General features: G+C 37.7%; 2 protein-coding genes and 2 long non-coding RNA genes across 5 annotated transcripts; 2 read left to right on the top strand and 2 right to left on the bottom strand.

The window, feature by feature from the left end:
- Nucleotides 1–15452: 15452 nt before the first annotated feature.
- Nucleotides 15453–17434, bottom strand: LOC149968240 (uncharacterized). Of its 2 annotated transcripts, XM_090172763.1 has the most exons (3): nucleotides 16683–17434; nucleotides 15771–15955; nucleotides 15603–15700 (listed from the first exon to the last, which is right to left on the bottom strand). In XM_090172763.1, the coding sequence occupies exons 1-3, from the start codon at nucleotides 17288–17290 to the stop codon at nucleotides 15681–15683; spliced, it is 813 nt and encodes a 270-aa protein (XP_090028889.1). In that variant the 5' UTR covers nucleotides 17291–17434; the 3' UTR covers nucleotides 15603–15680. The 2 variants fall into 2 exon arrangements, with proteins under 2 accessions (XP_090028880.1, XP_090028889.1); XM_090172754.1 differs by having other exon boundaries at nucleotides 15453–15955.
- A 4883-nt stretch (nucleotides 17435–22317) lies between these two features.
- Nucleotides 22318–25066, top strand: LOC149968239 (uncharacterized). Its single transcript, XR_016480487.1, has 3 exons — nucleotides 22318–22475; nucleotides 23177–23404; nucleotides 23477–25066. It is a non-coding gene; the product is annotated as an uncharacterized LOC149968239 (long non-coding RNA).
- A 1300-nt stretch (nucleotides 25067–26366) lies between these two features.
- Nucleotides 26367–30959, top strand: LOC149968238 (uncharacterized). The gene is made up of 2 exons (XM_090172739.1): nucleotides 26367–26945; nucleotides 29248–30959. The coding sequence occupies exons 1-2, from the start codon at nucleotides 26383–26385 to the stop codon at nucleotides 29714–29716; spliced, it is 1032 nt and encodes a 343-aa protein (XP_090028865.1). The 5' UTR covers nucleotides 26367–26382; the 3' UTR covers nucleotides 29717–30959.
- Nucleotides 30925–33483, bottom strand: LOC149968237 (uncharacterized). Its single transcript, XR_016480486.1, has 3 exons — nucleotides 33376–33483; nucleotides 33011–33300; nucleotides 30925–31053 (listed from the first exon to the last, which is right to left on the bottom strand). It is a non-coding gene; the product is annotated as an uncharacterized LOC149968237 (long non-coding RNA).
- Nucleotides 33484–60948: the final 27465 nt, after the last annotated feature.

The following is a 60948-nucleotide window of genomic DNA, read 5'->3' as shown; positions in this document are numbered from 1 at the left end:
TTCAAAATATAAAAAAACCGCGTTCTATGATAATTACAAAGAAATAATGACAGCATAGGTCAGCGCCAAGATCTGGGCTCGAGCTCACCTCATTGAATTCGTATTTGAGTTTACGGATGGTATCGGGCTCACCTTGGTCTCGCCAATTATTGGCCGGGTCTCGGGCTCGAGCTCGCAATCTAAATTTCCCCGCCGATGTGAGGTCTCAGGCTCAGTAGATTTAAAACCTACGAACCGTCTCGGGGTCGGACTCACTATATTTACAAATCGAATTAATCGACGGGTGGTCTAGGGCTCGGGCTCGGTTTCACAATAATTACAATTCGACCTGTGATCTCGGGCTCAGGCACACTATAGTTATTTACAAATAGAATGGTGGCCTTGAGCCCGGTCTCACCATGTTTTAATACTACTAAAGCCTCAAGCTCAAGCTCGATGTTTCGTCGCACAATTAGTGTTTTCGAGCTCCATACTTGCATCACTGGCACACCTGGAAGACAGTCGGAGACAGTCAGGCAGCCCTGAGCCCGGGAATCCAGACGGCGCTAGGCCGCGCTAGCTTCTAACATTTGTTTGCCGAAATAAATTTCGAACAATATCGCGAATTGGAAGGAGATAGAACTCATTCTCAGATACGAAAACAGTATTAAAATCTGTCTCGGGCTCGGGCTCAATCGTAATCGTGAGTTGAGCTCAGGCTCACCTCAGATATGACAACTACCAAAAACAGTCTCGAGCTCGGGCTCAAGTATTATGTCGAGCTCAAGGTTGAGCTCTTAGTACGTTAATTTTTAATACGGGCTTGGGCTCGAGCTCCAAGTAATGTGAATCATGAAATGGGTTCAAGCTCGAGCTCGAAGTAATTTGTATGTTAACAGGGGCTCAAGCTCGGGCTCACTAGTTACAATATGCGTTCCACAATACCTCAACTCGGGCTCGGTTTTTAACGTGAAAACTTATCGGTCTCGTCTCAGGCTCACAATACTTATTAAAAATACCCTAGCTCAGGCTCACCCTGGGAAACTATTCTGCTAATGTGGATTATTATGCCCGCCTTCGATCGTTTACGTTTAAAAAGAGGGTTGGACCAGGGCGATGAAGACTGAGGGCCTTGTTTTTTTTTATTTAGTTCCAGCAGTTTATTCCCAGTCAGATGGAAGTGTTTTTAGTCACTGGGAAAGCAATTCGGCCGAGACAGACTGTTTGTACCTTCATTGTTCACCGCTGAATTATCTCACAGAGCCTTTGTTGTATTTTTTACTCCCAGATATATTTTTAAGTGTATATATATTTGTTTTATAATATGTATGTAAACCCTGGGTTTACCCTTATTATTGTGTTCAGTTCGATTATTGTGCTCCATTGTAATCTTCAATGTTTTAATTAAAGTATCTCTTAGTTCTAATACGTATGGTTCTTTTCATCTCATTCGTCACTGACATCGTTTGCGTAAATAGAGAGCCGCAGAGATAACGTCTTTATGTTAGACTGTAAAGAGCAAAAGCCCCTTTGGTACACCAGAAGAAACATGATAACATACAGATTCAACTCTGGGACAATCCACGTTAAATTCTTCTACTTAAAGATAGGAGGCTTCCCACAAAAGAGAAGCAACGTGAACTTGGTAGCTATGTAGTTTATTAAGAAGAAGTTGGTGGCGTTGGTGGGGAGACAGTGTCCGACGCCTGAAATCAAGAAAGATAATGTTCACTTGAGGAGCACTCTGCACTCTCAAGCCCAGCACTCTTAAAACAGCAGCTAGAGAGGGGGTCGATATGGAGTGGGGGAATAAAAAACAAATTGCATCGACCCAACGCGAGCTTTGCACTCGAATGTTAGCTTGTGGAAGCGAAGCTACTTATTTAATCCATGATTTAGAGGAACCAGAACTGGAGGAACGAATGAAGAAGATTTAAAACATCGGGGTTATGATATAATTCTTAAAATGCCACAAAGCCGCAACACTAGGTGGTCGAGTGAGAAAAAAGGTCTTAATTTTTATAGAAAAAAGTTTGATTACATACAGTTATAGCATTGCAAAATATATGGTTGAAAAGAGATAACGCGAGGACTTGGAGGAAGCCACTGACGTCGTGAGTGCCGCGGGTAGGTTTCCCAATTAAATATCTTCAGCAACTTCACTGTCGTTAAAGTCGTTTTAACGGAAATCGTTGCTGTTTGTAAAGCTAGCTTAGATGTTAGAAGGTCTGAACAGTTTCACTTAATTTGGCATGAAGCTGAAAAGCACCTTTAAATTTGGGGGCCATGGATTAACACTGTTTGCGGCCTATCCAATGAGCTCAAGTTGGAGGGTATCAGATGCATTTTGCAGGGTAATTGAAAATATTCATGTTTCTTAATTTTAAATTATTTTTATTTCTTTGACCGCAATTTCGATTGAAGGGGACCCGGGCTGCAGCCCAGAAAGACCATATCTAGATCCGCCCCTGGAATCTTCCCATATTCCGGTACCAGCAGGGCCCTTAAGTTAGGCATCGATCTTCTTTGAGCCCCTCAACGAGTCAACATCCCCCTCCCACTTGTGATGCGTGGGCCCCTTCCTGGCCCCTGCTCTTAGTAGACCCGTAGGGTACCGGTAAGTAGCAGCGAGCCTTTAAGTTTACGCAAACGGAAGATAATATCCAACAGGATAATACTTCTACTACTGAAAGCGGAGCAACAGAAGCAAATATACTAATTGAGCGGATGAGAACCACTTACTTCGACTTCTAAATAATCTATAAATCTATCAGAAATGGAATCTAGACTATTATAAAGTTTTACTGAATAAAGTAAAATCAAACCACTTTTGCATAGTAAAAATTAAAAGAACATTTTATTTAAAATGCTGGTCACGACTAGTTTCGCTTACCGTTCGGTAGCATCATGATGATGCTACCGAACGGTAAGCGAAACTAGTCGTGACCAGCATTTTAAATAAAATGTTCTTTTAATTTTTACTATGCAAAAGTGGTTTGATTTTACTTTATTCAGTATTTTAATGCATAGGGTTAGTTACACTATATTTATTATAAAGTTTGCCCTTAAACTGCTCTCAAGCGCTCTAGATCACACTGATCATCGTTTTATGTTCCATTTGCGTGCTTGGATATGCTACGATCGAGTTTCGCGTGTCCCATTTCCCGCTGTCGGGTGCTTCGAGAACGCGTAAAACCTATCGGCCGATCTCGACAGATCAACTGATCGAGATCGAGATTGGAGCAAATTTTTGCGTGTTCCTTTTAGATTTTTTGGAAAAATGGCAGACCAAGACGTGAAAATTCAAATTACTAGCAGACGAAAAACAACAAAGCGCGGGAATATGTTAATGATAAGTTCCATTTGCGGTTTTACTCAAGTCGATTTATGACGAGATCTATGACGTCAGAGACCGATTCTGAGCGAATCTCGAGCAATCAAATGGAAAACTTTAATATAAAACACTGGATTCAAAGCATTATTGGGAAAAAATTTCTTCACGGAAACGATGTCCTAGCTCATTGTCAATCTTAAAACCGGTTATATTCCGATCTCCATTAGTTAAAAGGACAGACAAGTATAGCCAGAAATACATGTATTTCTGGTATAGCCAAAAATTAAATAAAAAAACCTTGAGTAGCGTCACTGACTGACTGCTTTAATTATTTACACATTCCAGTGGAAATACTAGTCTATAGTCTATTACTATATCCGAAAGGAGTTTCAATAGTTCTTTTTATAACATAACCTTGGCCATCTTGTTGAAATGTTGCCTCCCCGCTTCAGCTGTGGATCCGTTTTCTCTCCCACTAAAGAGTTTATGTACTCATTCTTAGGCATTGGCTGTAGCCTTGGAAATAACGGTGGTCAAGTGGTAAAAGACCAGTTTATTAATTGCTCAGACCAGTTTATTAATTAAAAATTTGGGGGGTCACTGGTCACCGTGTCCAGTTTATTAATTCGAAATAATATCAAAAAATAGAAGGTGACCAGTTTAATAATTCGAAATAATATAAAATAATAGGAGATGACCAGTTTATTAATTCAAGGTTTCTATTAATTTTGATTTCCTATTTAACCAGATTCTTATGTACCGCGACTCCGCGTACCACCGCCGCAGCCGAACGTCGAGGCTTTATGCAGAGTCCGTCGCTCGCATCCCACGAACGAGTTGAAACTGTCGAACCCCCTCTGCCCTCAAACCCTCAATCCTCTAGTTCCCTTTCCCCCGAGTATGGTAGGCTACGCGGTAACGGACCGGGGACTCTGGAGCTACGGGGCCTAGAGCAGAGAGAGAGAATACGGTAAATTACGAGTGTCTTCTAGGGCGGCTATGGCAGTAGTCTTAGGTGAGATAGTACTATATTGTACTTGTTCGGTTGTACACATCGTAATTTTGTATAGTACATGTACCTATATTCGTTTTCAAATGTTTATATAGCGCACTCGCTCGTGAAAGTGAGTTTTTGGTTGCTGTTAAAAAAGGTGTTATTTTGCGCGTGTAAAAATAAATTAACGGCCAGTTCTGTTTTGAAATAAGAGGAAAAAGGTTTACCGGTTTTTATGTCGGAAAAGTTCGCGTCTTTTATTTCGCTGTTCACGACATTTTTTGGTCCGTCGAGCCGGATACATTCGTCAACTTGATTATGTTCCTCAACTAATCATCGAATCGGCTATCTTTCCGTGAGAGACAGTGAAAATTAGCGTGGATTCTCCGTTGGAAACCGTTTAAACCATCGATCATATCCCGATCGTAAACGAATCAACATAAGTCATCATGGATGTTCTGGTGAGAAGAAGAGCAGCTATCAAGGGACAGATCACCAGGATTGAAAATGCGGTGGGTCAAACAGCAACGAATCTATCTGACGTCGCCTTGAAGCTGTATGTAGACAAGGTGGACAAACTATCGAAAGACTTGGATGAGGTTCACGATGCCGTAGTTGCAAATATCGATCCCGACGACGACGACTTCGCGGATCACGAAGATGAATACAACCCTCTAGTCGCTCGACTCGAAGATCTGACAATCCTACTCGTCACTGAATCAAATGAAAGAGCAGCAAACATTCCAGTGAGACAAGTCAGACCAGCTAGTGATGTACGTTTACCTAAGCTGGAACTTCCATCATTCAGCGGTGGTTACGTCGATTGGCTTCCATTTCATGATCTCTTCACGGCCACCGTACACAACAACGAATCGCTCACCGGAGCTCAGAAGTTTCAGTATTTGAAGTCATCATTACGAAACGAAGCAGCGCTCCTAGTTCAATCTATTCCGGTAACTGACGCTAATTATCTGGAAGCTTGGGATATCTTAAACAATCGGTTCAACATTACCCGGGAAATCATCGATGCACACGTAAAACGTCTCTTCAGTCAAACTAACGTCATCCAAGAATCTTCATCCGCTTTACGAACGCTCATCGATACCACCGCCGAATGCATAAGGGCGCTCAAGGTTCTCAAAGAACCAGTACAACATTGGGACTCCATACTACTTCATCTTGTAAAGGAAAAACTGGATTCAGAATCTCGCCGACAATGGGAACTTTCCCTGAGGGGGACCGAAAGACGAACTTTCGAGGATCTCGTTACATTTCTTGAACAACGGGCCAGAGCCTTAGCAGCAGCTCCGCCTACAACTACTGCAATCAAGTCGAAGCCTCCATTACATCAGAGACCGAGTACAAAGGCTCATCATGGTGCTCTGAGCGAGACGTGTCACTTTTGCAACGAAACACACTCTGTATACAAATGTACCAATTTTCTGAATGCATCTTCGGACGAGCGTTGGAACATGGTCAAGAGGAGTGCCATGTGTTTCAATTGCTTACGAACCGGTCATCAAAGCAATGACTGCAAATCTGGTCATTGTAGGAAATGCAACGCACGACATAACACACTTCTACATCAAGAGAAGGAATTAACGAAGACGAAGGCAACCTCCGGTGTAGTTTCATGCCCATCTCGTGAAATAATTGGATCAACCCAAGTTATCTTGGCAAACGCAATGTTCCAAGTCAAGGGACTTGACGAGCAACTTTATCCAGCCCGAGCGCTTCTGGACTCGGGTTCTCAAGCCAGTTTCATCACGGAACAATTCACGAGGAAACTAAGATTGAAGCGAACACGTTTCAACGTCTCAGTTGACGGAATTGGAGCAACCGGAATGAACACCTCTCAAGGCAGTGTCATGGTGAATATTCAGTCAAATATCATTAACACGTTGGAGGTCATCGTCGAGGCAATCGTCCTGAAAAAGGTCACGGATTATTTACCTAACAGTCCGTTCGATCCTGGAAATTGTCTACACTTGAAAGGCTTAACACTTGCTGATCCAACTTTTCATAGCCCTGGACAAGTGGATATTTTACTAGGTGCTGACGTGCATCTAGAGCTCTTACAAGATGGCATTTGCAAGGGGAAAGAAGGTCTTCCAGGTGCCTTTAATACTCTTTTCGGATGGGCAGTTTCCGGTCCATTGCTGATGGCCGGAAGAAGTTCGAAAATAAAGGTCCACCATTGTACATTGGAAGCAGATTTGAAACATCTTTGGGAGCTAGAAGACATCCAGCCTCGAAGAATACTATCTCCAACAGAAATTCAATGTGAAAAGAACTTTGAAGAATCACATACACGTGACTCTACAGGAAGATTCACTGTACGATTACCAAAGATAAACGATGCACCAAAACTTGGAGATTCTAAACAAATGGCAATCCGTCGATTCTCTCACTTAGAACGACGTCTACGTGTTAACCCGAATCTCTATGAGGAGTACCGCAAGTTCATGGGGGAATACATTGCCCTTGGACATATGGAACTCATTCCCTCGAATGAAATAAAAATCGAAACCAATCCATCTTACTACGTGCCTCATCATGCGGTATTCAAAGAAGACAGTACCACCACGAGAGTTCGTGTGGTGTTCGACGCCTCTGCCAAATCTACAACTGGAGTTTCCCTAAACGATCATCTGCTAGTGGGGCCAAAACTTCAAGATGATTTGGTCAACCTCCTTATTCGCTTTCGTCAACATTGCATTGTAATGAAAGCAGACCTTGCCAAAATGTTTCGTCAAATTAGAGTACATCCAGACGACTCCGATCTTCAAAGAATTGTTTGGCGAAACAACTCACACGAACCCTTGCTCGAATACCGTTTGCTAACGGTTACATTTGGAACCGCATCAGCGCCATACCTAGCAACTAAAGTCTTGAAGCAACTCGGCCATGACGTGAAAGAGACACTTCCGTTGGCATCTTCGGCTTTACAAAATGACTTCTACATGGACGATCTAATGACAGGAGACGAAACGATTGAGAACGTTTTAAGACTTCAGTCAGAAATCATTCAAGCTACATCTCAAGCAGGATTTGAAATAAGGAAATGGGCGTCGAATGAAGCTGCATTATTGGATACACTACCAGCCAACATGAAGGATTTACAAAAGCCACTATGCATCGAGAACGACGAATCAGTCAAGACTCTCGGCCTATATTGGACTCCTTCGGCTGATAATTTCTCGTTTATGGTTACTTCTCCAGCGTCAAGAAGTTCAATCACTAAACGTACGATTCTTTCGGATACAGCAAGGATATTCGATCCTCTGGGACTGTTGGCACCAGTAACCGTTCGAGCGAAACTGATGTTACAGGAAATGTGGCAGCTAAAATTGAATTGGGATGAGCAACTTCCCCAACCACTTGAAGCTAAATGGAGGTCGTTTCGAACCGATTTAACAGAAATTGAAAACATTACGGTTCAACGGCACATTTCGCAAGCTAATGCTACAGATATTAGCCTGCATGGATTTTGTGAGGCATCGGAGAAAGCGTACGCAGCTGCCGTATACCTGAAGACTGTGAATAACAACGGACAAATCAAAATACAACTGATCGCTGCGAAAACAAGAGTCGCTCCGCTCAAACAAATCACACTTCCGAGACTGGAATTATCTGGTGCATTACTTTTGGCTTCTCTGATTCAACTGATCAGGGAGTCATTGAGATTGGATATAGCTGATGTTCATTGCTGGTCGGACTCAACAATCGTCCTAGCTTGGTTGAAAGCTCCACCGCAACGTTGGAAAACGTTCGTAGCCAATCGAGTGTCAGAAATCCACGAGAAACTACCGAGAGCGCAATGGCATCACATTTCAGGAGACAGCAACCCTGCAGATTGCGCTTCTCGAGGAATATCCGCTAGCGAACTGGGAAATCATGGTCTCTGGTGGCATGGACCGCAGTGCCTTATTTTCGCCGCAACAACGCAAGAACTACATGAACTCTCAGAGCCAAATGAATGTTTATCCGAGGAAAGACGAATTATTTCTTTAGTAACACATAATCAAATGGATTTCACGCTCCTTTCCAAATTTTCAGCGCTTAAAAAACTCATTCATATCACCGCCTACATTCTACGTTTTGTCTTCAATTCGCGAAATGCGACAGAATTGAGGATTACTGGACCTTTATCGAAGGAAGAGAACGAACAGGCGCTATCCCATTGGATTCGGGTCGTCCAAAGCAACAGTTTTAACGAAGAGATAGCTTGCCTTAAACAAAACAAGGAATTACCACGGAAAAGTAAAATCCTTTCGATGCGTCCGTACATCGATCAAGATGGGATTCTTAGAGTTGGTCGCAGACTTTGCCACTCCAACTTACCATACGAACAAAGGCATCCGGCACTGTTACCGAGACAGAGCAAATTAACAGAACTTCTAATACAACACGAGCACGAGAAACATTTTCACGGAGGTGCTCAACTACTAACTTCTGTCTTACAGAAACGTTATTGGATCTTCGGTCTTCGTGATGCCATACGTTTCCATATCAGAAGATGTGTTTCATGTGTACGACAGCAGGCAGTCACTGTAAAGCAACTTATGGGCGATTTACCACCAGCGAGAGTAAATCCTGCTCAGCCATTTTTGAAGTGTGGAGTCGACTACGCAGGACCATTTACCCTTAAACTAATGAAGGGACGAAGTCACTTCAGGTTTAAGGGATACATTGCCGTCTTCGCTTGCTTTACCACAAGATCAATTCATCTTGAACTTGTCAGTGACATGACCACCGAAGCATTTCTGGCAGCATTGAAACGCTTTGTTGCTCGACGAGGAAAATGCGCCGACATTTACAGCGACTGTGGAACCAACTTTACAGGAGCCGATCGAGAGATGAAAACATTCATCAAATTCATAGTCTCTACAAACAACAACGATCAAGTATCACGATGCCTCGCAGACGAAGGAATTAATTGGCACTTCAACCCGCCTGCAGCGCCACATTTTGGAGGCCTCTGGGAAGCCGGGATGAAGTCCGTCAAGTATCATCTGAAACGAGTTCTTGGCACCATGGTTTTAAACTTTGAAGAAATGCAAACGCTTCTTTGCCAAATCGAAGCTTGCTTAAATTCACGTCCTTTAACGGCGTTAAGCTCGGATCCAAACGACTTCAATGCGTTGACACCTGGACATTTCCTAATCGGAGATGCACTCACCGCAATACCCGAACCCGATCTCACTTCTGAAAACGACAACCGCCTGTCACGTTGGCAATTGGGCCAACAAGTACTGCAGCACTTTTGGAACCGTTGGCGAAATGAATTCCTCTCTCGCCTTCTACAACGTCCAAAGTGGACTACACCAAAACCGAATCTACGAGTCGGCGACTTGGTCTTGCTCAAAGATGAAGATTTACCTCCAACCAAGTGGAGAATGGCAAGAATCACTGAACTTCATCCAGGACAAGACAATCAAGTTCGCGTCGTAACTGTCAGAACCTCTGACAAATCACTGAAAAGACCCGTAGTTAAATTATGCCAGTTACCACTAGACTGATTTTAATTGTATTCAAACTGTTTACTAAGGGTTATTTATGTATGCAAATGTAACTTTTCGGACTTTTACTATCTCATTTGAAATTCGTTATTTCAAGGCGGGCGGAATGTTCGGTTGTACACATCGTAATTTTGTATAGTACATGTACCTATATTCGTTTTCAAATGTTTATATAGCGCACGCGCGCGTGAAAGTGAGTTTTTGGTTGCTGTTAAAAAAGGTGTTATTTGCGCGTGTAAAAATAAATTAACGGCCAGTTCTGTTTTGAAATAAGAGGAAAAAGGTTTACCGGTTTTTATGTCGGAAAAGTTCGCGTCTTTTATTTCGCTGTTCACGACAGTACTATTCTTGTGATACTAATAAAATAAAGTTAACTATTTTGAATACGTGTAAAATTAATGTTTCCAACATAATCTAACTTCTAAACATGTAGTATAGATTTTTTAGGCTTATAAAATAACATTAGAACATTTTATATGAGACCAGTTTAATAATTCATAAGCTAGGGGGTCACTGCTCACAAGGACAAATTTAATAATTAATAATCTATGGGGTCACTGGTCATAAGGACCAGTTAAAAAAATAGCTTATTTCCAAGGCTGATTGGCTGAACTTACTATTCCAGGGCAACATTTCAACAAGTTGGGCAAGCGTAAAGACATTTTATAAAATCAACTATTCTCTCAACAGAATTAAAACACGTCTGCCATGTATCTATTTAACAATAATGACGGTTACGCCACCTAGACTCGTTTCAGTCGCGAATTCATTTCAACCCTGAATATCCATCTGCATTAGGTTACTCTAGCCTCAGTCGCTAGGATGGGAGGGGCTTAGTTACTATGACGTTGTTCACGCGTCGCCGCTCTAAAATTGTTTTGAAACCATCAAAACAATTTTTGAGCGGCTAGTCAAGTTTCAAAACGTTGCCCTTCAAATTGTTTTGAAACTTCAAACTTGGCTTGCTCTCAGTGCCAAGGCTTAGAGCGAAATTTATTTTTATAAAATATTACAACACATCTTTTTGATTGAACGAATATAGGTAAGTATATTAAAAGCCAATTCCTGTATTTAAGATTATCAAGAAATTTTGTTAAAGTAGTTATTTTTCTAACATTGTAAGATTCAAGAGTCATCATCTTCGCCGGTTAAATCGCGCAGTCCTGGAAACATTTTCTGTATAGAGTCGACGACAAGCGTTTAAGTGATTATGTAAAACGCAGATGGTACAGAGGGTAATGATATAGTTCGATATTCATGGTGGAAATATATACATTGATGGTAGTATTGCACATTTTGAGCGCGATATACTTTATTTGATTTACTGTGGGTTTTACAATTACGGTAAACACAATATTTACCCATGGTATTTACTTTTTAACACTTACTAAATCATGGACTAACGGGTAGAATTGTACTATTGGGGATCCACCGCAATTTTGTTTTTTATTTTATTTATTTTTGAACATTCAATGTATAATACAATTTTATTAAAAATAAACCCCCGCTTTCGAGAAACATTGAGTATTTACGTTATATTTCCAATTTCAGTTATATTCCAATTTCATAAATTCCGCTTTACTTTTCTGCTAACTTTTACTTTGAGATAGGTCTAGTAGAACACGCGAAACACACTAGTGGTGTACAGACAATACGAAAACTTGGTAAAAATAGTCTGTATAAAATTCAGTAGGAATGATTAGGTTAGGTTAGGTTAGGTTGGGTTCAATATATTATCATTATTATTATATCATTCTATATTACAACAAAGATATCAAATCGTAGTGTTGGATCCGCCGCCATTTTGTTTTTTTTTAAACATTCCTTGGAGAATACAATTTTCTTAAATATTAACCCCCGCTTTTTGAGAATCATTGAGAATTTAAGTTATATTTCCAAATTCATACATAACGTTTTATTTCCTAATATATGTAGAATATACAGCGCAATTTTGGTCCTAATTATAAATTTTGATATATCGTAGGGTACATGACGGTAGTATTACTACCTTTGAACTTTACTACGATTTGATATCTTTGTTGTAATATAGAATGATATAATAATAATGAAAATATATTGAACCCAACCTAACCTAACCTAACTTAACCTAATCATTCCTACTGAATTTTATACAGACTATTTTTACCAAGTTTTCGTATTGTCTGTATACCACTAGTGTGTTTCGCGTGTTCTACTAGACCTATCTCAAAGTAAAAGTTAGCAGAAAAGTAAAGCGGAATTTATGAAATTGGAATATAACTGAAATTGGAAATATAACGTAAATACTCAATGTTTCTCGAAAAGCGGGGGTTTATTTTTAATAAAATTGTATTATCCATTGAATGTTCAAAAATAAATAAAATAAAAAACCAAATTGCGGTGGATCCCCAATAGTACAATTCTAATGACTAACGTTACAGATACTAACTTTTATGTATTTCAACAAGCCTTGGATTTTTAAATTTCTGTGTAACTATTTTCATACCCATGGCAGGAGATGGAGCGAGGTTGCGATTTTCGGGGTTGGCAAGAACTATTCAGACAGGCTTTAACCACTTGAAAAAGTTCATGGTTAAAATCTATTTTATATTTTAAAAGTATAAATAAAAGCTGCGTAAACAAGCGGAATAATCTTTTATTTTGAATGAAATATGAATAACAAGTCGTTTAATAACGAAAGTACGAAACTAATACTTTCGATTTGAATCGTCCGTTAAAAACTTCAACACTAGGAGGAAAACATATTAGGGCTTAAAGAATATTTTTTTAATGGTGATTTAACGGGTTAAAACAATACTGCCTTTTTAATTTTAAGAAAAGTCGGTTTTTAACCAACCCTGGCGATTTTTTACGCCGCAACTTTTCATTTCGATCCCTAGCACTCCGCCAAAAAAGCAGAGCAGTTTTGATAATTATTTCCCCTCCAGGGTTTTTACTTCATGACGACATGAAATTCATGCGCAGGGTTGGGCAGTGAGCCTACCTTAATTTATTTTAATAGTAACTAACTAGTGAGGGTAAAAATAGGGGTGTAAAAACCAGAAGGATAGCCTACATTTTGCTTTAGCCGTCAGCATTAAAATAGGAGTTTATTATCACATGAGTTACACGATGTGATTGTTTTTTTTTTTTTAAATAAAATGGGATTGACGAATGCTTAATTTAAGATACTCCATATTCGCCATTATTAAGAATATTTAGGTGAGCCCCCAGATTTTGATTAATTTTAGTAGTCTGAGCATTAATTTAGTAGTCAAATAACGTGACTAGCGACTTATGTCCAACCCTGGTCATGTCCTGGATTAATGCTTTTATTGGCCCATGGAACAGCTTCCTTCATTGAAATTGACACATAATCCAACTACTATGAGGATTAGTTGAAACCGTTTTCAGATGGTCAGCTTATGTCTTACCATAGAATATTTATACTCCTTTATAGAGACTCCGTAGCAGCCTTGGAAATAAGGGTTTTTTTTTTAAACTGGTCCTTATGACCAGTGACCCCCTAGCATATGAATTATTAAACTGGTCCTTATGACCAGTGACCCCTATAGCTTATGAATTATTAAACTGGTCTTATATAAATGTGCTAATATCATTTATATGCGTTAAAAAACATATACTACATGTTTAGAAGTTAGATTATGTTGGTAACATTAACTTTACACGTATTCAAAATATTTAACTTTATTTTACGAGTACCACCAGAATAGTACAATATAGTACTATCTCACCTAAGACTACTACCAGAGCCTAGAAGACCCTCGTAATTTACCGTATTAACTCTCTTTCTCTAGGCCCCGTAACTCCAGAGTCCTCGTTCCGTTACCGCGTAGCCAGGTAGCCTACCGTACTCGGGGGAAAGCGAGACTAGAGGATTGAAGGTTTGAGGTAGTAAGAGGAGTTGCTGTACATAGAAATCCAGTGAATAGGGAAATAAAAATTGATATAAACCTTTAATTAATAGGTCATCTCCTATTATTTGGAATTATTAAACTGGTCACCTTCTGTTTTTGTGTTATTATTTCGAATTGATAAACTGGACACGGTGACCAGTGACCCCCCAAATTTTGAATAAATTAACTGTTCTGAACAATTAATTAACTGGTCCTTGACCACCTGACCACCGTTATTTCCAAGGCTGCTCCGTAGCTTTGGCCATGGCCGCCATTGTGGTAAAATTTTTCTCCCACGATAAAAACTATTGAAAAAAAACCTGTGACGTAGTACTGCCAAGTCCATAGAGATAGAAAAGAAATAGAGGGATGATTACCGCGTGAAGGCACCCCTGTTTTTGACCCGCAAAAAAATTCAACCCCCCCCCCCCCACGCATGTATGAAAGCGGAGATGTGCAGAATTTGCAACGCCATCTATCCTTCTTTTGTTTCCATCAAATGACAGTTGATTTTCCTAAAGGCATTTTGTATTTCATTTCACCGCGCGTCGATGGCGCCACGTAATCTGCCCATCTCATGGCTTCCTACATGGGCGAAAAGGGGGTCGGAACTCGCGGTCGATTCGCCAGATACAATAGTGCCTCTATTCCTTTTCTATCTCTATGGCCAAGTCCCTATTAAAAGGTGGGTAAAAATGTCGAACCACTCCGCGAAATTTTAATTTATATGAAAACGAATTGCTTGTCTTACGTAGTTTTGTGTTTTCGGTTTAAAATCGTCTGCGTTTCAGACGACGTGTAACGAAATAGCAGTTTCTTATTGGCCTTTCATATAAATTGAAATTTCACAGGGTGGGTCGACATTTTTACCCACCTTTTAATATAGGCGTATGGAAATAAATGATAAAAAGCATGGGACTTTATGGTTTGACACCAGCACCACAATCCAATTAACTCACAGGTTTTAAAAAATACCTTATAAGTGGATTGCATTTTTTAAGTAATAAAATCTATTATATTTCAACAATTAGCAAGAATGTACTTATTTACACTAAACGATAATGAGTATGTTGAGACAATTTTTAACGTAAACTTTTCCCCATTGAAAAAAATACATCAGCCTGGTTCCCTACAATTGATGTGTTCCAACTATTGAATTGGGAATAATACTGCTAGAATTACAATTACGATTTCGGTTGCCATGGTTACGCGGGACCTGTTCTGATAACTGTACGAAATTCATTTTTATAATTAGGCGGTAGCGCCCGCTATATTTTGTAAAAATAAATAATTATTAGCTAACTCACCGTAACTTGAGTTAAAAAGGATCGTGTTGACAGAATAAAATAATTTTTAAACAACTTCAAAGGTTTGTTTGTTACGAGTAATCATACATTTCAATTTCGCATCAGATTCGCGAAAAAAATCAATTGCAATATAGTAGCCATCACTAGCGACAGATGCCGCCACGGTAAAACGATATAGTTGATAAAGTCTCCTTATTGAACGAAATTGGTCCCGCGCCAGCCAGATTTAGTTGTACCTCTATTTATTCCCAACTCAATGGTTCCAACACCATTGAAGCCAAAGATATTTTCTCCCGCTTTTGTGCCAGAGGGGGAAATTCCACCATGATGCACACAAAACATCTCAACATAATAATTCTCCTTAGTTATAAACTAATACATTCTTGCATTTAGTTTTTCAAACAGATTAAATTCGAACTCTAAGCTGCCTAAGTGTTTTTATCAAATAGAAAGACATTATTGAATTTCACATTCAACTACTGGTACTGTTAGAAGGAGCGTAAAAACAGGACCGTGCGGAAGGATGACCTGTCATGGAAAAGTCATTGAGTGGATTTTCCATTGGTTTACGGAGAGTTTGAAATGGAGTATTTGTTGTTGGTGAAACATAGTTGCCCAAGTTGTTTGGAGACTGCACTAAATGATTTGTCACTGGCCCAGAATTGTCTCTACATGGCCCAGCGTAAAAGCTGTTTAGTAAATTTGAGGGCGTTTTGATTTTGATGGATTTCCTTTTACTTCTTGGTTTCTGGAATCCCAAGTCACACATTATGCGCCCAAAAGTTCTTATTTTAAAGTTTGGTAGTGATGGATCGTCATTGACAATTTCCATAATTTGGTTGACGGTTGGTAGTGGTCTATCTTTCCATTGTAAACATTCGTTCACCTTTAATTTCAATCTTGAAACAGTTGTAGGATCAAACCTTCAATAAACAATGTATAAATTTTTACAATAATTTAAGAATTCACAAAATTTGCTATTTATTTGGTTTTTCCTTATATTTCAATTTTAATATGGTTGGAATCTGTCTAAAATGAGATCATCTTCTTGCAAGACCAGAAGTAAATAAACCTCTTTTCATAACGCTTTTTCTGATTAAAATTAGCCAAAGTGGCGGATACCGAAAAAACTCAAGGAGGTGGAGGGGGTGCTAAGAGATATCTTGAGCTATGGGTGTACTAATAAATCATCCAAGTCACATGCAAAGCTTAAGCATGGAATAAGGTAATTAATCCATGGCTTAAGCGTCAAGAAGGGAGGGTAGAGCGTGCCCCCATATAACTGCTTTTCTCTCCTCTTAATAGTTTTTACTGTCAAAATGGGTGCCAAATCCCCAAATCATTTCCAAATATTTTCCTGAATTTTATAACTAAAAATTTACAATTTTTAACTACATTATAGTGAACATTTTCCATTTTCATCTCAAGTTAAATTCCCTGACTTATTTACTATTTCTACAGGAACCCTATTTAATACCAGTTTTAAAATGGCCAATGCTTAACTATTGTAACCTAAGCTATTATTTTCGTAATTGATAGCTGATACCCACAATTTAGAAATTAACTTTGTTTATTTACTTCTGGGTAAAAATAAAATGTGGTTTATGTTATCTTGCATATACAAAGTAAATATATATAACTATGTGATACCTAGCAAGACGTTTTTGCGTGGGTCGAGTAAATTTTTTTCTTTCCGCACGAGGTGATGGTGGGTCTCTGATTTTTACATGCGATTTAGAGGTGGAAGCATTTTTTAAACGATTATTCCCTGATGCAATTCCAGTCTGTGATAGGGTTGCTGAAACGTTCTGAGCGACAAATTCAGTTCCATTAGAATTAAACATAATTATCTCGCTTTCAGCATTTTCATTAGATTGAGACTGTGCTTCATTTCTTCTAGTTTGAAGTTCACCTTCACTTGTTTCAGTTAGTGGTTGACCTTCAAGCTCTTCATTCATTGAATTAGCCAAACTTTTAATTCGCTCATACTGTTCTTTCTCTGACCTCAGTCGATAAATAGTTCTCCGACTAACACCTGTGAATTTTGAAGTTAGTTCAACAACACTGTTCATTGATTCCTTTGGTCGAATGACACGAATGTGAAAAAGGACATTAAGTATTATTTGTTTTGCTTGAGAATTTACTCTAACTCCTTTTCCAATTGGCTTGAAAAAAGGGTGTTCTTTTACTGGGCGAGAAGTGTCGCTGGCCATTGAATCTTGTTTAAGGTTTTTTTGTCCACTATGATCTGCTTCCATGCTTGTTAAGTTTAATTTTAACACTTTGAAATCACTTAACTTTTGAAATAACCAAATTGTTACATTTTCTAGGAAAGTGGAAGGATTCAATAGCAATAAGTTCCAATAACCAGTTAACCACAGGAAGAAAAAGCATAATATAAAGCAGTCGACATTGACGAAACCGAGCGTACCCAGTCTTTTTTTTTTGAGATACACAAATATCGGTGTCGACCCGAGGCCTTAGACACCAGCACACACACAATAACTGATTAATCAGGGTGAGATATGTGTAACCTTGGAGAAGGGAAGTATTCTGGCGTGGAAAATCCCATAGCGGTAAAGCCGGTAATAAGAACGTCCTTTTCGCCTATTGCTGTTAGAATTACCCAGACTACCCCGGTTAAACCGGTTTTTGGTCGGACGTCAGCTTTATCTGCCATCATTCTGGCTTGATGACGTCCGACCAAAGAGAGCATGATGGGAATTTTACAAAGCCGCAGGTGGCGCCCGACTTTTCCACTCCAGAATACTTCGCTCTTCCAAGGTGTAACGGCCACGCCAACGGGGGGATACGTGGGGACAGGGGTGGGGACACCCGTGGCGGAAGTATCCCGACCACCCGTTGGGGGATTGGTAGTCGTCCTCACACGGCCTTCCACAAACACTGCCTCCCGGACGCCTGGGATTACAGGTGTGAGCCACTACTCCCGGCTGTGTACCCAGTCTTGGAAATAAGCCATTTAAAAAATATGGTCAATTCGACCATAAGACCATTGGGAGCAAGGTTCGTTTTGACAAAGATTACTCACATTTAGTTTATTTCGTTTAGAAACATTTTTAGAGCTACAGGCATGATCCATTATTGTTTTAAAACAATATAACGCAAAAATATCTGGTATCTTGAAAACCGAAAGTCAAAAACCACAGCGCAATTTTCACTAAAACTTTACATTTTAACTAGATGTCGGTAGCCCTTCCAGCTCCATGGCGGCAGTTTTTTCCATAGAAATCTTATAACATAGAATGATTCCGTATAAATACAAAATGGGCCAATTACATTTTCGGAGGTTTCGTCATTATCAGCCAATCACGATTCAAAGAGTGACTACGGCAACGACTCGTTGCCATCTAGTTTGAGTTACTGAAAATAATAATTTGATTTTATATTACGTCACCTTAAGAACCCGCATTTGATTGGCCCACGTCAATCGAGTCACGGCCCCCTGCACGCGCTCACGTGAGCGCGTGCAGGGGGCCGTGATCGAGTTTAATGTAGTTTTTAAACGGTAGACTGTTTCTTTACTCGTAAAGATTTTTCTCTTATATGCAAACATTTTGGATAACTATTGCGTTGTTATGGCTTCTCGATGTTTCATTTCCACATGTAGAAAACGATTTGCGGTGGTGGGTAATGTATCGTTGTACAGGTAAAAGTTTGTGTTTCCTTAAACCTTGGGGTAATTTGAAATGTTAACCAACGGCGGGCTTTCAAATTGATGATTTGGTAAAAATTACTTCAGGAAGTTCTGTGAGCCTAGTGGAACAACAACTCCGGACTATAATTACTGCAATATCCGTTTTTAAAAAAACACTTTATTTAACATTGTAAATATCGGTCTTCGTTGAGTACTATCTCTTAATGTTGTTTAACAGTGGAATGTTGAATTTAAGCAGAGTGCGAGACATTTATCTTGGCTAAGCTTCTAAGACAAAAAGCATATTATTAAATAGAAGGTAAAGTTTTGAAAAATAAGACAATTATCAGTATGATTGTTGCTGTTTAATGAATGACTGTAGTCAATTTGACATAAGTGTCATTCGTTAGTGTAATGTATTTTTTCTGGGATATAATAAATAAGGTTTTTGTTTATCCAAGTTTCTACAAACATAATAATAAATATAATATTACTTACTTTAAATGTGAAATTACCTTTAAATACAAAGGTTAATACTAAGGACCTTCAGTCACTGCTTCTCCCAAAACTGCCATTGACATTGCCTGCTATTTTAAAAGTTATGCCTATGTCAGGCCTAGGCTTAAATATTTTCAAAGCGAACCTAAACGAAATATTATTTATCTTCCTCACAATGGCATTTAAATATTCCTTATAATAAGTAATATGATTATTAAATAAAAATCCAAAAATGTTGAAGTGGTTCATGTTCAAAAACTCCAGCAAAAACTTATGGGAATTCTGCGAGCTTGGATCGGATGGATCCTGTAAAAATCGTCTGAGCTTCTACTATTTTTAACCGCCATGTTATGGCGCTAGCGGATTGCCGTAGTCAATGAATGGCCGCTGAGTGGCTGAAGCTTAAGCAAAGACTATATAATCATTAGTCGTTGCTACAAAATGACTTGGCGTCAGGTTCTCCCGTAGACGGGAGCATTCTAGGTAGGAGTATAAGATTTCTATGGTTTTTTCCGACTTCCGCCGGGAACTCAGTAAGAGCAAAGATAATATAACCAAAAAATATAAAGCCCCAGGAATGGAAGGATTGATATTAGAGGCCGCGTGTTTTTGCTGCGTTAGAAACTTCCGGCAAAGCAAATCAGAGTAACCGGAAACGGCTACCGTAACCCGGTCTCTCTTTAAAAACGAGAGGCGCAAAATTTCCACTAGACGGAGCTACACCTTCCATTCCTGGGGCTTAATATTCTTTGATATAACTACGTACCCTAGATTCGAAATCACGGCGTTTCTAGATAGCGCGTTTTTTCGTGAGTCTTTTACAGAGTTCGCGCCGGAAGTCGGAAAAATCGGGCTCCATCGGCAAGTTGAGAAATAAGGAATTTCAATAGACATCCCAAGATTATATTACTCACCTTTAGTTTTCTTTCATTTAGAAACATTTTTAGAGCTACAGGCATGATCCATTATTGTTTTAAAACAATATAATGCAAAAAATATCTGATATCTTGAAAACAGCAAGTCAAAAACCACGGCGAAATTTTCACTAAAACCATATGTAACATAATTGCTCATAAGTATGCCTCTGTATAACATTTCCATTGAAAAAACTTCAATGATACCTTGTTTCACGCGGAACATACATTGAGCAGACCCAAAAATGCAAAAATGCTTATAATCCTCGCGCTATTGAAAAGGTTACCATGGAAATGAAATCATGTGATCGCGAGGCACGAGCTAAGCTTGACACGGGCAAAGCCAGAAACGCGCGAGGAATTCTCACTACCTTCCGTTTCCCATCAGTAAAGTTGATGACGCGTATTTCGTCACGGAGTTGTAAGTGACGTAATTTACGTCATATCCCGTGAACAAGGTTTCATTAACGAAAATGCTTTTATGGCATACTTATGAGTGATTATGTTACATACGCTAAAACTCATAGAAATCTCATAGATAACTAGAATGCTGCCGTGTAACTGGCAAGAGGACCAAACGCCGTGGCAGACGATAGCCAGATCTCAGCCTGTGACATTTTACGTAAGGCAGGCCATTCAAGCTTGACTATAACTCTTTTCGGACGTTTGTATTTTGTACTTTCGTTTTTACCATTCGTAGTTTCGGCCAAGTGGCGCCTGGTGCGGATGTCAGGTTGTGCTACTTACTAGTCAAAATGTTTTTCGAATTTCTCTAGTTTTTGAGAGAGTTAATTTTTTTCACGGTTGGGTGTCACCCCCAAAACGGCCCCAAACGGAAGGCAACCGGTGAGGGCTACCCCCGCTAGCTACGCTACTGTTTCGGCCTGTTGTATTACTTGATTAATTATATTTTAGTAAGTGAGTTTCTTTCCTGCGTTCATGGTGTGAGGGCTTTTAGCCATATACACTAATCTTTTACCCCACGTAATCCCCCCCTTAAAATTACTTTCAACCAAGAGTACCATATTATTCTGCCCAATAGGCGCTTAAATAAATCATGCTTCCCAGAAATTAAAAAGAAATAATATTTCCAAGAGCCAGGACCCGTAAGTTATTGTTTGTATAGTGCTTGTGAAAATAATGGAAACTTTTCACTTGTAAACAGAATGTCGTGTTTTTGCCAAGCTTTAATTTGTCAAAAAGCTAGCTGTTTAAAAGGGAACGCCATGGAGAACACTTGTTGCTGCCATAAAGGTGAAAAATTTCCATTATTTTAACAAGCACTATATAAACAGTGACTTGCAGTTCCTGGCTCTCGGAAATATTACTTCTGGGCAATTTTCTGGGAGGATGATAAAATAAAAGCGAGTGTTAGAAGTTGGCCCTACTTGTGGTATTAGAAAATACCTTTACATTATGGAAACTGGCGGTTTGTTAACTAGAATACGAAAAGTAGTTATTTAATCCAATGGTGCGTGTGAGCAGTGCCTTCCATGAAAATTTATTAGATATAGTGTGGTGTAGCCTCATACAACCTAATTGGTCCACATCCAATTTCCTCGCCAGTGTAAGAAATAAGGCACAATCACAGGCCCTGGTGAACACTTAATTAATTCAAAGTTTTTCCCTACAAGATTTTAGTTCATTAAAAAAATGCTATATTAATCCCTTAAATTGTTTGGTCTTTGCTTCTAGCACATTTTGTCAAGAATAGATAATTTGACCAGACCATAAATTATGAAAGCCTGATTTTGAAGGTTAAAAATGGTAAGTGGCCAGTTTTTTAATTAAACTACCTAGGCTCTACTGGCCACAGGTCCAGTTTAAAGGCACTATATCACGACCTATTTAAAAAAAAAACTTTCTTGAAGTTCCATTTTTTGAAATAGATGGCGCCAGGGTAGAAACGGACCTCCTGAAGTTTTGTTCGTATTTGACGGGTAATGTTTGCTATGTGGCGAAGATAGAAGAGTCCATTTTGGTTTTCCGGGTAGAACATCGAAAAAAGGATGTTCAATATGGAACCCGCAAATGGGCTTTTCTATTTCGAACCCCGGCGGGTGGCTAGTCTCTACTTGTGCCGATAGCTGTAGGCTGTATATTTCAATCCTATTTGTCAGGTCGAGAATTAATGGGCGAGATACGGAGGGGGGGGGGGGGGTCGTGGCGAAAATTGAAAGGGTAGGGTCATACCAAAGAATTTAGACAGAGTTTTTGAAAGTTTGCTTGATTGAGTAGAACAGTGTAAGAAGCTTATAAATACTGTCCGCCGAAAAATGGAGAAAAGCGAAAAAAAGAGTTTTAGCGTTGGTCAACGGACAGAAACTAATTATCTTTCACAAATATGCAGTTTATAAAATATTTCTTTGATAAATGGTAAGTCCAAAACTTTTATTTACGAGGCAAATCAGTTCGTTGATTTCTTAAATTTCAATTCAATCCCTACTATAACTATATTAAAGTTTAAATTTGTTCACAATATTAAACTTTAATATGTTTTCAATATTAATGTTATAGTTCGTTCACAATATTAAAGTTTTAATTTGTTCACAATATTAAAGTTTTAATTTGTTCACAATATTAAAGTTTTAATTTGTTCGCAATATTAAAGTTTTAATTTGTTCACAATATTAAAGTTTTAATTTGTTCACAATATTAAAGATTTAATTTGCTCATGATATTCAAGTTTTAATTTGTTCACAATATTTAAGTTTTAATATGTGATCAGAGTTATAAATATTACGGGTGGCCCGTAGGGAAAGAGGAAGAGGCGGTTTTCTCGCCCTTACTAATTTATTAATATAATCTTGGATTAATAATAGAAGCTAACGCTTAGCTTCTATTATTAATCCAAGATATAATAGAGTAATATCGGTGTTACGTAACTTGGCGTAACTATAAAAAAACTGCAGTCAGAAAGGTGACCATAACCGAGAGCTACAGGGCCGTCGAGTAACTTTTGCCCCGGGCCCTAAATTTCGTATTGATTTTCCGTACAGATGGTAGCAGTATTGGCCCGTCGTTCTGTCAAAATATGTATTTTTCAAAAATAATACAATTTCAATGATTTTGCTTAGGTGGGATAGTTACCAATCAAGAATCAAGAATATTGCTAGCGGCCATTGATTATAACGAACATTCAAATAGACCGCAAGCCCGTTCGAAATCTGGCGAACTTCAATACAGAATGTTTTGGAGCAAAAAATCGAAATCATACAATATTGGAAAAATTGTATGAAGCAAAAACCTATTGTTATATTGATTCATTGACGGAGATGGTGTTTGACGCCAAAAAGAATTATATGGTTACTAAACACCTAATATTATAACACTTTTTTATATAAAAGTTAAATGCTATGTACTTTTTTTCATTTCAGGGTAATATTTCTGATTAAAAACTAATGGATGAGACCGATCGTTATATTTGTAAACATATAAGTTTACAAGAACAAATCCCGTTTTAGCCAAACATAAATCTAGATTTTAATTTGAGGCATGAAGTTGTAAAGTACAATGATTAAAGTATTTTACAGGCGTGACGATTGTGTTAACAATATTATTGACTGTTTCGGCCGGGCCCCAGCTAGAACTAAAATCCCGTGAAGACTGAGTCATAAACCAAACCCTTCCCCCGTCCCAGCGCAGCCGCTAAATTGACTTAGGCAGAAAAATATTGGTTGTATAGGTGTGATATGTAGGTTGCAGGATTCACGGCACCGTTCCAGGGGAAAAAATGCATGATTTAATTAATTAACTTAATTGGAAATCGATGAAAATTGCGCGACTCGCTGCGTTTGCGCCATAGGAATAGCTGTGAGGAAATTGGAGGTCCTAGGTTGAACGGCTCGGACGTCTATAGAGAAACAGACGCAAGACAGACAGAAGACACTTAGGAATATAGTATAGATAGCAAAGATTAGGTATTTGCATTTGAAATTTACGCTAACACTAAACAACTTAAGCCAGCGTCGTAGCCAGGATTGGATTTCGGAGGGGGACGTGCCCCCCTCCCCTATGTATGGCAACATTGTTTTTTATGTCTCGAGTAGCGGCTCTGCTACACGTATTCCTACATTTGCACGGGATTAATTCTTCATCTAATATATTGACCATATCCAAAGGCATAATTTCCATTTTATCCATGGTTATAGACTTGCCTAAAAATATCAAAACGTGGCAGTGGCGTAGTCAGGGGGGAGCACATAGAAACGTATGGTCGTACGTACAAATATATATTTTTTTTCAATGACGTGCCCCCCCCCCCGAAACCAAATCCTGGCTACGCCACTGAAACGTGGGACAGATCTGATAATATTTCTAGAAAACCCGTCACGCGACTGCTAAGGGTTTTACTCAAAAATACCACGTTACCGATATGACCCTTTCGAAAAACATCGAATAAACCAAAGACTATATATACGCTTCGTTTACTAGGCAGGCGTGTTCCTAGGAAAAACCTGTTAACACCTCTGTAGCACTGTAAAAGCTGGGTTAATATTTGAACCCGCGGCGCCACTAGTAACACAGCTCAAGCTAGGGGAAAATTCTGACCAGCGTCGAGATGGAGCCACAATCGGTATGCAAGTTGAGCCATAGAACACGCCTGTCTAGTAAGCGAAGCGTATATATAGTCTTTGGTATGAACTCAAGTGGAAACATTTGGAATTTCCCAATCCCAGGCAATTCCCTTTTTACAGGCCCTCCGTAGTGAAAGGTTCGCACCCCTCACTACTTCCTGTCTTTTTTATTTCGTTGCCCCTAAGAGGGGGAAACGGAATTATAATTTCCCTCTGAAACGGGTGTTGGTGATAGGATTACCTCGATGTGTTCATAAAGGCGCGAGCTTGGTGGAGTATGCGCTTGAGGCTGTGTAATATTGTTTTTGGTTGTTATCCGTGGAAGTACGGTTATAGCTTACTTCACTTGAAACGGGTAGTTTTGTTTTTATAGTTTTAGTAGATTGATTAAATAAGTCATTTACGTTGTAATATTGTTTTTGGATTTGTCTTAATTTTTTATTCGTATTTCTATAACATTTTGATTTTTAATTTGTATTTTTATGAAATTCAATTTATATTTCTGATGAGCTTTCTTAGGATATTGAGGTTTCCTAGGGAATATTTTTGAATTGGTTTTTCAATGAAATATTTTATTATTGATAATTGTTGTTTTGAGGTATATTTTCTAATTTTTTTAAATTAAATTTTTATTTCTCGATTGGAGTACCATTTTATTCACTTACCAGGACCAGTTTCGGGGTCATGTAGCGAGTGTCTATAAAAGTTATTTGTATTGAACGCCTTTCTTCCAGTGGCTTCCCCTTTCGCTTTGTAAACAAGGGTTAAGTGTTATTTTTCAATAAAATTAATTATTATTTTACCAATGTAAGCCTTATTTACTCCATTGAAAACGCAATTCTATTTTTTAAATTTTTATAAAATAAAATCAACACGGAGGATTTGCCGCTTGTAAGAACCTTGGATTTCACCTATGTTTTATATACAGTAAACGAAATGTATTTATCAATCTCGCATTTGCGGAAGCATTCTTACCAGTTCATGTATTTCTGTTCTTACTCTATAGGTGATAAGCTAGTTTTAAAAATTCCTCGAAATGAATTTAGACGAGGGAAGAGACTTTAGTTGCTCTTTGTTCGGTCCAGGAACTAACAAAAGGATTATCTCTCTAGGGGTCCTTCTTCGCTCGGGTCCGCGCGACCGTCGAAAACTTTCATAGCCGAATTTTCGTTTCTACCCTCCAGCAGTTCATCCCCCTTTGGATGGAACACTTCTCGATATCTCGGTTCCTGTATCTTCAAGACATGCTGTCCCCTTTTCAAAACCGGCCGATCTCCCCCCCCCCCCCTGCCTAACCTTGAAAGTAATTTTGAAAACTCCCGCAAAAATACGAGGTCGCCACTATGCAGAACGTAAATATGGAATCACTTTTTAGAAAACAAGTGAGGTCAATACCGATTTTTTTTCGGTGATATAGTGCCTTTAAAAACAAATTCCTTATTTCTCAGCCTGTTCCTCGCCGTGATTCGTGACATTCGTCTGCTTCTTTTTCCGTTATCTTTTGGCATTTATTTTGATGAGGAAGAATACTTCAAGTTCAGCCTTAAATTTTCTCCTATGACTGCAATGCCGGTTTTTTTTGTTGCGAGATTTATTTCGTTCAATTAACCTAGCACAATTAATATCTAGGATTTTGCCGTATAATTGGAAAATATTGCTTAATTTTTCTTTTTTTGAAAAGACTGTTCTACTCTTAGTCATCAAAAATGAATGATACTGATTCATCATTAAAAGATGATCACTGTGGTCCAAAAGTTTTAAAATCCTTCGCTCTCCTCAATCATACTACTCGTTCAGTAAAAGAACACCCTTTTTTTAAGCCAATTGGCAGAGGTATTAAAGTAAATTCGCAAGCCAAACAAATTATTCTTAACGTCCTTTTTCATATTCGCGTTATTCGACCAAAGGAGTCGGTGAACAGCGTTGTTGCATTAACTTCAAAATTCACTGGAGTCAGTGAAAGAACAATTTATAGACTTAAATCAGAAAAAGAACAATTTGAGCATAATAAGAATTTAGATGAAGAAAAGCCTGAAACTGAAAATATTGAAAGTGAACCAATTAATGATGGCTCATTACATTCCAATCAAAATGCTGAATGTGGGACAGATTATGGTCGTCATAATGTGTCCACAACCATGTCACAGCCAGGAGGTGATTGCTTAAAAAGTACTTCAAACACAAAGACTCGTGCGAAAATGAGAGATCCACCATCCCCTCGTGCTGAAAGGAAAAAATTCACCAAACCAGCCCAGAAACGGCTTGCGAGGTATATTTTAGTAACATTTTTAATGAACGATAATACTACAGCCCCCGTTATTCTTTGGTAGATAGTAGAAAAGCTAGGTACAAGATAAGATTACTTCCTTAGATTTTGATTTGTTTTTTAACTTTTGGGCTTTGAGCGTATGTAATTTAGGTCATCTGGAGAAAAAAGATGACATTTGGATTTTATTGATAATATTTACACAGGGCAGTAAAACTGTTGATCAAAATTTAATTGTTACTGGCAATCATGGAATTATCACTGACATGCAAGTGTGATAAAAAAAAAGGTTGCAAATCCCAAGCCCATAAGTTTAAAGCGAAGATTTTCTCTAAAGATTGACTTTATCATACTTGCATTGCCTAACTGGGTTTATAAAAGCGCGGGAGATTTAAATTTATGCAATTCTCTAACTTTTCAACATTTTGATATTAAGGCTTGGTAGGTGCATTGGCGGGGGGCTTCCAATCCAGGCCTGGGAAGAATTTTTGAAATGGGGGAAGGAAAAAGGTGAACATTTTGTGAAATCAATAGCGTTCCTACACGACCTGGGGGCGATTCTGTAAAAAATCGAATGGGAATTCGATCTCGATAACCTATACCATGTCGAAATCGACTTCGACAATTTGCATTGATTTATGCTTATTCGAAATCTTTACCGAATACCATTCGTCGAGATCTTGAAATTCGAAATCTAGATTTCGAATATTTACAGAATAGGCCCCCTGGAGAAGTCAGGAAATTTTAAAATGGTCCAAAAAAGTTAGGGAGTTTTAAAATGACCCCAAAAAAGTAAGAGAATTTTTAAATGGTCCAAAAAAGTGAGGGAATTTTAAAATGACCCCAAAAAACATCTGGCAGATAAATTTTTGAAAGATGTACATATTAATTACTTTTTCAAGATTTTACCTAAAAAAATTCATTTATTCTACAAAAATGGTCAGGAAAAATTTGGCAATTCGGTGAGGGAAAACCTGGAAATGTCAGGGAATTTAATTCCGGAAATTTTGTACTAACCCTGAATAGTTACTGAGTTAATTTCTTACGTTTTTTGGTCTATGATGATTTATTTCAATGAAGAATTCGCATTTTAATTTAAAGTGTTCAAAATTATACCAAAATTTTTAGTTAAACGGGCATTTTGTCGATTTACACCAAGACGTTACGCCGTCACAGCGATTTCCCAAAAAATATCCGTCATAATTCCCTTAAAAATACCTATCTGAAATAAAACGCTTATGGAAGGTGCATCCAAGTGGCAGCTAGGTTATACTCTTTGGCTAGGTGCTGTGTTTGTTGCTACTAGGTGGAAGCACCTTCCAGCAAAATGGCAGCAACTCATAAGAGAAAAGCGACTCTTTGGGAATACATCTGTCATCTATTGGCGACAATTCGTACTATAATATTTATACATAAGTGTGACACTTCACATGCCAAAGTTTTACTGAGAGCTATTTACAAGACAGACTGCATTACGGGCTTCGTCGCCGTTTTGCGTCCGCTTGCTAACGCGTCACACCATGGACTGTAAATTTTAGAGGACGAGTAAAGCGTAGCCTTCCCCTGTAGAATTTTGGTTACCCCGAGCATCAATCACTTCGAACTAGAGAGAGAGAGTCCGTCAAGGTCATTCGTACCACGCATAGAGATAGACCCCCACCCCCCCGCATGTTATCTGGAAATCTGGCCGACCGAAAGACACGCGCTTTAGTTTTTTTTATGACCTTGAGCGACTCCCGTCAGCCTGATCGGTGAACGGGGCGTAAAATACCTCGGGAATACCGGTCCTCTAAAATTTACAGTCCGTGGTCACACGTAGCCTTTGACACCGCCTCGCTAGGGGGAGATTTTCTTCTTGTGATGACGTCACTCCGTTACTAGCTCTCAGTAAAATATTAACCAAAGTGACAAACTTATGGAACAATATTATAGACTTATGATAATACGTAATATCCGAATAAACTATGCGCCAGAAAACCGGTGTACAGTGAATTTAAACCTATATTATGTTTCCCACAAGCGAATTTAAACCTATATTATGGTCCAAATTAAAATTTTCAGATTACATAAATAGCTACGTAGTGTCCAGTGGCGCATTATCCATAAGGCTGACTAAGCTGAAGCCTAGGGGCCCACATTGAGCAGGGGTCCTGCCATGAGTTCATACGGAACTGGTATTTAACCACCAGTTAGGTGGCTTAATGAAAATTGACAGTAGCGATTATAGCTTGATCAACTTGTTTTCAAGGCAATTACAACGCCAACACAGTGACTTACTTAATTCGTTAGTTTTGATTTACTTCAGGATTGATCCCGCAACCATTTCGAGGTTGAAAGCGAAGGTGAACGAATGTTTGCAGTGGAAAGATAGGCCGCAACCGACAGTGAACCAAATCATGGAAATCGTCAACCAAGATCCTTCGTTGCCAAACTATAAGAGAAGTACCTTCTGGCGAATCATGTGCGATTTGGGATTCCAGAAACCAAAAAATGCCACTAAACGCAAATCCGTCAAAACGTGCCAAGCTAGCGGAAAAACTGTAAATAGCTTCGGTTCCGGCACAAGTAGAGACACCGCCGGGATTTCCACCACGACGACGAATTACGCGCCACCTGTAGTGCAAAATACGAACAACTTTGGAGCTTATGTTTCACCGCCTACTTCCACCCCATTCCAATACACACATAAACCCATAGACGTTTCTAGTGATTACGGCCATCACAGCGTTACGACCTCGCGATCTTGTTATTACGCGCCCACTACCAGCAGTTGAAATAGTTTATTTCGATTAGAAGTCTGTAATAAACAGCGTTGCCAGGCGTACGATAATTATAGTACGCGTCGATAGTTCAGAGGCAATTTTTAGGACCTTTCTTGATGGGAAAAATTAGGCAAAGGCTTATTTAAAGCCTCTAAAATGAATGAAAGGGGTACGGAACAGCGTTGCCAGACGTACGATAATCATCGTACGTTTCGATAATTTCGAGTTAAATTTTGCGACGTACGATATTTTCAATGGCATACTATATAGTACTAATTTTTCTATAATTCATCTTGCACGTACGATAATGTACGATAATTTTTAAATTGGCTGAAAAAACTGCGACTTTTAAACGTAAGTTGTCAATCCGTCAGTTTTCAGGCGTACGATAATTTATTTCTGAAATCGATAACTGTTTGGCGCTGGTACGATAATTTGAGTTTCAGGAACTGGCAACGCTGGTGCGGAACATTTCTTTTAAGTCTCAAGGGTTGTGCAAAAATAAGTGACTTCTAGGTCAAAAAGAGTGCAGTTTAACTCAACAAAATTTTGGGAAAATAATTAAAAATGAGGAGCAATTACTTTTTACTAATTTAAGATATTTTGAGAATTGTGAAATTTGCAAGTATAAATATCCTCCGCCAAACTTGTTTATGGAGCATCCATGGCTTAATTGAACATTTGCAAAATAAAAAAGGCAATTACTTGGGTAAATTAATGATCAATCATTGAACCTGATATTAAAATTGACTAAATTGCAAACACTCCATTTCTGAAGGTTATTATTTTCAGTAATTTTGCTGAAAATGATATCATAAGTGTATAATATTGTATCATAAGTGTGACACTTCCTATTCTACACATGCAAAAGTTTTACTGAGAGCTATTCACAAGACAGACTGCATTATGGGCTTCGTTGGTTTTTTGCGTCCGCTTGCTAACGCGTCTCACGTAGCCTTTGACAGCGGCCCGCTAGGGGGAATTTTCTTCATGTGATGACGTCACTCCGTTACTAGCTCTCAGTAAAATATTCCCCAAAGTGACAAACTTATGGAACAATATTATAGAATTATGTTGATACTTAGGGTTTTAGTTTGGATTGAAAAGTGATCTCCATAGAAACCCGCCAATAATGTTCGAAAATTATTTATATAAATGTACTTTTAAAATAAAATTAATATAATATATATTGTTTGTTAAATAATTAAAAAAATATCGTGTTTTAATTTCTCAGCTAATTTATTTTTTCACGACTTTGAATTTCCTGGTTTTTAATTTATTCCACAGATGGCGTGTCATCTTTGGCGTTGAAGTCACCAATCGTTAACTGAAGACGATTTTCACGAAATCTAGAACGAAAAGCAATATATTTTAACAAGAACGTAGTTAGGTTATTGAGAACATACGGGTCGATCCATTAATTTCTCATAATTATAATACTTCCATAGAAAAATTTCAATTTAACACGGAAAATACAACTTTCCTTGCGCTAATTAAGAAAGACTTTCGTGCGCTATCGCAAAGGTAACCATGGAAACAAAAACTAATGATCTCAAAGCCAAAAACATCTAAGGAAATTGCACGTTTTCAAGAAACTATTAACTAACTTCCGTTTAACACATATAAAGATGAAGATTATGTCACAGTTGGAAATATCCCGTAAACAAGTTTTCATTAAAGAAAATACTTTAATGGCATACTCACGAGTGATTATATTACAATTCAGACGAATAATCGCAATTCAAATTGAAACAGTAACGCTATCTGTCAGGGACTTGGACTATTAATATTTTTCTGACGATCATTGAATCTACCAACGTTTTTACTATTTATGATTTCTTAAATTCAGAAAATTTTTAAATTCAGTTTCAATTAAAGTTGCACGAACTAACTTTAGAGTAAATCCAAAAGTCGTCTACTATTTCCTCACACATTTAGTTGACGAATTTAAAGGCAGTTGGTGTTTTATTTATGAAGAAGCCTAAGCAATTGTCAAAAATAGGTAGGTTTCCGTGTTGGAGAGGAGTTTATGCAGTACCATGAACATATTATTTCCACCATTAGCTAATAAAGAATAATAATAATCAGCTAGGCTAATGCCCAAGGATTGTCAAGAAATTGAAAAATATTAATACGTATCTTTTCTAGTGAACGAAAATGGGTAAAAATATTAAGTAGGAAAACCTTTATTTATGATTATAAACTGATCTTCTAATAGAACAGGTATTTATCTAAGAATTTTAAGTAATTTATTCGCGAACGAACCCTTCGGTTCGCCATTGAAACCTAGATAGGTAGCAACTAAAGCAGACGCTATTAGTTTTTCCTCGTCGTTATTCGTAAATTTGACCGTACAAATAATGATACTTGCATTTTAATATAATTTTTAGAAGCTCGTTATGAGCGATTGTAACGGGTAGGACAATTCAGTCCGCTCGACCATTTGATTAATCAGGTGCGAGATATGTGTTACGGCCACGCCAACGGGGGGATACTTAGGGATAGGGTTGGGACACCCGTGGCGGAAGTATGACAACCACCCGTTGGGGGATTAGTGGTCGTCCTCACACGGCCATCCACAAACTCTGCCTCCCACACGCCTGGGATTACAGGAGTGAGCCACTACTCCCGGCGGCTTATATTTTAATAAGTTAATTTACGAAAAAAACCTTATGACTTTTTAATTTGTTAATAGCAGACGCTAGATCGTAGGAGCTACCTCATAGAAGCTAGCGCCGTTAGCCCGTTACGCCACCTAGGCTCGTTTCGCTCGCGAATAAAAACGCCTAATCACGGAAATATTTAGTAGACCTAGTCACGGCCAACTTTGGCACTCGCGCAAAAGCGGCCAAACCATTTGTTGAAGTTTCTATGTTAACCTACGAACAAAAATATATCTCGGCGTTGAGCGCCCCTAGCGGAAAATTATTTTTAGAATAGTTTTTGCATTGAAGCAAATATAAAAACGAGCGTGGCGCTGAACGCCAATAGTTATGGTTAATAGAGGGAAAATCCTTGTTCATGGAATTTCGGCGAATGGGTTGGCCGCTATTGAGCGAGTGTCAAAGTTGGCCGTGGCCTAGTCAACGATAAACGCCTGTGATTGGCTCAAGTGATTAGGTAAAACGCATAACGGTACCGCCCATTCTGGAAGCAGATGGTAGAAAGGTTACTGATATAGTATTATAGTTCAATATTTATGTCAGAACGTAATGGTAGCGGCCTTCCGGTTCTCATAAACTTAAATATGATCTCGAATTTAAAAATATTATGAGGGATGGTAGGATATTGAAATTGGACGCTTACCGTATTAAAATGTAGAATAAACCACCGTGGCAAAATGGAGGAAAAGAACTGTCCACTCCTAGAGTTTCGTGGTTCCGATGCATAGTACCTGAGTGATGGCCAGGTTTGGTGCCCACCGATGACAGCGGGCGGAGGGGGTCTAATTAAAGCAAAGAAGGAATGGAAGACGGCCTCAGGTAGGCCGAGCATCTCGTTGACTGCCTCCGTGAAGCGCCGCTTCCCCGTACGCTGACGAATGGACGAAACAATCTCGACGATATTCGTAAAACATAACGGTTGTTGTTTCAAACCTGTAACGGAAATAGTTTTAAGGTTAGGACGAGTAGTTTTTTAATGAAAGTTTTATTGAATTTGGGTTGTCGTACGTTTGCTGACTTCAACGTATCTTCGGTGACATCCGACTTACGTGCGAAGACTTTCGCGCCTTGGCGGTAAAAGGAACGTTCTTTCCTCTCGTTTTTCCCTTCCTCGGCGCCCATTGGTCGCTGAGTGTCATGTGAACAACGCGCCTGTTTATTTTATCATTTGTATTGATTTTCCTTAGCATTGCCCCCTTTATCCAGCGGGGGAATGTCTATAGACACGGCCAACTTTGACACTAAGCTGGCCGTACCATAGAAATTGGAGAGAGGAAAGTCGGTCGCATTTCCGACTTCAAGGATGATAAAATTAGCGAATCAGTAGATTAGTCCATTATGAAAAGGGATAATGAAGCTAAAACCTAAGCAAATTTGAAGACATTTAAAAACTTACTAATAGCTCGGACCGATAGGCCTTCGAGCGAACAAAAAACGCGAAACTCGGACCAAATAGATCTTCGAGTTAAAAACTAAATTAAATTAAATAAAACAGGCAGAAATTCCAACGGTAGACCGGTTTCGTCCTATTTGGGACTCGTCAGTACCGTGTGGGAAATCTGGCTTGCGACTATAACACCGCATAGAGAAACTAAGCCAAAATATTAAAAATTTCAAAACGAGTTGCGTAGCAACGGAAAGCAGAATAGGGGGAGAGTGGTGGAGATTAGTATATACGCAATGTTAAGTTAAAAGGTACCACCTATGGACTGCATTGTTAAGGATGAAAAAATTAGCGAATAGGTAGATTAGTCCATTAGGAAAATGGATAATAAAGCTAAAACCTAAGCAAATTTGAAGAAATTTAAAAGCCCAACAATTTATTTTTATTGGAAATTATTGATTAATATTATACTTTTAATTTGTTCCAATCGACGATAAATAATTTATCTTTGATTGGAACAAATTAAATGTATAAATAGGATGCAATGGAGACTAGAAAAGATCAATATTTTTTTGCGTCAAACGCTAAGGCCTAAGCTTTAAGATTTGATAAATGTGTTTTCTGTTTAGATTCCTACAACACATATTCAAGTTCACGTAAACCATTACTTTTAAATAATAATAAATATCTAATAAAATTAATTTAAATTAATGTAAATAATTTCATAAACCTCCCGCGAAATCCTGATTCCGGGCTTCATTATTAAGAAATAAGAATTTTAATCCGCCCATGAGAGTGTAGAAAATGAAATTTCCTTTCTCGATCAGCCAATAGTAATCCGAAACGCAACCGGAAGTAAATGGTTCTACCGCGTAGCTTTGAGACGTGAAGATTATTTTAATGCCTTGTCGAAGCTACACTTTCCGCTCCTCTCTCTAATTTCTATGGATTTTCCCAATGCTTTAGATATGTATTATCTTCGGAATACCCGGCATCAGTCTCAAAATTGTTTCGAATTCTACTGAGGTGACGCGCAAGAATGCGAAAGCACGACTATAGAAAAATAAACAAGACTTACGACGGACAGAAAACACACAATCCACCTGATGTGTTAAGTTTGTTTGAGCTATTCACAGCAACCTGCAACGCCGGTGACATAACCAATATATATCCACGGCCATACTTATTTACACTTAGACTTATTTGTTACTTCTGATGTCACACTTATTTGTTAATTCTGGTCAGACGTTGAGTATCACATTTATTTGTTACTCATGGTCCCACGTTGAGTGTCACTCTTATTGGTTACTTATGGTCACACGTTGAGTGTCACAGTTATTTTTACTTCTGGCCATACGTTGAAAGCGCGGCGCGAACGGCCTTGAAAAATGCGAGAGGGAAACTCGCGGGTAGACCTCTATAAGCAAGCGGATTTACAATGTCGGAAGTTGCGGGGGTCCGTATACGCTGTCCAAAAAACCTTACTTAGAATTAAAATTAAGAAACTTAATTGCAACTCTAGGTTATATGGAAACCACAGCTATTCAAAATATAACTCTCATGAAAATCGGACTTAAATTAAGGAAATTTATGTAGACTTTTAGGCGAAAATATAAAAGGGAATATAACCTGCAAAGCAATCTTTACGGAAGACCCCTTCAATTTTTCAAATGTTCCTGTACAGTGGCGCCAAACATTTTTAAAGCCAAAGGCAAGAGCGGCCAGAGCTGCAAGCGTTGGTGTTCCACACCAAATACCTGAGGTTATATTCCCTTTAAATTACCCTGGAAACTATACTTAATTTTAATATTTACTGATATAACCGAAGGTGTAGATCCGCTGAATCCTAACCTAACCAAAAATATTTTTTTTAACGTTATCGGACCTAATTTAGTAATTTTAAATAAAATATCTACCACACAAAGCGAAACCACCGAAAATATCAAATGGTAATTTGCCCAACTTTTAGGGCTCCGATTTCAAAAATTTATGAAAGGCTATCGATGCCGAGGTACATTCGAACGAGATATCATTGACTTTTCTAGACCTAACTGTTGAAGAGATACGAGCGACACGGCGGCATCGGCATCGGCATCGGCTACACTGTACGTGAAACTAATACTCACAAATCCCTAGGATTGTGTGTAAAAAGGGAAATGCAACAAGACCGATTTTGTATCTCGGGCCCCAGGGTACTTTACGAACTTTAGGCCTATTAATTTCCGGAAATGATTTAAGCCTCATTCAGTGAAATGTATATTTATCGGAAGTACCATGTCTAAACCACTTAGCTTAGAATATCGAGATAAACATTTCTAAGTCTGATCAAAGCTGTAGATGCTATTCCTTCATTATAGTTTCTATAGTTCGACATTGAATTCAAAGTAGGTGCTGCCATCTATGGGTACTCCATCTAGGAAAATCGATACATTTATCTAATTATCTTCTATCTGATTCACGGTCGATATAAATTTCAATGCAGAATCTATATATAGTTCCCTAGTTTTAAATTGCAGATTTTAATATTACAGATATCGATTTTTGTGGAGTGGGACCCTACAATAGGCGATAACGTAAATTGCAAGGTATACTGGGTAAATTTTATTTTGGGTAACATTTGAGCGCCATCAAACGGTAGAAACCTTTAAAAATAGTCACGTGGTTACAAAATTGCTTAGACTTTTAGACTATAACACTTTTTTAACCTAGGGTTAATGAAGCAGCTCCCAATATGTTTTGACCACCGCCTACCCCGATCGCGAAAGCGAATTATAGAAGTTGGCAGTGGTATGACGAATTTCCGGGAACATTTTTAGTTTTCAACAAGTTATCTAAGACCACAGCAATTTATGCTATCGCCTATTTAGCCACAGATTCCACAGTGATATCATAAGTCTATAACTATTTCAATAAATGTGTGAAGTGAGTGACGAAGAATTTTCGCTTTATCTACGTTATTGCAAAGAATCAGAAAAAATTTTAGCGAAAGATTCGAAACCAATTCGATGTAACGCAAAGCAATATTTTTTGTGTGTCTCAATTGACTCTTGAAAGTTGAAACCTTGCTGTTGCCTAGGCAACGTGGTTGATATACCAGAGAACCTAGTGGCCGAATTATCCAACTGAAATACCAGAAATAATTTATTTTTAACTTTTGTTAATCCTAGTTACCCAAACCATTGGGTCGCACATGAAGTTGTCTCCTCTGCAAGGCATGCCTTGCACATGGGGCTCCCACTGATGCCAATCAGAAGCAGTACCGGACTTAGAGATCCTGGGCCCCTAGGTAGATAAGGAGTCTGGGCCCTTTTTTAGAAATATAGTAAAATTTGGTAATAGTAAAACAAAATCTTCAACGCAGTTCAACCTAGCAATTTCAAAAAGTTTAATGAAGATTGATATTATAGGTTCATGCCTTCGTTAACGGTACTTAAGGTCACTGGAGGGTCCCTTCCAAGGATGGGCGCCTAGGCCTAGGTGTGCCTAGGTGGAAATACGACCCTGATTCAGAAGCAGATGTGTATTTAGCTGGCAATGACCTAAGGGTAGTTTATAATACCAGAGAGGGTATAGTATAGAGAGGCGCCTCTCTTTCAAAAATCCGTTGTATAATTTTTTCACTAAAATGTCCACTAGTCTTGGACGTTTGAGGGCGCTACTATCACCATTCGCCTCGAGCGGCGTGCGATTTAATATTAGTCGTAGAACGACGCAAAAAGTTTTCTATCTTTTGGATAATTTAACATCAATAAATCTATTAATATGTATTTCTCGGCGACTGCGAGAAATTGTCCGTCAATTAAGAAAATTAAATCTCGTTTACGTTTATCTTACTTTTAAGTTTCCAACGGATAAAGACCGTTTAATACGCGTTTTTATTAAATAAGCTTATAAATTAACTTTCCAACTTTTAATTCTACATTGTGAGCTTTGTGGCTGCAAAATGTCAACAATGGCAAACTTACATAAAACAACTGTATATTTGTACACAAACCATACACTTTGTTATATCCATTTTATTGACGATTATTTCATGAATGTTAAAACCAGAAAAGTCATGGAAGCCTCAAAACTGCAGGTGGAAACTCTCAATAGGTGCGTCAATAAAATCCCCATCAAAGTCCAATATAGAGTTTGTGCTACCGCGACTGGACTTACAACATGTTTTTCGTTATATTGCCTAGGCTGTCATCAAAGTTCTGGCAGCAGTGTTCGGCGGGGGGGCAAGACAGTTGGAGATGATTTTATATAAAGATCTATTCAGTCTTTGCTATTCCTGTGGAAAGATCTAAAAGAGAGTTTCAGTTTTAAGATCTTAATAACTGGAAGGTTTAGTCAAGACTGTCTAGAAAATTACTTTGGTTCCAATTGTCAAAAAGAAGGCAATACAGATCAACCGAATTCTCAACAATTTTGGGCAGCATACAGAGCTGTATCAGTCAATAATCTTTTAAAATCTGCAGATACAAATTGCATGATTTGGATAACTTAATTTTGAACATAGATTCCTTTAAGGAATTAGCTCCATCACCAGAAGAGGATTAATCTGATTTTGAAAAATATGGAGTCTTACAAATTCAAGGGCAATGCTCTGAAGAAGACTTAGAAATTTGTAATTCCATTGAAAGTTTCAACCTGCTGAAATAAAATATCCTAATCCATCACTGCTTTTCAAATCACCAATGTTCTTCTTGCATCAGTCAACTAAGGCAGGACAATCCAATAGGCGAAACTGACAATCCCAGGGGGGACTGACAAGATGGTAGTCACGTGACTTTGTGTAGCGCCATCTATCCTCGGAAATACGAACTATTATTCATTTTATTTTGCTAATGGCGATTTATATTTTGATCGATTCATCTAAATTATATTATTATTATTATTATTATTATTTAAAACATCTTGTAATAGAAAGGTGTAAGGTATTTAGCTTTCTGCAGTATCTTGAAGGAATATTTTTTTATTTTCCGTCGTACGGCCAACTATGAACACGAGTTACCGAATCGAAATTGGCTGTGATATGGTAGTCAATTGATTTTGTTTTCCCATTTAAACAAGTTGGTTAAGACCAAATTTACTTTATAGTTTCGCCTATTCTTAATCTAACTAATGCGCTTGCTTATTTTAAGGCATTCAAATGCACCAAAAACTGTTCTTTTGGTAGCATCATTGTACCATTGAAATCTGTAATGAGACATTCGACACCAGTTTCAAACTATTATCACACATGACAAATGTGAAAGGACGCTTACAAAGATTCATAGCACGGTTAATTGACAAGAAATGGTTTCCGGGTCCTGAAAATTCAACATGGGTAATTGTGTTTCATATCATGATATCTTTTTTGTGGAGTTCTACATAAACAGTACCCTTAATAAACAAAATTTTGATAACCAATATACAAAAACACAGAAAAGATTAGCCAGAAAACTATTTAAAATACAACACGGAACATTATTTATCGATTCAAAGATATTCGTATTGAACTACCATTTAGTTCATATTTACATTACTTATAAAAATTAATTATTTTACTTTAAATTACATTATTTTTATAATTTATTCCACTCCACCCTAATTTATAAACTTATTTGTTAGAGTTCTTCTGTTCCTTTTCATCTAAGACTTGGCCTCCCTTACAATTTCTCGTGTTTTTTATTAAATATTAAAAATATTGGAGTTTTTATTATTTAAATATTGTAATTAGTCAATTTTTTGTACTTCCATCTCACATTTCTAATAATATCCACCATTTTTTTTAAATAATTAAAAATAACATATTAACAATTGAAGAAATTTTATTGCAGCTGTTTTGCTATTTTTTTTAAATTGATTTCACCTGTGGTGCTATCGTAACGGGTCGTCTGCTTCTTCTAGGCGCTCACGCTTCAAAAACGTACGACACAATTATAACATTACGAGAATAGGAAGAGGCGCCTCTCTATACTATACACTCTCTGATAATACTGCTCTTAGAGATCGAGAACAAATCAGTTGCTCTTTCCTGATAAATAATAGACCATTCTATAAAATACTACCAGGAAACTATAGAGGTATACACTCGGAATGTCTAAGGTTCCATTGGGACGTCGAGAAAAAGGCGGGGCTTAACTACGTCAAGTGTAAGACGTAACACGACATTTCAAATTCATTGGCTCGAGGTTTGACGCGGAAAGAATGCGTCGTCATGATAACAAATAGGCGATCTTCCCGCTCAAAAAAGGCTTATAAAGCAATGGATTTAAAAACCTCAATTTGTTATCGTACTTAATATTTTGAAGTAATTATAATGTGCTTCGCGAAAGCAGTGTATAGTGATACCTAATTTCAGGTATTTGTATGGTTATAAAAGATATAATCAGGTTTGCTAATAATATAAGAACCATGACTAGGCTTAATGAAGAGTTTTCGTCGAATTAGGGTAGCGAGGCGCGAGAGTTTCTCTCGTGAGTTTTCCCGCCGTAAAAATCTTCCTTAGACATTCCAAGTGTATACCTATATAGTTTCCTGATACTACTTATCTGATTATTTACTTTTGTGTATAGAGAGGCTGAAGGATTGGCCCGATATTCCATGCACCAGGGCGGCTCATTATTATCAGATTCTGTCATGTGGCAAACATGCAACACTGTTTCGCTAGTTGATATAATTAAATATAAATAAATAAATGTAATATGTCTAGCCCGAATAAGGACTGAACATAAGCCAAATTCTTAAAACCATGGAATAATGTGCGGTTCCAGTCCTACAGCAATAGCTTTAAAAGCTTTAAAGTCTTTGCGAAGGGTTTAGCCGTTTGAGTTTGGATTGTATAGAATGGTCTATTCAAGAATCGCCTGTGCTCGGGACTTTATAATAACGTAGCCAAAATCTGCAACTCAAATTTAGGGACCATACCGCCGTTTGAAAAATCTGGTTGAATATTACGTAACCCCTCTCAACTGCACATCGTGCTAGCAGATTGGGCCAATCATATACTGGGTTTATTATTACAATATTTGCGAATGTTTCCCAGTAAAATATTTCCCGGCAGAAGATCGGTAACTGAAACACTTAAATGAAACTTAATAATAAACCTATGGTGATGATTCAACGTTAGTCTTTACCGGCTTAGCTTCCGGTAAAATCAAGGGGTCGGACATTTACCAAAATCCCGTACACTTTGTCTAAAATCGCAAAATCTTTCAACTCTCTCTATGGTAAATTAACATTGAAATCCCAAAATCACTTCAAAAAGTAATGATGAAATCGCCAAAATCTCTACTAAATCCCGAAATCCCGTACAAAATAATGGCAAGTGTCCGACCCCTCGGGTAAAATTCTTCGCAATTTTTCGAATGCTGGGACAAGAGTGTAGTGGCATTGCCACGCGCTATAAGGATAGTCATTTCGGTTAAAAAAGTTGTGGCGTGTGTTTATCATTAGCCTATGACGTGAGTTAACAAACAAAAAAAAAGTTAGCAAATTTCTAGATTAAATTTCAAAGGTTTTTGTCAAGGAAATTGTTTTACAAGACCACCTTTTCTCCGTGATTTTATGTGGATAAACAAAGGATATCAATATGAACTGTCAAATTTTACTTTATTACGACCGAAAGATTTCCAATAATTTGATCATATTATTCGAAATATTTGAAATGGTTTTATTAAGATCGAAATATTTGAAATGGTTTTATTAAGATCGAAATATTTGAAATGGTTTTATTAAGATCGAAATATTTGAAATGGTTTTATTAAGATCGAAATATTTGAAATGGTTTTATTAAGATCGAAATATTTAAAATGGTTTTATTAAGATCGAAATATTTGAAATGGTTTTATTAAGATCGAAATATTTGAAATGGTTTTATTAAGATCGAAATATTTGAAATGGTTTTATTAAGATCGAAATATTTGAAATGGTTTTATTAAGATCGAAATATTTGAAATGGTTTTATTAAGATCGAAATATTTGAAATGGTTTTATTAAGATCGAAATATTTGAAATGGTTTTATTAAGATCGAAATATTTGAAATAATTTAATCATATTCTAAATAGATGAAATAATTTAATCAGATTCGAAATAGATGAAATAATTTAATCAGATTTGAAAAAGATGAAATAATTTAATCAGATTCGAAATAATTTAATCAGATTCGAAATAATTTAATCAGATTCGAAATAATTTAATCACATTCGAAATAATTTAATCAGATTCGAAATATTTTAATCAGATTCGAAATAATTTAATCAGATTCGAAATAATTTAATCAGATTCGAAATAATTTAATCAGATTTGAAAAAGCTGAAATAATTTAATCAGATTCGAAATATTTGAAATAATTTAATCAAATTCGAAATATATGAAATAATTTAATCATATTCGAAAAAGATGAAATAATTTAATCATATTTGAAAAAGATGAAATAATTTAATCAGATTCGAAATAATTTAATCAGATTCGAAATAATTTAATCAGATTCGAAATAATTTAATCACATTCGAAATAATTTAATCAGATTCGAAATATTTTAATCAGATTCGAAATAATTTAATCAGATTCGAAATAATTTAATCAGATTCGAAATAATTTAATCAGATTTGAAAAAGCTGAAATAATTTAATCAGATTCGAAATATTTGAAATAATTTAATCAAATTCGAAATATATGAAATAATTTAATCATATTCGAAAAAGATGAAATAATTTAATCATATTTGAAATAGATGAAATAATTTAATCAGATTTGAAAAAGCTGAAATAATTTAATCAGATTCGAAATATTTGAAATAATTTAATCATATTCTAAATATATGAAATAATTTAATCATATTCGAAATAGATGAAATAATTTAATCATATTCGAAATATATGAAATAATTTAATCAGATTCGAAATAGATGAAATAATTTAATCATATTCGAAATATATGAAATAATTTAATCAGATTCGAAATAGATGAAATAATTTAATCATATTCTAAATATATGAAATAATTTAATCAGATTCGAAAAAAATGAAATAATTTAATCAGATTCGAAATAGATGAAATAATTTAATCATATTCGAAATAGATGAAATAATTTAATCATATTCGAAATAGATGAAATAATTTAATCAGATTCGAAATAGATGAAATAATTTAATCAGATTCGAAATAGATGAAATAATTTAATCAGATTTGAAAAAGCTGAAATAATTTAATCAGATTCGAAATAGATGAAATAATTTAATCAGATTTGAAAAAGATGATATAATTTAATCAGATTCGAAATAATTTAATCAGATTCGAAATAATTTAATCAGATTCGAAATAATTTAATCAGATTCGAAATAATTTAATCAGATTCGAAATAATTTAATCAGATTCGAAATAATTTAATCAGATTCGAAATAATTTAATCAGATTCGAAATAATTTAATCAGATTCGAAATAATTTAATCAGATTCGAAATAATTTAATCAGATTCGAAATAATTTAATCAGATTCGAAATAATTTAATCAGATTCGAAATAATTTAATCAGATTCGAAATATTTTAATCAGATTCGAAATAATTTAATCAGATTCGAAATATATGAAATAATTTAGTCATATTCGAAATATATGAAATAATTCAATCAGATTCGAAATAGATGAAATAATTTAATCAGATTCGAAATAATTTAATCAGATTCGAAATATTTTAATCAGATTCGAAATAATTTAATCAGATTCGAAATATTTTAATCAGATTCGAAATAATTTAATCAGATTCGAAATAATTTAATCAGATTCGAAATAATTTAATCAGATTCGAAATAATTTAATCAGATTCGAAATAATTTAATCAGATTCGAAATAATTTAATCAGATTCGAAATAATTTAATCAGATTCGAAATATATAAAATAATTTAGTCATATTCGAAATATATGAAATAATTTAATCAGATTCGAAATAGATGAAATAATTTAATCAGATTCGAAATAATTTAATCAGATTCGAAATATATGAAATAATTTAGTCATATTCGAAATATATGAAATAATTTAATCAGATTCGAAATAGATGAAATAATTTAATCAGATTCGAAATAATTTAATCAGATTCGAAATAATTTAATCAGATTCGAAATAATTTAATCAGATTCGAAATAATTTAATCAGATTCGAAATAATTTAATCAGATTCGAAATAATTTAATCAGATTCGAAATAATTTAATCATATTCGAAATATATGAAATAATTTAATCAGATTCGAAATAGATGAAATAATTTAATCAGATTCGAAATAATTTAATCAGATTCGAAATATATGAAATAATTTAGTCATATTCGAAATATATGAAATAATTTAATCAGATTCGAAATAGATAAAATAATTTAATCAGATTCGAAATAATTTAATCAGATTCGAAATAATTTAATCAGATTCGAAATAATTTAATCAGATTCGAAATAATTTAATCAGATTCGAAATAATTTAATCAGATTCGAAATAATTTAATCAGATTCGAAATAATTTAATCAGATTCGAAATAATTTAATCATATTCAAAATATATGAAATAATTTAGTCATATTCGAAATATATGAAATAATTTAATCAGATTTGAAAAAGCTGAAATAATTTAATCAGATTCGAAATAATTTAATCAGATTCGAAATATTTTAATCAGATTCGAAATAATTTAATCAGATTCGAAATAATTTAATCAGATTCGAAATAATTTAATCAGATTCGAAATAATTTAATCATATTCGAAATAGTTGAAATGGTTTTATTACGACCAAAATATTTGGACTGATATTATTACGTTTGAAATATTTGAAATCACAAACCATTTTGAACTCGTAATATTTCCGCCGAAAACAGAAACATTTGACAGGGTAGCTGTTTTTACACACAATCCCTTTGGGATTCGTGTGTAACCGATGCCACCATATTCCACATAACTCTCCAATAAATAACAAGACTTAGAAGGGCCAGGGATATCACAATGGAAAGGAAATATCATGCCCTCGGTGAAATCCGAGCCCAAAATGTTAATCATTTTTCCATTTAAGTGGTTTCTTCCGATTTTCGACTCTAAATCTAGAGGTTGGGGACGGGTAATCATATCCATGTTTAAATTGATTTTTTTCGGGAAAAAAATGTAAACAGAGAAATTTACCGGTTATTATTTCGGAAAATGTTTAAAAAACATGTATTTTTCGAAAAAAACGTCGTTTTCCGATTAATTTTACAAAGTTATCAAAAAAATAATCGGATAATATAGAAATATAAATTACTTGAGAGCTTTATCCATTAAATAAAAGTTAACCATCCCCGACCTCTATCTAAATCTACATACTTTTTTAAATTAACACCGACTTGGTTGAAAATTATATTTTTAGTTGGTACTGATCATTTCTGAATTACTTTTTCAGTTGCATTAATAAATTAACTTTAAATGAGATTTCTGGCCAATTCGCGGGACCTCATAACACCCGTACGAATTTCGTTACAATTGATACAGGCGCCATCTAACTACAAAAACATTTAAGTTTCGCTACCTTATTCCCAAAAACAGGTAACTCGAAAATTTCGGTTTTTTATTATTATTATTATTATTATTATTTAATTTAAGTTAACGTGTTCGCCTTCTCTACTTTATTTCCAAAACCAGGTAGGCCTAACTCGAAGGTTTACCGAAAAATTAATTTAAATTAAAGTGTTCGCGTTTTGCTATAAAATTCCTCTTGGGTTTATTAAGTTAATGTATATGATGATTGAAAATTTGTTCAAATTTAAATTTAATATTTAGAACATATTTAATTCATCGGGGGATTGTGTGAACTGAAATGTCCGTGACATCTTGTTTTAGATTAGGCGAATAAAAATGAATGGTTTACCCGGAGGACCTCATTTCGCATTCCCATAGTAATCAAGTCTAATTTAGTTTTTCACGCTCAATACATTTATCGGAATAATGTCTTTCCGATTAAAATCATAGTTTTCCTGCACATACATACTATAGCCACGAAAATACTCGAAAAATAAATAAATCTATGATCTAAATATAGGAAATAGGTTGTTTATATTTGGGCAATCTCTTCAACCTCACACTCAAAAACAAAATTCCATTTCATTTCACCGAATCGTAACTTAAATTGAGGGTAAATAACAAAATATAATATCATAGAGTAAAAAACGATTCAGGTGGTATAGAAATTGTTTCCCGTTCAGCTATTTTTTAAATTTCCTAGGATATTTTTAGGTTTTGCTAATATTGATTAAACTCTTTTTATTCAGATAGTTAAAAAAGAGTCTAGAATGTGCTACTGGAGCCAAACTCTACCATGAGAAAATTTTTCAAATTATTAATTTAATAAACATGTATTTAAAAATGGAGAAAGTATGTCAAGAAGACATTTTACGTCCAAGCCCTAAATTATCTAATTAGGTTTATAACTAAAATTGTACTTGGGGTTGCGAAAAAAAACTCATTTTCAAAATTAGTTTAATGTGCCCTTCAAATATCGCGTATACATATTTGGCAGATTTTGAAACAATGCTACTTTTGACGCTTGTGTACTGAACACAAATATGTCAAAAAGCTCGACAATTCTTGCTTTGGGAAATTCATGCCAAAATGTGAAGGGAAATCCATACGAAACGTTTGTGCACTTAATTACGCTCGCTTAATTACTGACATTAAAATAATTTTTATCTGATTTCGTATGACAATTCAAAAGATTTACCACAATCCTTTGAGATTTTTTACTGCTTTTTCACAATTGTTCTGATTCTCTAAACGATGTATCATATTATTTTGTGATCTACAGCGATAAATCATAATTTTTCTGTTATCTGTAGTGATTTATCGTAATTTTTCTGTTATCTCTAGTGAGTTATCATAATTTTTCTGTAATCTCTAGTGATTTCTGTTACTTAGAGATTTATCCAAATATTTTTGATCCTCAGTGATTTATAACAATTTTTCTGTGATCTACAGTGATTCATAACAATTTTCTGTGATCTACAGTGATTTATAACAATTTTTCTGTGATCCACAGTGATTTATAACAGTTTTTCTGTGATCCACAGTGATTAATAACGATGTTTCTGTGATCTACAGTAATTTATAAAACTTTTTCTGTGATCTACAGTGATTAATAACGATGTTTTTGTGATCTACAGTAATTTATAAAACTTTTTCTGTGATCTACAGTGATTTATAAAACAATTCTGTGATCTACAGTGATTAATAACGATCTTTCTGTGATCTATAGTAATTTATAATACTTTTTCTGTGATCTACAGTAATTTATAACAATTTTTCTGTGATCTACAATGATTTATAAAATTTTCCTGTGATCTATAGTGATTTATAATAATTTTTCTGTAATCTACAATGATTTATAACAATTTTCCTGTGATCTACAGTGATTTATAATAATATTTCTGTGATCTACAATGATTTATAACAATTTTCCTGTGATCTACAGTGATTTATAATAATATTTCTGTGATCTACAGTGATTTATAATACGTTTTGTAAATGTATTTTTCCGAGATTTCCTAAATTTATCACATTCTTTGTGATAACTAGAGTGATTTATTAAAAAATTTCGGTGATTTCTGAAACTATTTCATTAATAATTAATGATTTTCGATACGTATTCTAGAGATTTTCGCCGTACGATTTGTACACCTGATTACTAGAGTTACTCTTAATCTCTCTATCAAGTCCCGCTACTGGCTTTCTGATTTAGTTTTCCCCAAAATTGATCCCGTCTTTCTACATTTTTTACTCTCTCCCTCGAAATGGTATACAAGTGTACCAAGCCATTCTAACACAGCTCCTCCGAAAAAAAGGGTGGTTTTCGCCTCTTTTTGAACGGTGTTTCGTTTTCTGTTTTTGCGTCCTAAACCGTTGGTTATTGGAGCGTCTGCTAGTGGCGCTTTCCCGCGCGGTGAAAGGATACTCTGTCATCGCGATAGATAACGAGCCGGTAGAACAGGTTTTGTCTGTGGGCAGTGACGGCGCTGGATCCTTTCCTACAGCGATGCCATTTCGTTACAAACTATTTAGAATTCTTCCCGTAGGCCATGTTCGTATTTCCTTTCATACCTGAGCTCTACAACTTTACTCCGGTGTTGAACCGGAATCTCAAGAGGTGGCTATCATTGGCTTAACTATGTCACGTGTTTACTTAGTCCGGGCAAAGCGTTAAGACCGTCGAAACTTTTTTATCGTCTGCAATTTCGGACGGAAATTTGTGGAATGTTTTTAACTGTACGGCCGATATTAGAAATTCGGTTTTGGTACCGTTTAATTTCGATTTTTCAGCGTTGATATTTCGTCGTTTGCGATGTGTTTTCGCGAATGCGTGTTGTTGTGAGAGTGGATATAAATTGACCGCACTTGGCTGTTCAAGTTCTAAAGGCATCAGCCTCAAAACGGAATCCTACAGGTGAGTGAGTGGCCAAGGCTTAAGATTTGAAATTTTCCTTTCGCAGTCGTTTTACCGATATTTTTCGAGTCATTTTTAATTTTTGGCGCTAGTTTCGTCTTTCGATTATTAACGGGTTAAATTACTTATTTTTAATACCTTTGGTAGAATGTACTTAACTCAAATTGGCGGGTGAATGTCTAATTATATTCGTGAAAAATATCAATCGCACGTGTATATCGTAATAAAATAGAGGATTTTGACCCCTCGGACATTCCCAAACGAGAATGTGCGTCACATATATTTCGGTTACGTTTTTAACATGTTTACGGCTTGCCAAGTTTTTTCGCGAGTTTTTTCCCCAACTATTTAAAATTTTAAAAACATGTCGTAAATTTCATCAAAAATAAATGTTATTTAACGGTAAACGTTTCGATCTAACAGGTTTTGATAATGTTTGACAATTTCGATGCGAAAGAAAAATGTCGAAGACTAATACTAATATTTATAACGAAAAATAAATGAAGACAATATTTGAACGCGTAAATTAATAAAGATATTAGAAACTGTATTTGTCATTAAGATTTTAATTAGACCTACGGTGGTGCCTTAGGTATTTGCTTAGCTAGTTATTATTACAAAAATAAAACTAAGATTGCTCAAAATCCTCACTTTTTCTTCATTAATTATTATTAACCATATAAATGTATTTCTTTTCGTAATAATAACGTTAATTGCTTTACAAAATAGAAAGCAATGCGTATAATCAGAAGTATATAAACTCTTACACGATAAGTATTCATGACAATTCATCTCCCTGATGATTTTGCTAATTGTTTCGAAAAAATAGTGCGGTGCTAAATACATCATAGGAAAAACAATTTTTTTTATTTTAAATAGTAAATAAATCTATGGAGTGTAATTTTTACATATGACATCGTTACAACTTACCCAAAGTAATACACATTGGTAAATTTTGAGCCATCATTTGGCGGTGTCAGGGTGTAGTACGAACAATGGGTACTCACTAGCAAGATAAATATTTTCCCTTGTCACTAGTAAAAGATCATATTTTAAACTATTGGACCCGAATCCAGATTGCGCGCTTAGTTATTTCAGAACAGAGCTGCTTGTAGCGCTAGAGTGTCCGATATTAGAAAGATTTCCACTCAAATATTAAACCGGCGGGCAATATAACCGAGTTGTCTGATTTTAATTAATTTGATTTAAAGTAATTTAAAAAAATTCATTTCATTGATGATCCAAAACTTGGCTCTCTAGCAATGTTAATTCGGAGCTAACTAAATTTAATTTAGAATTTAAATAGTAATTAAATTTAACTAAGATTAATTAAATTTTAGTCTAAATTACCGCGGAACTCAAATTATTAATCAATGAAAAATAGACATAATCGTTGATAATAAATTAAATCAAGAAATCAATTAAAAGCAACAACATCTCATCAACTACTTTTTCACGAACGTGCTTCATATTTGAGTAGAAAAGCTTCGCAATTTTCTCGGTAGTAGCGCTGATTCGGGTCCAGTAGTTTATTCGTCCAATATTACATCATAAATGTCTGGTATAATTCATTTGACGGTTTCTATAATAATACAATATTGAAAATTTTAGTCATTTAATTCAACGACACGAGATTTAAGAAAATGTTCTATATGAATGCCTTGTATCATAAGTAACATAAATATGATAAGTATGACACTTCCTATTGCTTTTTTTTTATTCAAAGAAGAGAGGGCTGATTGAGTCTGAGAAGACCGCGAGCCCGGCGAAACACCATCTGATTAATCAGGGCGAGATATGTGTAACGGCCACGCCAACGGGGGGATACGTGGGGACAGGGGTGGGGACACCCGTGGCGGAAGTATTCCGACCACCCGTTGGGGGATCGGTGGTCGTTCTCAACCAGCCATCCACAAACTTTGCCTCCCGGACGCCTGGGATTACAGGAGTGAGCCACTACTCCCGGCTTCCTATTGCTTTAATGCTAATTTTGTAACCGAACTTTTTTTCGGCACTGATACTCTCTTCAAGCTGTGACTTGGACTCGCGACTTACCGTTTTGGATGACTACTTTTTGATAAAAATTTAAGCCTAATATCGGAGAGCACGTTCTGGAGTCGCGAGGGGCTTTGGCTTTGTTTCGAAGCCCGCGCGCGAATTACGCGTGGTAAAAAAACATGAGCTCGTGGCGCCGAGAAAAACTTTTTTAATTTTTATAATTTTAGCCTAATATTCCGCCTATCTATCGGAAACCAGATATTTCGGCTTAGCGGGAGTCTCGCATATTTTAGACACTAGAGGGCTATGTGCTGAGAAAACATCTTGATTACGCAATAGCTATGAAAATCAGTTTGGTTGTAAATCTCGTTAATTGTCATACTTATTGTTATTATGTTACTTATGCTTGTAGCCTTGTATTCATAACGATACGCTCACTTTAGTCTTCTTTCATTTTTAAAAAAGAAATTAAAAGTCAGAATCGAATTTTATTACCGCGCGCTCCTCGCTCTGGTTACCATGGCAGCGAAACACATTTTTAATTAGGGTTAAAGGGCCACACCTACGTTTGAATTTCACACGCTAGTGTCCAGAAAAGGATGGGTCGTATTTGCTAGCACGTGCTAAATTCGGGCAGAATTTTTCAAACGCCGGTGTGGCCGGTCAATAACGCTTACTTCTTCAACGCTGCGTGTACAGTAGATAATATGGAGCTTCTAAAAACCTCGTTCGTAAGCGAATAGTTCGTTTTATGAAGTAATTTAATGGTTTAATTGTGGCTCTCTTACTTTTACAAGTTAACGAGCTGTGTTTTGTAACGTAACGAGCAACATATATTTTTCGTTTTTATTTATTTTATAGAAATAACTATTTATTTAATATGTTATTGAGTAAATTAGAAGTCAAAATGTTAGCCAGAAATTCCAACAGTAGTTAGGTTTCATCAGTACTGTGTAGGAACTCTGGCTTTCCTATATCGGGCACCCTGGATGTATATTGTTATTAAGTTATTCTGTAAAATACGGGAGGTCACGTGAAAATGTTTTTTCTACGTCACTAGCTATAATTATTGAAGATAGAGAGCACGTGCTCGAGTCAAAAAAGATTTTGAAATTTGAAGCCCACGTGTGAAAGGCGCGTGCCAATAATATTCTGAAAAACTTAAGCTCGTGACGCAAAGAAAAAAACATTTTATACTTTTAATATTTTATTGTCCGCCATTGTCCAATCACTATACGTGCGCCATTGACCCTTCCCTACGTGCGCCATTGACCCTTCTCTGCGTGCGCCATTGACCCTTCTCTGCGTGCGCCATTGACCCTTCACTACGTGCGCCATTGACCCCTCACTACGTGCGCCATTGACCCCTCACTACGTGCGCCATTGACCCCTCACTACGTGCGCCATTGACCCCTCACTACGTGCGCCATTGACCCCTCACTACGTGCGCCATTGACCCCTCACTACGTGCGCCATTGACCCCTCACTACGTGCGCCATTGACCCCTCACTACGTGCGCCATTGACCCCTCACTACGTGCGCCATTGACCCCTCACTACGTGCGCCATTGACCCCTCACTACGTGCGCCATTGACCCCTCACTAGGTGCGCCATTGACCCCTCACTAGGTGCGCCATTGACCCCTCACTAGGTGCGCCATTGACCCCTCACTAGGTGCGCCATTGACCCCTCACTAGGTGCGCCATTGACCCCTCACTAGGTGCGCCATTGACCCCTCACTACGTCCGAAATTGTCCCCTCACTACGTCCGAAATTGTCCCCTCACTACGTCCGAAATTGTCCCCTCACTACGTGCGCCATTGACCCCTCACTACGTGCGCCATTGACCCCTCACTACGTCCGAAATTGTCCCCTCACTACATGCGCCATTGACCCCTCACTACATGCGCCATTGACCCCTCACTACGTGCGCCATTGACCCCTCACTACGTGCGCCATTGACCCTTCACTACGTGCGCCATTGACCCTTCACTACGTCCGAAATTGACCCCCCACTACGTGCGCCATTGACCCCTCACTACGTGCGCCATTGACCCATCACTACGTCCGAAATTGTCCCCTCACTACATGCGCCATTGACCCCTCACTACGTGTGCCATTGACCCCTCACTACGTGTGCCATTGACCCCTCACTACGTGCGCCATTGACCCTTCACTACGTGCGCCATTGACCCTTCACTACGTCCGAAATTGACCCCTCACCACGTGCGCCATTGACCCCTCACTACGTCCGAAATTGTCCCCTCACTACATGCGCCATTGACCCCTCACTACATGCGCCATTGACCCCTCACTACGTGTGCCATTGACCCCTCACTACGTGCGCCATTGACCCTTCACTACGTGCGCCATTGACCCTTCACTACGTCCGAAATTGACCCCTCACTACGTGCGCCATTGACCCCTCACTACGTGCGCCATTGACCCATCACTACGTGCGCCATTGACCCATCACTACGTGCGCCATTGACCCTTCACTACGTCCGAAATTGACCCCTCACTACGTGCGCCATTGACCCCTCACTACGTGCGCCATTGACCCATCACTACATGCGCCATTGACCCCTCACTACGTGTGCCATTGACCCCTCACTATGTGCGCCATTGACCCTTCACTACGTGCGCCATTGACCCTTCACTACGTCCGAAATTGACCCCTCACTACGTGCGCCATTGACCCCTCACTACGTGCGCCATTGACCCCTCACTACGTGCGCCATTGACCCCTCACTACGTCCGAAATTGTCCCCTCACTACGTCCGAAATTGTCCCCTCACTACGTCCGAAATTGTCCCCTCACTACGTCCGAAATTGTCCCCTCACTACGTGCGCCATTGACCCCTCACTACGTGCGCCATTGACCCCTCACTACGTGCGCCATTGACCCCTCACTACGTCCGAAATTGTCCCCTCACTACATGCGCCATTGACCCCTCACTACGTGCGCCATTGACCCCTCACTACGTCCGAAATTGTCCCCTCACTACATGCGCCATTGACCCCTCACTACATGCGCCATTGACCCCTCACTACATGCGCCATTGACCCCTCACTACGTGTGCCATTGACCCCTCACTACGTGTGCCATTGACCCCTCACTACGTGTGCCATTGACCCCTCACTACGTGTGCCATTGACCCCTCACTACGTGTGCCATTGACCCCTCACTACGTGTGCCATTGACCCCTCACTACGTGCGCCATTGACCCCTCACTACGTCCGAAATTGTCCCCTCACTACATGCGCCATTGACCCCTCACTACGTGCGCCATTGACCCCTCACTACGTCCGAAATTGTCCCCTCACTACATGCGCCATTGACCCCTCACTACGTGCGCCATTGACCCCTCACTACGTGCGCCATTGACCCCTCACTACGTGCGCCATTGACCCTTCACTACGTGCGCCATTGACCCTTCACTACGTCCGAAATTGACCCCTCACTACGTGCGCCATTGACCCCTCACTACGTGCGCCATTGACCCATCACTACGTGTGCCATTGACCCATCACTACGTGCGCCATTGACCCCTCACTACGTGCGCCATTGACCCATCACTACGTGTGCCATTGACCCATCACTACGTGCGCCATTGACCCCTCACTACGTGCGCCATTGACCCATCACTACGTGCGCCATTGACCCATCACTACGTGCGCCATTGACCCATCACTACGTACGCCATTGACCCCTCACTACGTCCGAAATTGACCCTTCATTACGTGCGCCATTGACCCTTCATTACGTGCGCCATTGACCCCTCACTACGTGCGCCATTGACCCCTCACTACGTGCGCCATTGACCCATCACTACATGCGCCATTGACCCCTCACTACGTGTGCCATTGACCCCTCACTATGTGCGCCATTGACCCTTCACTACGTGCGCCATTGACCCTTCACTACGTCCGAAATTGACCCCTCACTACGTGCGCCATTGACCCCTCACTACGTGCGCCATTGACCCCTCACTACGTGCGCCATTGACCCCTCACTACGTCCGAAATTGTCCCCTCACTACGTCCGAAATTGTCCCCTCACTACGTCCGAAATTGTCCCCTCACTACGTCCGAAATTGTCCCCTCACTACGTCCGAAATTGTCCCCTCACTACGTGCGCCATTGACCCCTCACTACGTGCGCCATTGACCCCTCACTACGTCCGAAATTGTCCCCTCACTACATGCGCCATTGACCCCTCACTACGTGCGCCATTGACCCCTCACTACGTCCGAAATTGTCCCCTCACTACATGCGCCATTGACCCCTCACTACATGCGCCATTGACCCCTCACTACGTGTGCCATTGACCCCTCACTACGTGTGCCATTGACCCCTCACTACGTGTGCCATTGACCCCTCACTACGTGCGCCATTGACCCCTCACTACGTGCGCCATTGACCCATCACTACGTGTGCCATTGACCCATCACTACGTGCGCCATTGACCCCTCACTACGTGCGCCATTGACCCATCACTACGTGCGCCATTGACCCATCACTACGTGCGCCATTGACCCCTCACTACGTGCGCCATTGACCCATCACTACGTGCGCCATTGACCCATCACTACGTACGCCATTGACCCCTCACTACGTCCGAAATTGACCCTTCATTACGTGCGCCATTGACCCTTCATTACGTGCGCCATTGACCCCTCACTACGTGCGCCATTGACCCCTCACTACGTCCGAAATTGTCCCCTCACTACGTTCGCCATTGACCCCTCACTACGTGCGCCATTGACCCGTCACTACGTCCGAAATTGTCCCCTCACTACGTGCGCCATTGACCCCTCACTACGTGCGCCATTGACCCTTCACTACGTCCGAAATTGACCCCTCACTACGTGCGCCATTGACCCCTCACTACGTGCGCCATTGACCCCTCACTACGTGCGCCATTGACCCGTCACTACGACCGCCATTGATTAGCTCGTTTCTAAATTTGGCGGTAATTATAGTAATTTATAACCATATATTTTATATTTGATATATAATTGAGGTTAAAGTCCACTAAGTAGTGTATAAGTTGTCTAATTATAACACTCTAAAATGCTTGTCTTATTTGGATATTTTGAAGTTTAGCTTCCTTTGCCATTAAAGTCGTTTTTATTTCGAAGAATCGGATAGAAAATTCCCATCTCTAATAACAAGTAACATTTTCTAAAAAAGTCCAATTACATTCGCGACCGAAAACTATCGCTACGCCCCCTTTGGTTCGCCATTGAAACATAGGTAGCGGCTAAAGCAGACGCTATTAGTTTTTCCTCAACTTTGTTCGTAAATTTGACTTAATAAATTATGATACTTGCATTTTAAAATAATTTTTGAATCGTTTGCTTTTATTTTGATAAGATTTGTTAAGAAAAAACGTGCTCATCAGTTTATCATAGGCGCGAATTGTTAGTTAAATAAAACCATTAGTATGACAATTATAGGGCTGTGCGAGTATTCGAACATCATCGAGTATTCGGCCTATTTGGAGGTCGTGTACTCGAACTGGACCTCGAATAAGTAATTGGAGAATACTCATGGATTACCGAGTACAAAAAATGGCATATTGGGGTACCCGATTACTCGAATAAGCTGCTCTCTAAACTCGTCGAGTATTATTTTTTTCTATCCTCGGACCTCGTTGCTTCAAAGTTCAAAGAGGGGTTTTTATAATTTTTTGGGGGGTAATAAACGGTACCTACAAAGTTGTGGAAACTGGTTCATTTAAATTATAGGAATATTTTTCAGCATTGAAAGTTACTTTATACTCCTTTTAAATTTAATTTCATCATTACTTTAATAAAACCAGCTCCTAATTAAGTACTCGATAACCCGACTCGTTTAAAATATTACTCGAGGCTTTTTTAAGTTATTTGACTCGAATAAGAGAAAGTTTCCCCTTAATCAAGTACTCGATTACTTGATTCGATTTCAATGTTACTCGACTCGGTCACTCGAATACTCGATGAAAAAAATTGACACTCGATAACCGACTTGATTGCCTAAAACAACTAATCGCACAGCCCTAGACAATTATAATTCTTGCAAAACTTTGATTGAGAACGGCTCCCTTCACAGATTCCAAATCGGGCTTCGTCACAGTTTTGCATCCGTTCGCTCTCGCGTCATCCGGGTCCAATCTCGCTATCTGAAGATTTCCATTCTCGTGTGACGTCAATTGGTACTCGCAAAACTCATTTATAGCATGGAGGAAGAAGCACTGGAGACATAAATTGTGGTGGAAACCGATTCCCAACGTGACGCGATTTTTCCCCCTCTTAACTGGAGGGCGGAAGAAAAAGAGGAGAAGAATATAACTGGAAACGCTCCTCTGGCCAGTGTTGGGCATTTTCGTCAAAGAGCCGCTCAGCTCACTCATCGCTCGCACTCGCTAACCTAATATCCGCTCACGCTCACGCATTTTTGAGCGGTAAAATAAGCGCTCCTCTCTTTCGCTCTTTTTGTGAGTGGTAAAATAAGAAATTTCAGGGGCAAAACATTATTATTTTAAAGGGTCATACCCCCGTCTAAAAACATTTGTGTGGTTCGTTTTACCATGTGTAACATAATTAATGGAATTTCAACTATTTTTTCCAATAAACCTGCTTTTTTATTTGATAATGAAAATTAATTTTAGAATCTGAGTGTCCGAAAACTTAATTAATTTGCATATTACTAATTGCATTAACAGCACTTGACACTATATTGTAGTTCATTTTAGCTCCTAAACCTCGGTTGTTCAAACCGGTTTGTTTACTAAAATAATGGCCGTCGGTTTATCATACGTTAAGCTAATTGTGCGACGGCATAATCGGCATTTGACTGCAGACTTGTCCAAAATCGTTAGTGGAACTAATTAAATATCTTAATTTCTCACTTTCTCACTCTCACCTTTCGTCACTCGCTGAGTGCACTCTTCCCGAAAGAATGAGATTAGACCAGGTCAACAATTTCACTCTTATTCTTGTCGGGAAACTTGAAATTTAAGGCGGCAAATTTGAATTCAGTTTAAAAAGTATATTTTAGCCTTCTTTGCCGTTAATAGATGGCACCACGTTCTCCAGTAAAAACATTAAATTAAATATAAATTCAAATTTCCCGCCTTCTTTTAAAAGTTTTGAAAAACGATGAGTGAAAGAGCTGATCTTGACTAGCTTCACTCTTTTCGCGCGAGCTCACTCGGCGAGTGGAGTGAGAAAAGTGAGGGGGGAACCACTCGCACAAATTCACTCCGAGTTTTGCCCATGTCTGGTATATTGTAGTTCATTTTAGCTCCTTAGCCTCGGTTGTTCAAACCGGTTTGTTTACTAAATTAATGGCCGACGGTTTATTGTGAAACCACATAATCGACATTGGAGATTTGATGACGTCAAATATTACGTAGGTCGTAGGGTACGGATGACGCCATATTTATGAAACAAATTATAAGTTAAGAAATAGAGCTAGTGGCATACTTGCAGGGGCGTAGCTGATAGTCCACAGGGCCCGCGGCGCGGGGGGCCCCATAGAGATTTTGGTGGTGGGGGGGGGGGGCTCGGAATTCTCAACTACGCCACTGCTTATGTTACATACGCTTTTACTACCTACCTCGTGATCGTAGATTCTGACAATCATTTTTAAAGGCAAAATGTAAATTTGTAAAATTCGAAAATTTATGAGACTTATACAGGTATGCCACACGTCAGGGAAAACAGGGAAATCAGGGAAAAGTCAGGGAATTTAAAAATGGGCCTTAAACGTCAGGGAAATGTCAGGGAATTTTAGGAATTGGTAAAAATTCAGGGAAAAGTCAGGGAATTCAATTTTATGTTGGCACTTTTTTAAAAGGTAATTTAACTCTAGATCTATGACAAATTTCACGATTATCATTTATTTCCTTGAATGTTTGGCTAATTTTTTCAACATTGCAATAACCTTTTTACTGAAATATAAGTCCATCTAAATTTATTAACTTCTGATAAAAGTAAACTATAAAAGAAAAATTTTGGCCTTAATAAGTCATCGAAAATGGTCAGGGAAAAGAGGGAATAGTCAGGGAATTTGAATCTGAAAATTTTGTGGCAATCCTGTTATAGTGAAATGAAATAGTCGTCCATATCTCGCAGGTCAAGTAAGACGAAGGCCATTCGGGGTCGGGCCGCCGGTCAGGACCTGCCAGAAATCCCGAAGGAAGAGTCCAGCACCGCGCGCAGTCCGCGATTCCGGTTCTTCTTGCAAAGCTCTTCGCGCCAGGACCCCAGCGGCGCCAAGACGCTCGCAAGCTCAGGACGCTCACCGGCCAAAGAGCCCTCCAAGTGGAAAAGTAGGACGTCGTCCTCCCAAGTCAGACTGACCAGCGGACAGTACACTCCGGAACGGGTCAACAGTGGCGCCGTCGAGATCAAGAAAGCCACGATCAAGAGGCAACAAACGGTGGTCGCCGAGGGTCGCCGGAGAGACCCCGTCTCGTGCCCCGCCTTGGAGGAGTTTGATGGCGTCGCGGACATCTTGGCCGTCAGGTCTGTGGCACCTTTGTTGTTTTGTCTTTTGGCGGGTTACGTTGTTATTTTTATTACCAAGGAGAGTATGTATTTACACAGGGTTCGTACGGAACCTGGATATCCTTGATTACCTGGAGAAGTCAGGGATTCTCAAATTGTGGAAAAAAGTCAGGGATAAGTCAGGGATTTAAATAATATCGCAAAAAGCCAGGGATAAGACAGGTTTTTAAATGATATCGTAAACAGTCAGGGATAAGTCAGGGATTTAAATAATATCGTAAAATGTCAGGGATAAGTCAGGGATTTAAGTAAAATCATAAAAAGTCAGGGATAAGTCAGGGATATAAATAAAATCGTAAAAAGTCAGGGATAAGTCAGGGATATAAATAAAATCGTAAAAAGTCAGGGATAAGTCAGGGATTTAAATAATATCGTAAAAAGTCAGGGATAAGTCAGGGATTTAAATAAAATCGTAAAAAGTCAGGGATAAGTCAGGGATTTAGATAATATCGTATAAAGTCAGGGATTGGAATGATATCGTTAAAAGTCAGAGATGAGTAAGCCTGTCATGGATTTTATTAGTCAAGCAACTTTGCATCGCAGAGAAGAATGAGGTATATTCTCTTGGGCGCTCATGTCTGGCACCTTTTCCCGAGAGAGTTTGAGATATTTCAAAAAAAATTGTTTCACTTTGTACTCTTACCTCGCTACCTGAGAGCAAAAGTCAAGTAAGTCGAGATACGTGATTATTGAAAGAAATTCAAAATTATGATCCTTAAATTAAGATGACTCAGTACAAAATTTTCAATGTATATTTTCACTCTATTTTTATCAAATTTTCATTATTAGATTATCATTGTTATTATGCTAGATTTCGAACTTAAAACTGGTTTTTCTCAAATAGGGATTTTCAGACTAGCTTGACTCTTGCAAAATTACCAGTAATATTACCAAAAAGGTCGGGGATGTTACCAAAAAATGGTCAGGGATAACCTGGATAAGTCAGGGATTTCAAATCCGAAAATTTCGTACGAACCCTGTTATAATCGTGGAGAATGATTAGGTTGAAATGTTTTCCTCCTCAATTGTCGGGTTATAATTTTTCATCTAGAGGACGACCAGTGTTCTGAAACAGCACGAAGTTATGGTAAAAAACTGATTTTGGTAGATATTGATCAATAATGGTAAATAGTGGTAAAAACACTATCTTGTTAAATTACGGCTAAAATACCTTATCTTGGTAAATTAAGGTCAAAAACGAATATGGTAAAGAATGATACGCAACGCAATTTTTGTAAGTAGTGGGAAAAACGTTATTTGACTAAATAATGGTAAAAATCGGTATTTTGACCAATAACGGGGAAAACCGGAATTTTGGTAAATTATAATAAAAAACCGGTATATTCACAAATAACGTGGAGCTCGGTATTTTGACCAATAACGGGGAAAACCGGAATTTTGGTAAATTATAGTAAAAAACCGGTATTTTAAAAAATAACGGGAAAACCGGAATTTTGACCAATAACTGGGAAAACCGGTATTTTGATCAATTATGATAAAACCGATATTTTGGTAAATTATGGAAAAAACGGTATTTTCACAAAAACGGGGACAACCGGAATTTTGATCAATAACGGGGAAAACCGGTATTTAGACCAATAACGGGTTAGTAATTGGGTTTTGTTGGCGACTTTTTTACTGAGTGAATAGATGAATGTTTGGATTTAGAAGCCAAATCTTGAAATTGGGATATTTTTGCGATTAAAAAATTGCTTTGCAATTTCTAGGAAGTCGTCTTTTTTATCCACTAATAGTAATACGATGCGCTCAAGCCCAGTGACAGTGGCGCCATCTAGAATCAAGAAAGATAAATTAGCTTATTTATTTTATTACGTAAGTTCGTTTCAAAAACTGACCTAGATGGCGCCCTAAAAATACTCCAGTAATGTATCGATTGGAAATATATAACTATGTAAGGTCGATGTCGGTTATTTTAACCCACTATCAAATCACATTGGGTCTGCTTAAGGGGAATATAGTACCTCTTATTTATCTCGCTGATTAGAATGCTGAATCTTGCTCAATAAATTATATGTCGTAGGACCTAGATACAAAACCATCGGGCTAAAACATGTTTGTTAAGACCTTGGCGTAAATAAGGTTCCTATTTATATATATTGTTTACGGTTGAAAGTGTATTTTAGAATTTAACTGTTTAACAGAAAAAAACTTATTAATAACTGCATCTCACACAAATACGTTAAATTTTCTTTGTAATATAT

Source organism: Leiobunum rupestre, chromosome 1, assembly GCF_980474605.1.
Source record: "Leiobunum rupestre chromosome 1, qqLeiRupe1.1.hap1, whole genome shotgun sequence".
NCBI classification, from domain to species: domain Eukaryota; kingdom Metazoa; phylum Arthropoda; class Arachnida; order Opiliones; family Sclerosomatidae; genus Leiobunum; species Leiobunum rupestre.
The sequence above is the reverse complement of the archived record's forward strand: the minus strand, read 5'-3'. Positions and strand labels throughout refer to the sequence as shown.

Excerpts from the sequence above, each read along its gene's own strand:
- LOC149968240 (XM_090172754.1), bottom strand. The coding sequence starts at position 17,290 with ATGGAAGCAGATCATAGTGGACAAAAAAACCTTAAACAAGATTCAATG. Across the intron at positions 15,956-16,682 it reads ACGCAAAAACGTCTTGCTAG|GTTTGATCCTACAACTGTTT; the intron begins GTATCACATAGT and ends TGTTTATTGAAG.
- LOC149968238 (XM_090172739.1), top strand. The coding sequence starts at position 26,383 with ATGAATGATACTGATTCATCATTAAAAGATGATCACTGTGGTCCAAAA. Across the intron at positions 26,946-29,247 it reads GCCCAGAAACGGCTTGCGAG|GATTGATCCCGCAACCATTT; the intron begins GTATATTTTAGT and ends GATTTACTTCAG.